Source organism: Poeciliopsis prolifica, unplaced genomic scaffold (assembly GCF_027474105.1).
Source record: "Poeciliopsis prolifica strain line A6 unplaced genomic scaffold, Auburn_PproV2 SCAFFOLD200, whole genome shotgun sequence".
In the NCBI taxonomy this organism is placed as follows: domain Eukaryota; kingdom Metazoa; phylum Chordata; class Actinopteri; order Cyprinodontiformes; family Poeciliidae; genus Poeciliopsis; species Poeciliopsis prolifica.
The window spans coordinates 5263-77351 of NW_026562575.1; the positions used below are offsets into that span (position 1 = coordinate 5263).

The 72089-nt window shown below is 39.2% G+C and overlaps 4 protein-coding genes across 4 annotated transcripts; 2 read left to right on the forward strand and 2 right to left on the reverse strand.

Annotated features, from left to right (window-relative positions):
* Positions 1 to 1172: 1172 nt before the first annotated feature.
* LOC129356839 (DAZ-associated protein 2-like) lies at positions 1173 to 4488 on the reverse strand. The gene is given in 5 exon segments (XM_055026387.1): positions 1173 to 1350; positions 1427 to 1675; positions 1759 to 1853; positions 1856 to 1876; positions 4332 to 4488. Coding segments are annotated over 5 exon segments (507 nt in total). The 5' UTR covers positions 4345 to 4488; the 3' UTR covers positions 1173 to 1221.
* A 7424-nt stretch (positions 4489 to 11912) lies between these two features.
* LOC129356837 (POU domain, class 6, transcription factor 1-like) lies at positions 11913 to 26288 on the forward strand. The gene is given in 13 exon segments (XM_055026384.1): positions 11913 to 12276; positions 12888 to 12980; positions 16660 to 16746; positions 16748 to 16853; positions 17626 to 17762; positions 19878 to 20033; positions 20035 to 20104; positions 21021 to 21274; positions 21361 to 21489; positions 22548 to 22781; positions 23487 to 23574; positions 23660 to 23828; positions 24720 to 26288. Coding segments are annotated over 12 exon segments (1827 nt in total). The 5' UTR covers positions 11913 to 12276; positions 12888 to 12926; the 3' UTR covers positions 25063 to 26288.
* A 2374-nt stretch (positions 26289 to 28662) lies between these two features.
* Positions 28663 to 39821, forward strand: LOC129356838 (transcription factor CP2-like). The gene is given in 19 exon segments (XM_055026385.1): positions 28663 to 28990; positions 29224 to 29409; positions 31231 to 31382; positions 32321 to 32397; positions 32659 to 32764; positions 32865 to 32971; positions 34191 to 34221; positions 34224 to 34342; positions 34451 to 34561; positions 35515 to 35530; positions 35533 to 35599; positions 35689 to 35707; positions 35709 to 35738; positions 36143 to 36236; positions 37137 to 37227; positions 37351 to 37457; positions 38026 to 38168; positions 38259 to 38310; positions 38986 to 39821. Coding segments are annotated over 18 exon segments (1482 nt in total). The 5' UTR covers positions 28663 to 28990; positions 29224 to 29287; the 3' UTR covers positions 39024 to 39821.
* A 7093-nt stretch (positions 39822 to 46914) lies between these two features.
* LOC129356841 (nuclear factor 7, brain-like) lies at positions 46915 to 48737 on the reverse strand. Its single transcript, XM_055026389.1, has one exon. It carries the CDS (start codon positions 48473 to 48475, stop codon positions 47087 to 47089), a length of 1389 nt encoding a protein of 462 aa, XP_054882364.1. The 5' UTR covers positions 48476 to 48737; the 3' UTR covers positions 46915 to 47086.
* Between the last annotated feature and the right edge of the window lie 23352 nt (positions 48738 to 72089).

Consider the following 72089-nt stretch of genomic DNA (forward strand, 5'->3'; position numbering starts at 1 on the left):
GAATCACGAAAAGAAAAACTGAAGTATTAAATGCATTTTTGTGAAATGGTTACAATCTTCTAAGAAAGATGATTTTTTTTCATACAACTTTAAAGATGTGTAAACAAAAAAAAAACCTAAATAAAAAAAAAAGAAAGCATAGCTCTGTAGATCTGAATAATAAATGCAGTGATAAACTCTGGGTATCCGACTGTGGAATAGAAACAGGATACATAAAAAGCTAAAAATGTTACACCAACCACCCCTTTCTGTTCATCTTACTATTTGGATTTACTTTAAATTTCTTTCCTTTAAGTTTACTGAAGTTAATTTGCTTCGATTCAGGGTTATCCCCAGTGCTCTTTGGCACTCCACTATGTTCATCTACAAGTTGCCCAACAAGGTACAGTAAACCACTTGAGATATTGCATTAACTCTTTTCTTAAACACATATTTGTTTTCCTTTAAATTAAATTTATTTATTTTACAACTGATTGAAATGGAACAATCTCTCAGAATGTTCATTGTGCAACAAATTTATTGTGGTGTTTTTTTTTTTTTTGATACTGTGCAAAAGACAAGACAGGTCTAACTAAATGCATCCAGGATGCTGGTTCTTTTTTTTTTTTTTCAATATATAGCAGAGACGGTAACGTCCCCTGATCATCATACTGGTATTTACACAAAACTATTACACTCCTATTAATTAAACTACACTAGAGATTTTCAAAAACGACAAGTGGAGATTTCTTTTAGTTGCGCTTTGCGACTTTGTAACTTTGCTTCTTTGCGTTTTACTTTCACCATAAAGCAGCTAAACTATATAATGTAGGTCTGTTATTTCAACATTTTTTCTAAGTAGTTTTACAGGAATACATGAATATCAGTGTTATTTGTGACCATTTGATCAAAGGGAATAGCTCTCCTGAGCAGACACGGACGCCTGAAATCCAATCTGGCGACCAAAGACTTTCTATCCAGCAAAGAATTATGGAGACTGAAAATTTTAAATCTGTGACTTTTTTTCCCTCTCAGGCAGTGAGAATTATCATTTGATCTGTAGGTCAGAAGTGGAGTACTGTACCTTTAACAAGGGCTCTAAAATATTACATTCCGTTAGGTGATATCAGTATTGTGGCATGGCCAAGCAGCCTGAAGAGGAAGGCGTATGGAATAAAGAAGGAACTGGGGAATCATCTGGGACGGGGTTTTATGTATGAACCAGGAGGGGAGTAGCTGCTGTTACCAGATGGTATACCCTCCACTGGATCCGCCCAGGAAGAAGTTATTCTTGCGCTGTGTCATGACAACATTGGCGCCCTGCATGGCGGCCAGCTGAGCCGCATTAGGGGGGTGTCCAGGCGGTGGGGGCTGAAGGGAAAGCAGGAAAAACAGACTCAGTTGACAGTTTTCGTCGAAAGCAACGCATTTTGACGTAAACACTCACGGGGATGGAGACGCTGCTGCCGGCTGTGAAGCGAGCGCCGGCGTCGAAGCCGCCGTCCACCATCACGGTTGATCCATGGGGGTAAACGGCTCCCATGGGGTAGTAAGCCATGGGGACATTCTGGCCCACCGGACCCACTTGCATGTGTGGCTGCATGGGCATGTACACCTGATGGCCAGGGTAATGGGAGGACATCTGCGGCACCTGACCAGGCACCTGAGGTGGAAGCACATATCTGGGCTGGTATATCTGCACACAGAGACGGAAAGCAAAATTAAACCTTCAGAAATTATAACCCGTCATAATGTCCAACTTCCATATTGCTAAATTACCTCAGAATATGCAGGTGGTGTGTCTGTGTAGGGAGGTGCCTGAGGAGACATTTGCATAGCAGGAGGGTATACAGGTGCAGTACTCTGCTGAGGTACACAGACTGCTGTGGATATGAACCTGCAAGACAAAACATTGGGTTTTAAACAAAACACTGAAACCCCAGGGACTGAAGGGGAATTCCCAGGTTCAGAAAGGGACTAAAGATGATGATGATGAAGCCAGAAAATGTGTGTGAAGCCAGAACAAAATGAATGGAAACTAGGGCTGCAACTAGCAATTATTCTAACGATTAACTGGATAAAGGAGATTTTATTGGAAATAACTGCAGATTTTTCATTTTATCACTGGAAGATTTTTTTTTTTAGAAAAACAAAATTTTATTTTAAGGACATATCGGTCTAAAATGCAACACTGTATTCTTTTAGTGAACTCTTGACCATTTGTAGCAAAGGATGCATCTGCAGATAAAAAGACACAGCTCACAAAAACATGTGAAAAGCTCAGTCTTCTCTGCTTGACTTATCAATACAGCATATGGTTGATCTGTTGATGATTGTTTGGATTAACTGATTAATAACTGGAGAGTAAATAATTATAATTTTTTTTACAGGACATGAATTGGGTAAAACCAAACTATGCCACTTGATAAAGATTTTTTAATCTTAAATGGAAATATATATATATTTTTGTACAGTTTTGTCTTAAAGTTGCTCGGAGCCCGTTGTTTGTTCAGCAAATGTCCTTTTTTTAGTCTTATATAATTATTTGATTACTAAATTAGTTGGAATTTATCTTAACTGATTAATCATTTCAGCTCTGATGGAAACATAATGAGAACAGTGCTGTGCTCTGGGTAAACATTTTTGGTCAAAAACTGGTCATAGTGTGAAAACTATAGACCATCACTCCAAATAAAGTAACCTTGTTTTAAAACTAAGCAACCAACCACATGCTGGCTAACCGAACGTACAATCAGACCAATTAACTTATTGTGACCTCGTTAGACTTGTGTTATTCACCAAACAGAATAACAACAATAGATAATATTCTGCTAATAACTTAAAAATGAGTGAATCATGTTGCAAAATATAACTAAGAATGTTATTTACTTAGCAGGAGTGAATAATTTTTGCAAGTAATTTATGACATATTGGCGTTAACATCAGAATCAGGCGATATTAGTAATTTTTTAACATCGGTAATCTCTTCTTGCCTCTTGTATTTGTTCGGTCAAATTTGTATTCCTAATATTTGCTTCCGTCTTTAACTTGATAGACTTTTATTAAGTTAAACATTTAAAGTCATATACAATTTTGTGTAAACGCTGATTTTAAATTTGTATAAAAGGTTAATATACAAAGAATCTCTGTATAGATGGTTCTCTTGAATTTATTCTCATAATGGTTAAATCAATGTGGATTACTTATTACTTATTGTATTTTAGTTTAGATTGAATTTTCTTGTAATATACGCGTTTTAAAATTAAACCTGTGTAAGGAGAATTTCTATCTATGGGACAAACAGAGCTTGTATATTTATCAAATATTAAAACATGAAGCAAAAGCAGTAAGAAAATTAAGGCATTCATGTTTTTATTTTTGCTGTTTTATGCATGTAAATGGTGATAAAAACTACATTTTACAGATGAGTATGGACAGTTTGGTAATTTGCAATCAAACAACTGTACCTTAATAGGAACAATGAACAACAAATGACAATACATATAAGCTGATGTAACAAAAATCTTGTGTATTAGGAAAATCTGAAAAATATTAAACTGAAAATAGATAGAGAATAATAAGATGTAACCTAAGTTGTCATTTATATCATGCTTTACAATTATATAGCTAACAAGTCAGAATTATCTAAAAAAAAACAAAACCAAAAGATCTTGAGGCAAACTGAATTCACTTTATTCTGATACCATCACAGAAATGTGACGTAGTAAAAAAAAAACAAAAAAAAACAGCATAAAGTAAAACAGTTTCTTTTTCTGTGTTGCTGATTTTTTTAAAATGGGCCAGTCGGTTGCAACATAATGGTTAAATTATTGTGAAAGCAAAAAACTAGCATCAGCCCTTTGTTTGGGGGATGTAAGCGTGTTTAGCCTTTTTACAGTCTAAAATGATCCGCTAAACAGGAAAACAATCTGAATAGATGCAGCAAACAGCCCAAACTAAAACACTTCTTCAGTCTGACTGCACCAGAATAGGACTTCCATGTTAACAACACAACGGCGAACCAAAACAGTCCAGTTATGGCAGCTTTGCCGTTTTAAATGGTTGTAGCTCGATAAAAATTTTTTAAAAAAACACAAAAAAAACCCCAAAATGCTACCTGATCAGAATCAGTAAACGAATGTAACGAGAAAGTGAAAAAAATGTATTCATTACAGTATTTCAGACGTTAGGTTCAGTAAGTGAGCTTCCCAGAAGGCGTCAGTTTATTGTTATGTACGTAGCTAAACGTGAAGTCCGCTTTAGATAACGACAGCCCGTTCGGCTCTAGTTCTAACAGCAGCGTCGACTGACGGGCAGCTAGCTGACAAACTGAACCCGCTGTGGAGAAATACCTTTGTTATTCATTGTTGTGGATTGATTCGGAGGCTGAGGAACATCAGCTTGTACGGAGCTCTGCGTATCTTGTCTCGGCCTTGTTACAGGTTTCGGATTGACACTTCCTTGTTTCTTCTTGTTGTTGTGGAAGTGGTTACGTCATCCGTTCTTTATCTGCGGCTGCACGCACGCACGGCTCGCTCGCACGCCTGCGCCCTCTCTGGTGGAAAAGGGGAACTTGCTCAAACGCGAAGTGAAGCAAACAAAAATGCAAAAAGCGAATTTTAAAGCTAAACATTGCGGAGTATGGAAGCCCATTTTCGCCACTCTGTTAAAAAAATAAAATAAAATTATCTCATTATAATGAGATAGTATCTCAAAATAATGAGATAGTATCTCATTATAATGAGATAGTATATCAAAATAATGAGATAGTATCTCATTATAATGAGATAGTATCTCAAAATAATGAGATAGTATCTCAATATAATGAGATAGTATCTCAAAATAATGAGATAGTATCTCAATATAATGAGATAGTATCTCAATATAATGAGATAGTATTTCATTATAATGAGATAGTATCTCAATATAATGAGATAGTATCTCAATATAATGAGATAGTATCTCAAAATAATGAGATAGTATCTCAATATAATGAGATAGTATCTCAATATAATGAGATAGTATCTCATTATAATGAGATAGTATCTCAATATAATGAGATACTATCTCAATATAATGAGATAGTATCTCAAAATAATGAGATAGTATCTCAATATAATGAGATAGTATCTCAATATAATGAGATACTATCTCATTATAATGAGATAGGAGACTGTGGAGGTTGAACCCCCTTTCGAATTGGTTCAGTCCACCTGGACCGATTTGACGGTACCATCGGTCGCGCCTGCCGCCTGGAATCACCTAGCTAAATGTAGCTATTTACAACGGTAAGAATTGTGGTTTTGTTAATTTAAATTAAGTCTGCAATATAAGCTAGCATAGTATAAAGTAATCAATTTGTTATACTGACGACGGTAGCTAATTTTGAAGATATCAAAATTAGCTACCGGTTTCTGTTTCTTCACTACGTCAGTGCACAACTGACTTTTCGTTGATTGTAGTTAATATCTGAGGATTACGTGGTACGTTTATTTGCTGTAATGATACATGTTCAGTCTACCACAAAGTGTAATAACTGGTGAGTAGTTCCTAGATGCTGCATCACGCTCCCAAACCATTGCGACGCCAAAACGATACCTCTAGCCTATGTATTTTTTTTAAGTTAAACTAAAATATGTCGTGGCATTTTATGTCACGTACTCTGTCAGAATCTCTCTCTTTTATTAAATTTTAAATACTTTATGTACCTGGTCCCCAAGCAAATAAATAAAATAATAAATATTGTTTTGTCTGTTTGCAAATCAATTTCTTTGATTTAATCAGTAAGTTCAAGTAACAAACAAAACATTATGTGCTTGGTTTTGTACAGTGCAGGTTGTTTCAGAAAGAGAAGATGGATGGTGTGCACCAGCTGGATTTTCACAAGCCTTAACTCATCACACAAGCGGTATAAGTGACTTCTCTGCTATAGTGTGTTTCTCCAGTTCTCCATTGAAAGACCTTTATGCTCCTCAGACAGCTTCATTTTATGTTTTCTTTCCTTTTCTACTGCTAAAGACATTGTCAGTATGGAACGGTACAGTTCTTTGTTATTACCAATAAATATTTTCTTATCTTTTCTGTGAATTTAAAGAGGTTTCTCAAGATGTGTCCATTTAAACCACTGTATATGCATAAATTTGTGTAATTACACAAATAAAATAACTGTGGTAATAGTCATTATAAAACAAAAGTTTAAAAAGATGCATTCCATTTTCTGTTCACCCTTGTCCCTATTGGGGTTGGGAGTTGCTGCTGCCTCTCCAGCTTCGTTCCAGACGAGAGGTGGGGTCACCTGGACAGGTTGCCAGTCTGTCACAGGGCAACATAGAAACAAACAGGACAAACAACCATGCACACACACACTCACACCTAGGGAGAATTTGGAAAGACCAATTACCTGACAGTCATGTTTTTGGACAGTGGGAGGAAGCTGGAGTACCCGGGAGAACCCACCATGCACAGGGAGAACATGCAAACTCCGTGCAGAAAGACCCCGGGCAGGGAATCGAACCTATGACCTTCTTGCTGCAAGGCAACAGTGCTACTAACTGCACCACTGTGCAGGCCCCCTAGTGAAAACATTTCACAAAAAAATAAATAAATTGCGCTTAAAGGAATTATGAATGTCCCGGCCCGGGGTCTTTCTGCGTGGAGCCTGCATGTTCTGTGCATGTGTGGATTCTCTCCGGGTTCTCCAGCTTCCTCCCACAGTCCAAAAACATGACTGTCAGGGTAATTGGTCTTTCCAAATTCTCCCTAGGTGTGAGTGTGTGTGTGCATAATTGTTTGTCCTGTCTTTCTCTGTGTTGCCATGCGACAGACTGGCAACCTGTCCAGGGTGACCCCGCCTCTCGCCCAGAACGCAGCTAGAGATAGGCACCAGCACCTCCCAACCGCACTAGGGACAATGGTGTTAGAAAATGGATGGATAAATGGCATTATGAATTATAATTAATTTTTCAGGAAAATTATAATTTGTAGTATGACTTGCTTTACATTTTATTGGAAACATGATGGTCTTGTGTATCTTCACCTTCCAGTGTATGATCACAGAATGGATGACCTGAGTGATTTCCTGAGACAAAGAAATATTCCTGAGGAAGCTATTGAGACCATGCTGAGAGAGAAGGTACAAGCTAAAAATAAATCAGTATTTCAAAAACTAGTTTGTTTAAGTCATGTGTCTAGCAATGTTATATAATTGAATTCAAATAATTTGCATGCAATTCTAGTTCCATAAGTTTTAAAATAAATTATTTTTTATTCTTCTTGTTTAGATTGATAGCAGTGTCATCCAACTCATGACAGATGAAGAGCTAGAGAGTTATTTGCCATCATATGGAGACCGCATCGCCCTATTAGGATACTGTAAAAGGAAGGAAACTGGTCCCCCAAACAGTCGCAATCAAAACTGTTTGAGCGCCTGAAATCAAAGCTGGGTAAAAGGAAAACTGCTCATCAAGATGGTTGTGGTCTGGAAAAAGAAGAGCAATCTGAAACAAACGTTAAGAAGAATGCTCTGAAGTCAAAGAGAAAAATAGAAATAGGCTGGGCTGCTTTATGATGAAGACCAACAGGCTTTTAAACAAGTAAGAGCAAGAAGAGTGGTGGAACAGAATTTAAGGTTTTACAGATAACAATTTACCAGGGTGATGTTACCATTCCCAAATTTCTACAGATGTTATAAAAAGGGATCACTTATTTGTGAGAGGTGAATGTTTGTTTGTGCAGCAAAGCTGTTGGTTTGTTTAAGGGTAGATTGTCAAAACTCTACCATATATGCACAAGTTCTGCAAATTCAGATCTGTTAACTGTCAGTGGAATGTCAAAATAATGGATTTTTCTTTGTTGAAAGAATACAAAATAAATATATTTTGATAAAGTGTAGGGTCTGTTTATATTTTGCTGTTGCTGTAAACATATTTATTTGCCATGATACTGAAAAACATATATACGGTACAGACCAAAAATTTGGACACAACCTGCAAGAAAGCTCATTTACTAACCTGACAGGTCACACCTGTGAGGTGAAAACATTTCAGGTGATGACCTCTTGAAGCTTATCAAGAGGTCGTCTGTGATTACTGTGATTTGCATTAATCATATTTACCTTTTGCAGTAGTCACAGCAAAAGGTTGCTACTTTTGAAGAAACTACAATATAAGGCGCATTTCAGTTGGTTTACACTTTTTGGTTTAGTACACGTGTCAAACTCAAGGCCCGGGGGCCAAATCCGGCCCACCGTAGCTTTTTATGTGGCCCTCCACAGACTACACTAAACACTAAGTGTGATTAAATATTATATTGTCAATCCTATCAATGCAGTTTTTTTATCTGTTTACTGCCAATTTATATATCACCAATCCCCTCCAATTTCTTGAGTATTTAGTTGATGTATGATTATAGTCCATGATTTATACAGCGAGTAAATAAACAGTCACATTTATTATAAGTTCCTGAAGGGAAATCTTCAATAATATTATGTAATTTTAAGAATTTATTGACATATTAACCGTTTGTGAACAAGTTTTATCAACTCATTCTGGCACAACCAGCCCTTTAAGAGCCTTCATGATCTTGATTTGGCCCAAAACGAAAATGAGTTTGACACACCTGGTTTAGTCCATATTTCAACATGTGTTAATTCATAGTTTGATGCCTTCAGTGTGAATCTACAATGTCAATAGTCATGAAAAATAAAGGAAACTCATTGAATGAAAAGGTGAGTCCAAACTTTTGGTCTGTACTGTATGTCAAGAGTAATGACAACATTTGTACTCTTATCGAATTAATACGAACTGCAAACAATCATGTTGGTAGGAAAATTGTCACAATGGTTATCTGTTAGTAATAACATGATTAAAACATTGCCTTGTACATATAACACTTTCCCCGACTAAGTAAGGGTAAGAAAACAGAGAACCTGCAAATGCTGCCACTATTTAGTGCTGTTTTGAAGAAGAGGCTTGTATTTTTGCAACAATAAAGAAGATTTAATACATAGAAATTAGTAGATTGACCTTGACTCAATGTTGAAGGAAACTAAAATGTATTAGTGTTTTTAAATAAACCATAGAAACAAATTGTAACTTATTCATGCATTTAAGTTTTACAATCGCAATGTTTACACAGGACATACTGACATAATATCTGACTTGTTAACCTGGGCGATTTAGAGAAACTATTCCCTCAGCCCATCACTGATCATTTGGCGGAGTCTTACATAAAGATTAGTAATTTCATATACATCATCTGTCATTACCAGTCTGTGCTCTGTCATGAGTTCAGTGCATAAGTGAAATACATCGACATCACAGGGAAAGTCCTTGAAATGACATTCTTCTACACATATTTCCAGCTTGTTAGATTAGCAGACTGTAAAAAGTTTGGAACCCCATACAGGTTGGGAACACCATGCATTAATGTGGGACGACCAGGAGGAGCCCGAGGATTATTTGTAGATCGTATTCGATGGTCGTTCCATGTATGAACAACTTCATCCAGCTCCATCTGTATGATAAAAAATTGAAAAAATAAAATAAAATAGTTGTTAAAAAAATTTCATGCTTCTGTATTATTTGTAACTTATTTCAAATTTGTGTGCTAAAAGTAAGAAGTAAATTTATAGTACCTGTATTGTTTGTAAGAAGCAAAAACTGGATCAGTGATTTGTCCAGAAAACTGTCAACAAAATAGCCATCAGCTTCAAGCTGGTCGAAATGTTCCATCCAAAACTGGGTACATTCACTTCTTAAAGTGCACCACCATCGCTCTATCCTTTGATTTCCTGTACTCGGACCGAGAATAACAGAGTCAAAACCATTTTCATTCTCGGTGTTGTGCAGAAATCTTTGCATCGCTGCACATAAGTGTTCTCTGTGCCATGATCCATTCGTATCTTTTGAGGAAATCCATTATACTCCATCACAGCATCAATGAAATAGCCAGCAATAATGTGAGGATCACTATTAGTCTTATATGCTTCGAGCCAGATCATTTTCCTTGAAAGCCATCTATGCATCCATTAATACATATCCCATAAGGCTTTAATTTATCGTACCCATCGATGTGCCAGACATAGTTTGTCCCCGACTGACATATAAAGCGTCGTCTCAAGCGATTTGTGCACGCAGGTCAACCCCGTTGGGATCCAATAGGCGCATCAAAAGACGTACTGTTTCTCTGTCTGTGACTATGCCAGCCATCCAACATTTCTGGTGCATCCACCTGTAGCCGTGCTGTCTCCCAGATCCTTGTAGTTGATGCTCTATAAAAGAGGCCACTTCTGCAACATCTGTCTTATTTTTTCTACGCCAAAGGCGCTTCTTTTGCAGTCTTCTCTCCAGCGTCCGGAGACTTAATTTGACATTATGGGTTTCTTCCAAAACTCCCAAAATTTCAAGATTAGTAAAACCTTCTGAAGTATTGCTCAATGATGTTATCAATATCCATTTCTTTCTATCAAGCTGAGCATTTCAAACTATAGGGCCAACTCAAGTTATCTCATTATAATGAGATACTATCTCATTATAATGAGATACTATCTCATTATTTTGAGATACTATCTCATTATAATGAGATAGTATCTCAAAAATAATGAGATGCTATCTCATTATAATGAGATACTATCTCATTATAATGAGATACTATCTCATTATTTTGAGATACTATCTCATTATAAGAGATACTATCTCATTATAATGAGATACTATCTCATTATTTTGAGATACTATCTCATTATAATGAGATAGTATCTCATTATAATGAGTACTATCTCATTATTTTGAGATACTATCTCATTATTTGAGATACTATCTCATTATTTTGAGATACTATCGCATTATTTTGAGATAGTATCTCATTATTTTGAGATACTATCTCATTATTTTGAGATACTATCTCATTATAATGAGATAATTTTATTTAATTTTTTTAACAGAGTGGCGGAAATGGGCTTCCATAGCGGAGAAATATAAGTACATGAAAAGCAAAAATTAGAAATTCAAAAAGAATATTTTTAAAAAATAATTTATTACCTAGAAATGATTAATCACAGATTTTAAAAACAGCTTACCTGTGTCTGACTCCAATTATTATACATAAATAAAATATCCTGAAAAGGGAAGAACACCTTTAATAATTGTATTTTTTACGTAAAAAATATTTTATGGTCAATACAAATAAGAAAGTTTTAAAGAAATTAGTCATTTTATTAAAACTGCAATAGCGAAGTTATTCCGAAGCTGGATATTTTACAATTTTTTTTTCTAAACTTATGAAGCCATGTGAATAACAAATAAGAATTTTAAATGTTCACATTTTAAAAATGTTCATACTGATATTCAAATTATGAATCTAGACCTTTACAATTAAGTGGTACAGGTGAAAGTTAGCTTGATTTGGTTCATTATGTTCAATGAAAATGACAAAGACAGCATTTTTTAATAATTTTAAACATATTCATATTTTTGCAGAAGTTTAAAAAAACATTTATTATTATTATTATTATTATTATTATTATTATTATTATTATTATTATTAATTTTTACAATAATGCTTGATTACTTTTTTAAGCAACCAATGTCAACGTGTTTATTGCTTTTTTAAATTACTGATTAGCATTGGGTTATTTTCCAATTATTGCATTTTTTAAAAATTTCTGATAAAAATAAAAGAAATGTACTGTTGTACTGTTTTACTATGTTCACTTCAAAATTTAGTAAACAAAAGAATATATAAATCTGTGTTTTGTGGTTTTCATTTGCTGTAAGCCATAATAATCCAAATTCAAATATTTAAACCCTATAATCTACTGATGTGCAACTGTATGTCCGGATCCACTCCGAATGTTTATTTCAGCGTGTGACAAACACTGTTCGACTTTCTCAATGCGGTACGTCCCCTTTAAGAGAACCATGGCACCGCTCAAGTCGAGGCAGACATTTTTCAATGCAAGATTTTTTTCTTGCATAAATTATGTTCATGACGTAGTGCAAAAGGACAATTTTGGGGCAATTTTGTCCGACTTTACAGCTCTGGGGGGATTCCTTGAGACACCTGGAGGATTTCTGATGGTGTGAACTGTTGCAGAAAGGGCACCGTCATTAAATATTAAGGCAGAGGAGATCCTAACATTGCAGCCCTCCTTATCAATGCAAATAGCTCTCTTTTGTGTGCAGTCACAGCGCCTGTCTGGGAGCTGAGATGAATTTCTAATGATGGGTGACTGAAACAAACTGTGACAGGGAGCATTTTAAGAGCGGCGGATTACGGGAAATAAGCTGCATTTCCGCGGTAAGTTGCATTTAGAAATCGCACTGTGTCCAAGCTCGCTGCTGGCGCGGAGCAGCGAAATGGCGAGAGAAAATGAGTTTTGGTTAATATGCAATGCTCGTAATTAGCATAATTTATATTTATGATAAAGAGGGAAATGCATAAAATTCGTGCTCTCGGCTCGGCTTGCCAGGATTTTCGTCGGCTGTGAATGGTGCTGGTCCTCCAAAAAGTGGCTTTTATTGACCAGGATGGGGGTGGGGTGCCCATCAACAGCCGCTGAAGTTTTGACAGATCCCCATCTCCCGGGGGGCTCTGCTGCAACAAACGCACCATCTTGAGCCTGTTTTGGAGTCTGTTCAGAATTTGCAACCACTTCGTGGATATTTTAACCATGTTTGAACATGTTTATTTGCAGCTTTTGTGCAACACAATATGGCCTGTTTATACTTACAGGCCCCTTTAAATAGTCTGTGTCTGCAGTGACTAAATGGTCAGGAGTAACAGGGAACGTTAGCATGTTGGTTTATTTCAAAGGTACCAATTGAGTTTAAAGTACAAATGCAATAAAACAAAGAATCTCTACATTTTTTTAGATGCGATATTTGCATAATCAGTATGTGTTTATCTAGGATGCCTGCAAGACATTATCTAAGTTGGTGCAGCAAGCCATGAACTCCCAGGATCTTCCTGCCCAAGATGCCCCGCTCACTGTCAATGAGCAGGTAAAAGATCATCTGTTATTCATAACAATATATTAATATTCTCCTTTTTTCCACATTTTGTCCCAGCACAGCATCAAACTTTAGTGTGTTTTATTTGGTTATAATGTGATTTACTTACTCAAGGTAACTCATTGTTGTGAAACTGGAGATAAATTAAGCTTTGTTTTCCAAGTTGTTACATTTGACTCAAAACTCTTTTGAACCACTTTTAGTTCTTTTGAATTATATTGCTACTGCTCTAGAAATTAAAGTTTTTTTTTTTCATTCTTTGCAAAATTGCTCAATCTCACTTTGACTAGGTGAAGAGCATTTACAAACATCGAATTTAAAGTTTTGCCACAGGTCATTTGGACTTATGTCTGGACTTTGACTAGACTATGCACTTATATTGTCCTTTAAACTTGGGCTCCACAATTTTGTCATCACATTATCAACGTTTGCAGTATTGTAATGAATAAACCGTAATGTTTGGATTATTCAGTTGGATATGATTATATATTTGGCCAGTTGGATAAATAAAAGCCCTTGAGGCACATGATTCATTGTGGAGTTTTGGTCTGTTGAATGTGGTGTGCAGTGTTAGTTAGATTCACTCCAAAATATTGCTTTGCATGGCTAGAGTGTTTAAATTTATTTAATCTCATATTTTCTGTATAAATCAACTACAGCAATTAATTGAACAGAATTTTAGTTGGTTATATCAGAGAACAGAGCAGAATGCAAACAGAAATATCACTTAAAATTTTAATTTGTGGTCCAAAATGATATTTCTTACATAACTGTCTGACACACGGCTCTCCATTGAGATCACAACTCACTTCTGTATTAATGCTTGATAATTTCTGCTACTCTTTGCTTCAAAGACTGTCAATGTTTAAACTGCCATGCTTATTAATAATTTGTTGTGGATTTTCTCACCTGTAACGCTTTGTGTAGACATAGCCAGCAAGCCAAAATCAATCTTTATAACTCACTGAGCGTTGCTTAGGCTGCTTGTTGGCTGATGCCCTCTCCGTCATTTCGGTCCACTCATACGTCTTTTTTTTAAGTTAGTTTTGGTTTTTGTTTTGTTTTTTTGGGGGTCATCTTGTCCTAACATGTGCTTGGCTTCTCTGTCCTCCTTAGCCATTCACTGTCTGACAGCAGAAGTTTTTTTCAGCCATTTAAATCCTGCACTGTGAAATTCCCCCTGTCAGGGACATCCAGGTACGCATCACCATCTCTTTCTCTCTTTCTCTCTGCGTTTGTCTCCTCTGCATCCTGTCTTCCAGCCGCCTTGCTGCCTCTGCTTGGTCTTTCATTATTTCACTTTGTGAATCATCAACTATAGGTCAGCGCTGGGTTTAGAATATGCTGGTAGACGGGGAGAATTATTGACGTTAGCACATAAAAGTATTCATAGCTCTAAAATTGTCCTAGACAATAGTAAGGGCTTACTAGCCACCAACAATTATTCTGTCTTTATGTTTTTTAATGCTTTGTATAAAACTCAAAAGCCCAAATCAGTTGAGTTGTATTAATGTTTCTTTTTTAATATAATATTTGAAAATTAAGAAGTGATAGTCGATTTTGTTGGAAAAAACATGGAGAAACTGGTCAGGGTACAAATTAAACCTATTATGCATCCTTTCCTACCTGCAGATACACTCCTGATCAAAATCTTAAGACCAGTCAAAAAATTGCAAGAATTTGCATTTTGCACTATTGAATCTTAAGAAGATTCTAAGTAGCTTCACAATGTTAAAAGAAAATTTAGTGCAAGAGACAAAAACATTTGAGCGGGGAATTTTCTGAAAACTGCATTTACACTCAAACATGATTTTTTCAGCTGATCAAAAGTTTAAGACCATAGTCTTTAAAAGCCAAAAGCTGTGCAAAAATCTGGATTCCATGTCATGTTCTATGAAGTCTTTACACTGTCAAGACCTCCAGATGGCAAAAGCAAAAAAGTTCACTGACTTTGAACGTGGCAGGATTGTTGAGCTGCATAAGCAAGGCCTCTCCCAACGTGCCATCGCTGCTGAGGTTGGACGCAGTAAGACAGTCATTTTGCATTTTTTAAATGATCCTGAGGGTTATGGAACAAAAAAGTCAAGCGGTAGACCCAAAAAAATTTCACCAGCTCTGAACCGCAGGATCCGATTGGCTGTCCGTCAAGACAAGGGACGATCCTCTACCCAAATTAAAGCCATTACTGGTGCCGACTGCAGCCCGATAACCATCAGACGGCATCTGCGAGAGAAGGGCTTCAGAAATAAAAAACGTCTTCAAAGGCCACGTCTTCTTCAACTCCACAGAATTGCTCGTTTGGACTTTGCAAGGGTGCACCAAACATGGGACATTGAAAGGTGGAAGAAAGTTGTCTTCTCTGATGAGAAAAAGTTTTGGCTTGATGATCCTGATGGCTTCCAACGTTACTGGCATGACAGAGAGATCCCACCTGAGATGTTTTCTACACGGCACAGTGGTGGGGGCGCCATCATGATTTGGGGTGCGTTTTCCTTCAATGGAACAATGGAGCTTCAGGTTGTGCAGAGGCGTCAAACAGCAGCTGGCTATGTGGAGATGTTGCAGCAGGCATCCCTCATGACTGAGGGCCCTCGTCTGTGTGGTAATGATTGGGTTTTTCAACAAGACAATGCTGCAGTTCACAATGCCCGCCTGACAAAGCAGTTCTTCCAAGAGAATAACATCACTCTTTTGGACCATCCTGCATGTTCCCCGGATCTAAACCCAATTGAGAACATTTGGGGATGGATGGCAAGGGAAGTTTACGAAAATGGACATCAGTTCCAGACAGTGGATGCCCTTCGTGAAGCCATCTTCAACACTTGGAGCAATGTTCCCACTAGCCTCCTGGAAACACTGGCATCAAGCATGCCTAAACGATTGTTTGACGTCATCAACAAGAATGGTGGAGCTACTCATTACTGAGTCCTTTTTTTGGCACTTTGATTTCTGTTTTGGGGGGTTTTGGAGGTTTTTTGAGCTATGGTCTTAAACTTTTGATCAGCTGAAAAAATCATGTTTGAGTATAAATGCAGTTTTCAATTAATTCCCCGCTCAAATGTTTTTGTCTCTTATGCTGATTTCTTCTTTTAACATTGTGAAGCTCTACTTAGAACCTTCTTAAGATCCAATAATGCTAAATGCAAATTCTTGCAATTTTTGACTGGTCTTAAGATTTTGATCAGGAGTGTATATAGAACTATGTATTAATGTCACAGTTAATTGTGTTGCAGTAGTAAAACAATTTTTGTATTGTGGATAAGGCACCAAAAGTGGCCCTAGCCCAGGTGCTTTATACAGCACAATCCCAAGAGGCTGCAAAAGACTCATTCTTTTATCAGGACAAAACCTAATATACGACCAGAACTGCATTGGAGCAGTTCTGATTAAAGCAATCACATGTGCTAGAATGGCCTAATCAAAGTTCAGATCTTAATCTAATTGAAAGTCTTTGGCAAGAGTAGAAAATTAATGTTCACCAACTGTTCTGACTGTGGTTCTCTAATAATGTTCAAGAGATTTTAATATTTTTACAAGAAGGAGGATTTCTTTATGTTTTTTTTTTTTTTTTTAAATAATTTAGCTAACTTTTAAAATGAATTTCTAAATTCTGGTCCTGTTGTACAGTTATTTTCTGGATCTCTAATCACCTCATAATTTGCCCCTGCAGGTTATTGTTATGTCCGGTCAGGAGACAATTCGTGTACTAGAAGTCGAGGTTGACGCATCTCTGCCATCTTCGGTACCGGATGGGAAGAAATGAGAGCAAAATTGCTGAGGAGGAAATGGCTCAGTGTGCAGAGAAAGCTGAAGCTGCCAGCACCCAGAGCAGCCCCACAGCGCCCCACAGCACTGGGGACGCAGGTGAATCATTATTTTGAATCGGCTTCAGAATTGTTTTTCTGGTGCAATGAAGCTGCACAGTAAAGTGCTAGAGTTAGTGCAACTTCAGCTGTTACAGCTGAAAACTGGCAATGAGGTCTGCAATCTGGGCGTGGTGATGGATTCACACCTGAACCTTCAGAACCACATAAAGACAAATAAAGTCAGCCTTTTATCATCTGAATAAAGGACTAATTGCTCAGCAAGAGTTTGGGAAACACATTCATTATCTTTAGTCGCTGCAACGATTTCTTTACAGGTTTACCTAAAAAGAATCAACCATATTCAGAACGCTGCTGCTGGCGTTCTGACTAAAACCAGGAAGATGGAGCACGTCACCCCAGCTCTAAAGTCCCTACACTGAAAGAATAGACTTTAAAATACTGTTGTTAGTTTAAAAATCACTAAAAGGTTTATCACCAAAACACACACCAGAAATGGAGAGGCAGCATTCAGCTTCCTCTCCAAAGCTGAATGAAACAAACTTCCAGGAAACTGCAAAACATCCAAAACACTGACATTTCAATCAAGACCAAAAGCCCACTTTTATAGAGTTGCCTTTAAATAGAACATTGACCAACATTTAATGTGTATTCACAATTTTAAAGATGGCACTCCTCTGTTTTTAGTATTTGCAACTGTTAATTCTATGATGTGTTCATTTTTTTTTAATCTTTTCTCAACGTAAAGCATTTTGAACTGCAGTGTTGCTGAAATGTGTGATACAATAAACTTGATTGATGGTGTCCTGCAGAGATCGGAGAGCAGCAGGGAGCGTCTGCTGATGCATCGGCTGCTGCTGTCCAAACAGTGAATCCTGCAGTTCCGCTCAGCGTTTCCATTGCCCAACCCCAGGCCACCATGCCCATTACAGTACAAGGTTGTCCACAGGTATGAACTACGGCATCAACTTTAGAGAAAACCTTTCGGAGAAATTAGAGGCAAGACCGCGAGCCAGGGATTGCCATCCAACATCAGTGTCTAACCTCATTTAAAATTCCTTTCTTACCTTGTTTTAAGAGGACAATAAAAATTGCTTAATTTTAGTGTTTTGGAAGTTAACTTAAGGATATTTAAATTAAAACTTTGTTCAGATATGATTACAGATCTCATTTTAGAAAACCAAAAACAGGTTTCCTATAGTTTATTTATTTATATTGATAACTTTTCAAGGTCTTCGCAGACAAATGTAGAGTGACTTAGGCAAATATATAATAAGACGGAGGATGAAGTAAAACCATTATTAAAATAAAATAGAATGGAAATATTCTGTATAGTTCCAAAATGGAAAAAAAATCTGTTCAATAGCAGCAAAGTGACAGACAATAACAGCAAAACAGACTCACATAAAGACAGAATATAATGTATATATAAAAACAGAATAAAGAATGAAAATACTGCACACTAAGGGCAAATTTTCAACATTACACAGTGTAGTAATGAAAATAGTTCACTACAGGCCTGAATAATGTGCATCTGAGTTGTTGCCAAAACTTTCTCCAACTGAACAAAAATAAAACTGAAGTCATTATTTTTGGACCTATAGAGGAACGATCTAGAGTCAATGCACAGCTTCAGTTATTACAACTAAAACCTAGCGATCAGGCCTGAAACCTGGGAGTAGTGATGGACTCGGACTTGAACCTCCAGAGCCACATAAAGACAGTAACAAAATCGGCCTTCTATCACCTGAACATCTCCAGGATTAGAGGACTAATGTCTCAGCCAGATCTAGAGAAACTCATCCATGCGTTTGTCTTTAGTCGCATTGATTATTGCAACAGCGTTTCAGGTCTGTCCAATAAATCAATCAAACAGCTTCAGTTGATCCAGAACGCTGCTGCTCGCGTTCTCACTAAAACCAGGAAAATAGAGACATAACACCAGTTTTAAAGTCCCTCCACTGGCTCCCTGTAGTTCAAAGAATAGACTTTAAAATACTGTTGTTAGTTTACAAATCACTGAATGGTTTAGCACCACAATACCTCAAAGATCTGCTGTTGTTGTATCAACCTTCCAGACCTCTCAGGTCTTCTGGTTCTGGTCTGCTCTGCATCCCCAGAACCAGAACCAAAAGAGGAGAAACAGCTTTCAGCATCTATGGACCAAAAATTTGGAACAAACTTCCAGAAAACTGTAAAACAGCGGAAACCCTGACTTCCTTCAAATCTCAAGTAAAAACGCACCTGTTTAGAGTTGCATTTGAAATGTAACATGTATGGATTTGATTTTGTAGATATGTATGTAATTTTTTTTGTTTTTTTTTTTCCTGTTGTGGGCAATGGGGCCCGGCGAATACCCGTGGTTAAACGGACGGCGGAGTCCGGCGGTAACAGGCGCTTAAATTCCGTGTCAAAGGGAAGGGGGAAGAAAGGGAAAAAAAAATAAATAATACTTGGTATTTTATTCTATGTTGCATGCCTTTGTGTTTTGTGTTTATGATGTAAAGCACTTTGAAATGCCTTGTAGCTGAAATGTGCTATACAAATAAAATTTGATTGATTGATTGATTGATTTAATTAAAATGTACAAAATATGCATGTATGTGTGCATTAAAAAACAACAGACTCTTTATAAGACGTAAAAATAAAACTGTTAAAACAACAAAAATCTGCAGATACCAGCAGAAATATTATTAGAAAAGAATAAAAATTTGCAAATAACTGAAAATACTAGCAGGGATGTAAGCATTTTTTTGAGTTTATTGAGAGTAATCAATTAATTTCTGGATGATTAACATGAGCTCAATAATTTCCAATCTATTTATTGAATATCTTTTGATACTTACAGACAGAAAATCATCAGTTTTATTTACAGATTAATTCTGGGTGTTTTTTATTTCCAATAAATTTGTTGTTTTTTGGTTGTGGTGTTTCATTTAGGATATTTAAAGCATCTTCCAGGTCTAGTGTAAAATATTTACAAAATTACAGTCTGTGCCATTATTATTGTTCTACTTGAAAGTAATTTCAAAACAACAATGGACATTGTGCTCTGCAACACCAGGTTCTGACCCAGGAAAGCCTGGCCACTTTGATGACTGGTATGATGGCTCAGACGGGTTCACTGGGTCAACCTCTGCTTATCCCCCTCAACATGGCCGGTTCCATGGCCGGCCAGGGCGGATTAGCGGTTCTCACTCTGCCAACCACCAGCGTAGCCCACTCTCCCTGGCCTCACAGCCGCAAACCCAGCTGGGAACCTCCTCAAGCTGCCCTTTGCTGGCCTACAGGGTAAAACAGTTTACCTGCTGCTTGTTTCCCCCTCTCACATCCAGAAATGTATCTATCATAGATTCTTTTCTTTTTTTGTCGTTATTTTTCTTCCCATTTTACCAAAAATGCTAAATCTTACCAAGTACATTTTTTCTACTTTTTAGTACAAAAATTATAGTTCACTTGAAATACGACAAAATTAACTTACAAGTAACTTTTAAGCAAGATATAGGAGATTGTTTTAGGTCAATAATTCTTTAATATTGAAATCAAGTGACAATCTGTCAGCGAAACTAGAACTGGGTTGCTACTGTCATTTATGACATTAGTAAAATAATCTGCCAGTGGAACTGATACTTTTTCATCAATATTAAGAAATTATTTACGGTACATAAAACAACTCCAATATCTACTGTATCTTGTAAATAATTAATTTGTATTTGTGAAAAAGTACCAGTTCTTTTGTTCAAATTTAAATTAAAAAAAATTTATTGATCCCAAAGGGAAATTAAATGTTTGTTGTAACTCATTTTAATTAAAATTCTTCAGTTAGACTGAACACACTCTGTTTTCCCAGGGCAGCCTCATAAAGAGGATGGTTGTCCATAATTTTCTTGATTTTATGAAGAATACTTCTTTGCATCATATAAAATATTTTCCCATGTAGTAAGTGAAATAATCTGCCAGTGGAACAGTTTGTTTTTAACCAATATTAGGGAATTATTGACCTAAATCAAGTTCTTGTATCTTGCTGAAAACTTACTTGTAAGTAAATTTTGTTTTATTTCAAGTGTACCAAGATATTTGCACTAAAAAGAATTCAAAACCACTTGGAACATTTTTGTGTTTTTTGCAATGCACAAAGCTATTTAAACTCTTAAATATTAACAATCTCATCAGCTAATAGCTCCATTTTGTCATTTTCTCTTTTTAGCTGCAACAGTTCTGAACTCAGTCCAGCAGCCCCAGCTGCAGGCGAACACACAGGCAATGTTCCAGCCTCAAGCAGCGCCGGTGCAGACGTCTGTGCAGCAGGTGCCTCCTCAGCAAACTCAAGTCACCAACGCACAGGTCACTTCCGCCCAGGTGACAGCCGCCCAGGTGACCTCTGTGGCCAACGCCATCTCCCAACCCAACATTTCTGTGGCAGCACTTCAGACAGCAGGACTGTCCATCAACCCAGCCATTGTAGGGCTCATACAGCTCATCGTTTTTTACATTTTTCCTGTTTGCCTCTCATTTTTAACCGTGTTTTTATACATATTTGTTCTCAGATAAGTGCTGCTTCTTTGGGTGCACAGCCTCATTTCCTCAGTTCTCTCACATCAACCCCCATCATCAACAGCCCCATGCCCAGTATGGCTGGCATCACCAGCCAGATCATCACAAACGCCCAGGGTCAGGTAGGTCACAAACAAGCTGTGGTACAATGTGAGATTAAGTGATACAGGTGTTTAATTCTTAAAGATTAACTGTAATGACCACCAAATAAGCCTGGAATGGACTTCACCCGATCTGTGAAGGTGTGCTGTGGTATCACACTGCAAAAACACAAAATCTTTCCAAATATTTCTATTCTAGTTTCGAGTGCAAATATGTTATCACACTTGAAATAAGAGAAATCTAACTTATTAGTAACTTTTCAGCAAAATATAGGAGCTTTTTAAAGTAATCAATACCTTAATATTGATTAAAAATTACTAGTTTCACCTGCAGATTATTTCACTGATAACGAGACATTTTTCCATGCTGTAAGTGAAATAATCTGGCAGTGATACCAGAACTTTTTAATCACTATTAACGCAATATTTACTTAAAACTAGCTACATCTCATTGAAAAGTTATTTATAAGTAATCTTGTCTTATCTTTAGTGTGATAAACTACTTTGTAAGATTTTGTGTTTTCACAGTGCAAACCTTGAAATCACTGCATAAACACAAACCCTTACAACGTACTTTTTGTCTAGTTTTTAATGCTAATAACTTAGTACACTTAAAATAAGACAAAACTAACTTAAAAGTAAGTTTCAGCCAGAAATTAGAGCTTTTTTTAAGTAAATACCTTAATCCTAATTAATAAGTACTTGTTCTAAGCCAGCTGCATATTATCCGAAACAAACAAAGCATCATCCTCCAACTACTTCCTGTCATCTTTGTCATTTTGATCATGTGACTGATGTGATGTAAAAAAGTGTTTCCATTACAGTTTTGCAAAATACATATATTTCAATATGACCAAAAAAACCACCTCATTTTAGCGCAAAAACTTTTCTATCCAAAAACAAAATTGCTTTTTTCATCAAGTAAATTTATTTTTATCATTTCAATTTGTCCAGTGTTGTAGTTAATGGAAATGCAGCTATTGAGGAAAAAAGTTGTTTTTATTATTCAGTGTATGTAAACTTCTAATTTCAACTGATTGCTGTTTGAAATAATTTATTTTGCTTTACACAATGTGCAGGTGATAGGAACTCTCCCGCTGCTGTTGAACCCAGCGTCTCTGGCTGGAGGGACCGCAGCTCCCTCTCTGCCCCTGCAGGGTCTGCAGGTCCAGACCATCGCCCCACAGCTGCTCCTCAACACCCAGGGCCAAATTATCGCAACTGTGGGAAACGGACCTGCTGCCGTTGCAACTTCTGCTGCAGTTCTGCCCAAAACTACAGCTCCTACTACAGTTAACAAACCAAACGCTCAGGTAGAAAAACAAATCCTGTTTGAACTGAAGAAAAGCCCCAAAATAAACCAAATTAGTGACAATGAAATCAAAGGGGCGGTATTGTGTAAAATAGAGTTTTTGAACTGTACATCATGTCGTTATATTTTTATCTCACCAAAACATATCTGGAGTGTTGCCTTGATTCAAGGATATCCTTTAATCTCCAAGGCAACCATTCATCTATGCAAAACAGCTGGTGGACGTAGCTCCGCCTTTGAGGCGCAGCTCCTCCTTAAAGCTGCAGTTTCCAAGTTTTCAAGCTCTCAACTATCCCAGTAAGCTTCTTCAGACTAGACAGCAGGAATTAGCAAACACCTGGTGGAACTCTGCATCTACTGAGCTCATCATAAAAATGCTGTGATAACTTCCTGAAGGTGCGGCGTCCATAAAGAGCAGGAATTTTTAAAGACACAGAGGCCCAATTCCAAGGCTTTAAAAAAATATGTATGAAATTTATTTTATTTGACACAAATAATGTTTTAATAACAACTGAAGGTAGCGTACAGAAGTTACTCGATTTTGCTATAAAACAGCCTGGAAACCATAATACTGCCTCTTTAAGAGAGCAGAGAGGTGTGGAAGTTTCTGTTCATCCACAAATAAGCAGCATCTATAAATTGTGACCATTACTGTTTATTTTCAGTGACAAGTGTCACTCAGTCACCTGTTGTCATTGCACCGCAGCCGTCTGCACTGAAGAACTCGACCGCACTCACCTCAGCAGCACCCATCGCCTGTGGAGACATGGCCAAAGTGGGGCAGCTTGTCAGCAGTACGTACACCTGCTTCTCTACCCTCAGCAGAGGAATGTTTAAACAGCAGCCAGATATTTTTAACCAGGCTCCTCACAATTTCAGAGCCTCAGCAGGGAGTCAGCAGCGAGGAAGGGATTAATTTGGAGGAAATCCGAGAGTTTGCCAAGAACTTCAAGATCCGTCGGCTGTCGCTGGGCCTCACGCAGACACAAGTCGGGCAGGCCCTCACTGCGACGGAGGGTCCGGCGTACAGCCAGTCTGCCATTTGCAGGTAAGTGACTCACCTGTTCTTTTTCTGCCGTCACTGCTTAGAAGCTTTCCTCTGTGTTTCCTCTTGTAAAAGTGCCAGTGTTTCATCACATGCTGACGCTGTGTGCAATGCGTCAGACAGCTCTTCTTCACAGCCAAAACGTTGACTCACAGAGGAAGAGAACGTTTTTGATGATCGTATTCTGCTAAGGAACAAGTGGAACGGTCCACTGAAAGAGAGGATGTGCTTTTTACTGTATATATATTGATATATCACTGGAAACAGATCCTATTTGAAACACCTATTTAAATTAATTAGAGTACATTCCCCATAAATGGTTATACAAAAGTATTCACATCTATTTTTCACATTTTATGTCGTTTCAGCCACAAATGTGTTAACGTGTTTCATTTAGATTTTATGCAACAGATTATTGAAAGTGTTCTGTGTGTTGCCATTCAACCGCCTTTATTGATCCTATTGATCCTAAATGAAATTAAAAGCTTAAAATGCTATCAAAAGCCACCTAATTGGTAAATAGAATCCACAGGTGACATATTATGCTTCCTTTAACTGGTTATGATAGGTCAATGCACAAAATCATTCTTGGATCATGAAAATTTAGTGTGATTAGTTCTGCCTATTTTGAGAACCTATTTTCACAATTACCTGTTTTTGAAACGGCTAATTTTCTAGACATCAAAAAATATTAACTTATTGCATATTTCTTGTTCTTTAAAAACTCTAGACTGTTTTTTAGAAGCAGTAGTGACCCAAATGGACGTACAAAAATGTGTAAAATTAGAATTTTGAATACGTTTCTTTTAAAAGTCATATTGTAAAGATCCATTTTGAGGTTTTTCTGTCATTTCTATTGTTGATTGGAAAAGTTTTCCCTCCTTTCTGCCTCAGGTTTGAAAAGCTTGACATCACCCCCAAGAGCGCTCAGAAGCTAAAACCGGTTTTAGAGAAGTGGCTGGCTGAGGCCGAGCACTGGAACCAGAAAGGCCAGCAGAACCTAATGGAGTTCGTTGGCGGCGAACCGTCCAAAAAGCGCAAACGCCGCACCAGTTTTACGCCGCAGGCGATCGAGGTCCTTAACTCCTACTTTGAGAAGAACGCTCTGCCTACAGGGCAGGAGATTACAGAGATTGCAAGAGAACTGAATTATGACAGAGAGGTGGTCCGGGTCTGGTTCTGCAACAGACGACAGACACTGAAGAACACAAGCAAGATCAACGTCTTCCAGGTTTAGGAGCAACCTCATTCTCATCCTCATTAGGGTGGGTGGAAAATTGAATTAGTTTTTTTTTTTTTTTTTAAATCAAGAACATTGTAAAGTTGTGTATGAAAAACGAGTTAGAACTGTGTTCTCAAGTTGTGTATGTAAACACAGTTGGTGCATACTCAGTTACACTGCATGGTCCTTTTGTTTTACAGTTTTACACTGCAAAACCCCACCAAGTAATTTTAGTCTAGTTTCTGATGCAAATGTATCAGTACATTTAATAAGACAAAATAACTTTTCAGCTAGACATACAAGGTTTTACTTGTACATTGGCAGATTATTTCACTTATAACACAACAATTTTTCATGTTATGCCTGAAATAATCTAATGGAACAAAGGAAAGAATTTATTGACTTAAAACAATAAATCTTATTTTAAGTTCACACTTGTGCTTGAAACTGGACCAAAAATACTTTGGTGTCAAGATTTTGTGTTTTTGCAGTGTAACATGCCATATTTAAGAAACTTGAGCTACCTTTTTTTAATAAGTGGTTTTATAAGCTAACCCTTCTCATATATTTTAAGTTTCTGTACAGTATCTGTTTTGTTCTTTTATATATTATTCTCTCATTAGCATATTTGAAAAATATGCAGAATAATAGGACAGTTTTAGCTGGTCGTTTTCCTGGAGGTTCATCAGACTCTGAAAAGGCAATAACCTTATTTTCAGTTTTAAGTGTTTACAGAACACCAGTTACTTTAATTCTGCCCAGCGCTTTGGGACAATCACCTCTTTGATAGATAATCAGAAATGAGCTCGTTCTTTCTCATTTGGTCAAACCGCGTGAACTCAGTCACAATCTCAGCTTTGATTACATTGGACTGCAGACACACCAGGTTTGTTGGAAACTAAAACTGTGGGTGTCTCTTTTTCATGTGTCATGGCTGAATGTGTGACTTTGGTGACTATGATACATGAACACACCAATCTGTCTTTTGAACTTTATTTTTAAATGCTTGTTTTGTTCAAAGGACATTTTGCCTCATTACCTAATATCTGTAAGTAAAAACTTAGGAATATATTTATTGGCATCTCTGGCAAAGATGTGTCAAAAAGCCCTAAAATAAATTAATCTTTCTTCGGAGTTCAGTGGAGAAAAACATTATTAGTTATTCTTTGGCTCACTTCAAGTGTTTGTGGTGAAAAGATAATTCTGTGCATCTTTTTACCAAAACATTTTTATGTTTGTAAGGATAAATTAAGCTTTCTCTGCTATTTCTCATACAAATGGTTGACATGGAAACTTGGTGACTTGTACTTCTAGGGCTTTAAATTTGAGCGTCAGAGTTTTATTTTAGTAAAGTAAATTTGGATTCTTATGCAGCCTTGCAACTAAAATAAATTCCTCCCTGACTTATGTTTTATTCACAACAGAAAGTCGTTGATTACCAGATAATAGAGATGTATAAAAAAACAATGCTCCAATTATGTTTATTTGAGAAAGAATTGTTGATATGGTTTTTGAATGTACTCATAAGTTATATCTACAATTGGTTTATTTTAAAGCTATTTGTAACTAGGAGTGCCAACAACTTCATCCTAACAGGCCTGTATGGAGCCTAATATAAGTTGATATAGATTTTACTGCCAAGTTTTTTGATGTTCCTCGTAAAATTTGAAATCAAACTCCTTAAACTAATAAAAATATAAAAACATGATCAGCTTAGCTGCGTGGAGAAATGCAGATTGTTTGGTTTAGAACATTTAGTTTGAACAAATTTATGGATTTCACATGGAAACATTCTTTGGCAGTTCTCTTTCTCCTTCCCGTTATTTAAGAATTCGTTTGCACTTTAGTGAAAGCAGGGAAAGTGAATGAGCTGCTTGCAATCACGATGTCAGTGTAGTACCAGATTTACGTGTTTTGGAAAAAAATAAAGAGGTTTTTTGTTTACTGCTATCGATTAGTAAGAAGCTTTTGGAAAATGTAGCAGTACCCTACAGGCAAAATGGCAAAACTTTTATTTACTATATATGCAGATGAAAAAATGTAAATTACTACAATTTTTTTACTAATATGCATAAATACAAAATGTTTTGAGTTTGTGAAATCATATCTTAATAAATGATGCATTTTATGCTCTATCTCATGGTTGCCTTATGGGCTTTTAATGCAGTATACCTAACCATAAAAACATGAGTCTTGGTTTAAAATGCTCAGCAATTTAAAAAAATATTTAATTATGTTTTGTTGTAAGTTATGTAATAAAGAAAAGTTAAAACATTATTTCAGAATAAATAAAAGGTACTACTCATTTCACTTAGCAAGCTGTTGATGTTTCAGATCTCCACAAAATAAACATTCAATGATTTTTGTCTTTTTTTGTCAAAAGAATAAACCATCTTTAACAAATACTTGCATGTATTTGTATTTGTATTTGTATTTGTATTGGTTGTCATTTAAATCATTATTATTTTTATATCACACCAACCTGATGACTCTCTCCATTTTTTTATTCCCACATGTCCTCTGTTGACATTTCAGGCATAACCTATGGAGACGTTGGTTACCTGTGTTTATCTCTTTTCTCTACAATAAGGATTTATAGAGATCATATTCTGATTGCATAATTGATCTTAATTGATATGAAATTGCAGGTGTTACCAAAGTAGGTGGGTGGCATTAATGAAATGGAAACCTTTGTTTCTATGACCTTGTAACTTTTCTTAGGTGTGTCCTAATTGGATATATCAATGTTAGCTTTGTTTTTAAAGCATTATACAACAAACAAGTTGAACTGCTGCAATGCAAAAGATAAGGATTTGAAAGTCATAAAGCATTAATAGGATAATTTACTAGTTTAGAAACAAATACAACACTCTAACTAATAGAAATATTAAAGTTATCAGTTATTCTAATGGGATTTACCTGTGTTTAAATCTATCAGTCCTCCCATCAACTCCAAGTACTGTACTGAGTAAATTATACAGAGATTGATTCTACTTAAAAATTTTGAAAAACAGTTGGTTGCACTGGATTTTATTTTGGAGCGATAGAGTAAACCTAGAAATGTCTCAATTAATAGAACAAAATAGAATAGAAATAATGTGTAATGTTGCTCAGTGGGGAAATTCAGGTGAACTGGCAGCAAGTTGAAGCATGTACATTTACACAAAAATAAAAAATATAAAAGTACAGGTAAGAATAATATACAAAGGATAAATTTACAACATTACAGCACTTTGAAATGATTAATAATAGCATAATCAGATTCAAAGAAACTGAATTGATCCAACTGAGAAGGATGAATTAAAAATTTTGCAAAATGTATATTTTTGTATAAAACAGCAATTTAAAAGAAATGAAAAAATGGCACAAGTATGTTATTTAAATTATAAAAACTACAAGTAATAGGAATGTAAACACGAATGTTTGTTAAGTGTCGTTTTCACCCGCTTTCTGTTTGCCACAGGAAGCGTTGTATTTATACTTTTATTTAACAAACAGTGAATTAATTGTTGTATGTCTGTCACATCTAATATGACAAAATATGGAAAAAATATAACGTGTACCATCACTTGTCCAGAAGGTGGCGGCAGTGAGCACAAACGTTCCTTTGCTCTCCCGGTCAGTTCCAAAAGAGAAAGAGGAGAAACAGGAAATTACGGCGGCTCCTTTCCGACGAAGCAAGATAAACAAACGATGTTATATTACATTATGTAATATTTAGAACTCTGGTTTAATTTTCTTCATCATTGTCCGTATAGATATAGCAAACAGCAGCAGCCAGTTGAGGTGGACAGCCAGAAGCGAAGAAGAGGAGGAGCTAGCAGCATCTTGGCGTTGCTAAGCTAACCTGCTCGTCATGTTTATTTTAGTGAGAATGAGCGCGACATGATCATGGCATGGAAGTATAGATGTATTTGAATAAATATACGTATTTAATTTAAAGGTAAGAGTTATTTACAGTAAAAGTGTCGCGTTTGTTAAAGAAAAACAAAAACAATGTGTGATTCCCTGTATTGTCTTTGGCTTTCTGGCAGAAAAACGTGACGAATTCAACACCGTTAATTTTAATGCAAACATGCGTCGTTTCCTGTTATCAACATGCTTTGTCGTGGCAGGATTTTCCACGCTCATTAAATATTAATCTATTTAATTTTTTTGTCCTGTAAACTTTTGAAGGTTGCAGGTCACAGGTGAAACCTTCGCTTCTTAAAGAAAAAATAAAAAACAGCGCAGCGTCAGCATGGCGTGGGCTCTGAAGCTGCCCCTCACGGACGAAGTGATCGAGTCCGGACTGGTCCAGGACTTTGATGCAAGTCTCTCCGGGATAGGGCAGGAGCTTGGTGCTGGGGCGTACAGTATGAGGTATGTGGAGGATAAAACCTCCATGCTGTTTTTGGTGTTGATGTGTATCTAAATGCTGCAGAAAATACTGCATTTTATTATAGTAGAGCATCAACAAGAAGTTCATGCGTTTCAAAAAAATTAATTCAAAGCAGTATAAGTAAGTTTGTGAATTTCAGTTCATTTTGTAATTTACAGATTATGATTTATGAAAACCCAAAATCTAGTTTGTTACAAAATAGAAAATCACATCAGACCAGTTTAAAGTAATTTTTGATTAAGAAATTTTATTTAGTGGACTACACAATCATGGCGAACGCAACTGACTTGACAGTCCTTGCAGTTGGCAGAAATTGAGTGGAAGGAAAAAGTGTGTTAGAAAAGGGTAAGATTCAAAAGGCATGGTTTAAGAAATGCAACACACAGATGTATGTAACTATTAACTTTTGAGTTGGGCACAGAATGGTCTTACCTAACTGAAGAATAAAAATGCTTTGCTTCTTCCAAAGTCCTCTTTTTCAGAAGTAAATATGTTACGCATTTCACTTGAAAACGAAGGCTTAGAAAAAACAAACTTTATGGAGATTCTGCTTTATTTTATTAAGATTTTAAAAAAAAATTTTATAGTATTTCGCATTTGCCCACACTGCTAAAACACCTTCTTTAAAAACCACGGTATCTGTGCGCTTGATTAACCAACAAACTGGCCTTATTTACAGCAATTTATTTTATATCAGATTAAATGATTATACAACAGAGTACTGCATTGAATAATCAGTTACTAAAAGAATCATTAGCTGCATCCCTAATTTAGTTTGCTTCGCAGCTTTTATTTCAATTACATAAAAATATCTGTGAATTCTAAGTTTCACTGGATTGCATTAGTGCTCTACATTTCAGTATTATATCTGGCTAATTTAATGGACCCTAACTACTCATAACAACAATTACTAAAATTTATTTATGGTAAGTCCCCCTCAGGATAAATGAAATATGTCTTGGATTTGAAGTGACGTAAATTTTAATTGATTAAGATCCCAAACCTCACGGAGAATACTGGTGACACTACGTAACATAGATGTTATTAATGTTGACATCTCAAATTAATCAATAGTACTACGACCGCATGTTGTTCAGATATCATGGAACAACTATAATGTAGATATTATATTATTATTAGAAACATTTCAGGCATATTACTATGAAAACATTTTATAATAATTTGTGAATTAGGTTATATTGATGTAGTTTTGATAAATAAGAATTAAAAAGTGTTTATATCTTTCAGCTTCAGACAATAGGAAACATGGACTTTAGTTAATTAGCAGGTTTCAATTAAAAAGTTGCTTCTGGCAAACTAAACATCATTAGTTTGTTTCTGCAATTTGCTGTTTTGATGAAACGTGTGGATAAAATCAATTCATATACAACTCAGTTTCAAATTCTCACGTTTGAGACTTTCTTGGTAAATACATACATTTTCCTAATGTTGAGTCCTTTGTAGCTCAGATCAGTACTTTGCTTCATGGGTGATGAATCCATCTGTTCCCTTAAGTGCCTGACTGTGGCCAGAATTCCTGTGTTGAGAGGAGCGGGGACTCCTGACCTGGAAACGTTGGTATTTAGTGGTGTTTGCTCCCAGTTCTAGTTAACAAGCTAAACAGCAGGAGAACAACACGACTCATGATTCAGCCTAGAGCTCTTCTCCAGCAGCTCTGTCCTGTTTATAATTCATTCTATAGCCCTTATAAGATTATTACCTTTTAGGTTTGTTTTATGGAAGGAATGAATGTGAGGTGAGAGTTTTGTTGTTAACACTTTTCTCATGGCTTTCCTCTGCAGCGACGTGCTCGCCCTCCCCATCTTCAAACAGGAGGAGTCCAACTTACCTCCAGAAACTGAAAACAAGATCCTTCCCTTTCAGTATGTTTTGTGTGCACCTACCTCGCCAGCCATTAAACTGCACGACGAAACACTCACCTACCTCAACCAAGGTCAGTATCTGGATCCCAGCGATGTTACAGCTAAAGCAGCAGGGTCCAAATTGTTTGCCCCGGGGTTCAAAACTGGCAAGATTTTGCTACTTTTAGTTTCACTGTATATTAATGAAGATCCAAATAATGAAAATTGAAATGAAAAACAGACAATTTGGGTCATGAATTGTGTTTAATTTGTTTTATTTTCAGGGTCAAACTAAATAATTTCAAGGGGCACAAATGGCCCCCAACCACACTTTGGTTCCTGCTGATCTAAGATGTAAAGTTAAAGACAAAACTAATTAATTTGCTTTTCTCCAAAGCGCATGTTGAGTTGGGAAAGGCAGAAAACATTTAGGAATATGTGAGATTTGAATTTTGTCTAAAACTCTTTAGTAAAGCATGCAGAAACAAATAATATAGTAGTGAACATGCAGACACGATCACTGTTTTTCTTCCTCCAAGTCCCATTTTTACTAGAAATCAGTTTCAAAAGCAGCACAAGGTGCGCCCGCCTCTCATATGTATTGGCACTTCTTTAACAATTTCATAATTTGGCACTTTACTGTCACAAATGTCAATGGATTTCACAGGGACTTTATTTGATAAAACACCACAAAACGGTGCATAATTTTGAAGTGATGCAAAATTTTGTTCATAAATAACATTTTATTTAGAGGGTTTTACAATTCCATTGTGCATTTAAAAACAAAGACTCAGACTATTTGGAAATATTTGTATAAGGTGAGCACACCCCAAAAAGCTAAGATCAGGACAAAACATTTAAACTCCTGGGACATAAACGAGGTGTAGTTGTCAATCTAACTTCATGATTGCTTACATATATGATAAAAATGAGGGAGAAATGTATATAACCTCCAAATATTTTGTAATTAATCCATTTTACTTTATTTTTATTTTACTTTTACTTTAGGCATCTCTACTTGTTTTTGCAGGGCAATCCTATGAAATTCGAATGCTTGATAATCGGAAGATCGGGGAGCTTCCTGAAATCACCGGGAAAATGGTGAAGGTAAGACACAGGCACACTGGAACGAAACAAACGCACCCAGTAGAACGCTTTCATTCTATTGGCTGAGAGTTTGCTAGGCGACATTACTTTTTCTGTTCCATGTAGTTTTGAGCACAAGCGTTACAAGTTTAGAGAAGAAAAACATAAAGTCCTGCTTTCAAATTTGAAAATGTGTGCTCTCGAATTACGGCAGCAAAGTTCCCCCCCATACATCTCCTGACAGCAGTTTTCTGAAACCGTTTTTTTGTTTCTCAACCACAGAGCATCATCCGCGTTGTTTTCCACGACCGACGGCTCCAGTACACAGAACACCAGCAGCTGGAGGGCTGGCGCTGGAATAGACCCGGAGATCGGATTCTGGACTTGGGTACGGACCAGAGAACCAGCAGCTGCTGCTGTTTGAGAAACCTTAGTTCTTAGACTTCTTACAAGAAGAATTGAACCTTCCTTGTCTTGAATCCTTGCAGATATTCCCATGTCAGTGGGAATAATCGACCCGAGGGCTAACCCCACTCAGCTTAATACTGTGGAGTTTCTGTGGGACCCCTCAAAGAGGACATCCGTCTTTATCCAGGTAGCCCTTTACTTTGAGTTATTTCTGTTCATTAAACATCTGGCATTCACTCTTATTAATGCAGAAATCCTCTGCATTATGTAGACAGAATAAATGAGCGTTCAAGGTTGGGATAAAAAGGTTTTAATTTCAAATGATCTGAAGTTTTTCACATAGAAAATTTTAGCAAAGGCAACTAAAAACAAGAAATTTTTCCCATTTTGTTAGGGAAATGTTACTACTGGCTCAAAATCTTAACAAAATGAGAGATCATGCAGTGGTTAAAGTGCATAAAAAGGGGTATTTATTAACAAAAACAACAATGGATTGTGGATGTCAGTATCAGTGGTGTTTTACGAGTGCATATGGAAGTGTTGAAGTGGAAAAACAAAGACAAACGCAAATGTGAAAAAGGAGGGTTACTGAGGTCTGGCAACAAAACACAGCAAGCGTCAAGCAGCAGAGTGGACGCCGAGGGCGACCCAGAAGGTGGAGACAGCCAGGTTCAAATACTCTGTGGTCCAAATCATCGGATCAGAAACACCTGCAAAGGGGAGGAGCACAAAGACAGACACAGCCCTTAAGGCCCAGGCCTGCAACAGGGAACAATCTGGCAGTGAATCTAGTACTTTTTTTTATTTTTTTTATCGATTTTAAGGAATTATTGACTTAAAACATAAGTTAGTTTTGTCTTCTTTCTTAGTATGCTAAGATATGTGCACTTGTAACTAGACCAAAGATACTCTGTAAGATCTTGTGTTTGTGCACTGAGATTTATTTATCTATTATCTAGATTTGTCTCGATTTGCTGTTCATGTGCTTTACAAAGCTAAATTATTTAAGATACTATTAAGTTCACAATGGTGTAGGTCAAAGGTGCCAAATGTGGGTAACTTTGTTTAAACTGTTGCTACATTTAATTTAAGAAAGAATAAAAGCCGATTTGGGTGCAACAAAGTTGGCTTTTTAGTAGAAGTCTCTAGGTTTGACCTTTTGTTTTTATAAAAACACAAATACTTCGTGATGTACTTTACATTTTCTTGTGTAATATTTATGTTGGCAACAATTTTGACCCTGATTACAAATTAAAAGTCGATGGGTCAAATTTGTACCATTTTTGAATTGGAAAAAGTCTGTCAAAGGGCCACAAATGGCACTTTGAACACTGCTGGTGTAGAAAGTATCATCACTAACTGTAGATATGAAACCCTCAATGATAGTTTTGTATTTTTTTTTTCAGGTTCATTGCATAAGCACAGAGTTCACCATGCGCAACACGGCGGAGAGAAAGGCGTCCCTTTCCGCATCCAGATAGACACGTTTAAGGAGAACGAGAGTGAAGAGTACACAGAGCATCTGCACTCTGCTTCCTGCCAGGTCAAAGTCTTCAAGGTTAGAGAAAATGAGCAAAAAAAAAAAATAATTAAACGAGAGAAGAGACTTGTTCAACTGCAGCACATTTGTTTTAATGAAATATTGCACCTTCCTGACTCATTTCAGCCCAAAGGTGCAGACAGAAAACAAAAGACAGACAGAGAGAAGATGGAAAAGAGAGCGCCGCAGGAGAAGGAAAAGTATCAGCCGTCTTATGAAACTACGATTCTGACTGAGGTGAGCATGTTGGGACGAGTTAAAGGCCTGAATGGAGAAATTTCTGATTTATAATGATGGATAAAGTGTGATGAGTATTTCTGATTGGTGTCAGCTTTAATCTGCACATATACTCCAACTATTAAGGTTTACACCAACATGAACAAATAATCAGAAATTGGAAGCAAAATGGCAAAGTGTCAGTAAAACATTTAAGCACACTAGGAGATAAATTGATTAAATCAAATATTTAGATTTTTTTAAATTTACTTTTTGAAAAATCTCATTTTTTTTTTTTTTTTTCTAGAGTTTCTGTGATTTTGATAAACGTGTTTTAAATCTTCTATTTATTTGGCCTCTGAATTCAGAAAACCTCTATGATGTGAGACGTGAGACACTCGTTTGTGGTTGCAGAAGACATTTAGTTAAAGTAATGGCTGCACAAGGAAATAACGGAGCGTTCACATACTTTTGCACTTGGCAGATTTTCTGTTTTTGACAGATAAGATTGAATAAATAATAAAAATGTGTAACTTTTTGTCTTTGTTTCTCTTATTTGGAAGGTCTGCTTTACAATTTGAGATTTGGATGTTCATTTCACATGGTTATTATAATTTTTCTTTAGAAAATAATGACCATGTTCAAACTATCAAGCAGCACTGTGCAAGAACTGAGCTACTCACATTAATTTAGAATCAAGTTGTTTACTCGCTCAATTTTTCTTGTAATTTTAAGATGCTTTTTCTGGTAACGTGTGTTTTTGCTGCTAATAGTCTGACTATTCTCATAATTAAACACATAATTAAATAAAAATTCTCACAGTCTTGTCCCAATACTCCATTGTACAACTCACAAAAGGGGTGATTGAAATAAAAGCCTCTTTTTAAAGACATTTTCTGTCATTTCTCATGATAAAAATTAGAAATCTGGTTGTATTCGATGTTGTTAGAGACTGAAGAGTTGCTCTGTTGCAGTGCTCTCCTTGGCCTGAGACACGTACGTCAACTCTCCGTCTCCCAGCTTCAACAGCACACACAACAGCTTTCCTGTCGCTGAAGGGTAGGAGCGTCTCACCGTTCCGGCCCCCGCCACCTGGTGAAGAATATGTTCATTAAACACATTGAATTTTTTTGATTCTTGTTTTCTAGTAACGGATCACCGAGCCACCCAGCCTGAGCCTGTTGTTCAGGTTGCAGATGTAAGTTGATGTCGGTTTTATTAGATTAGAGCGCGGGTCTTGAAGGCACAAATGTAAACCTGAGATCAGCAACACAGTGTCGATATTTAAACATTAGCATTTTTAGTTTGAAAGAAGAAACGTTTAAAAGTTTACTTCCTTCATAGCGCCTCCCTCCAAATTTTAAAATGACAAATATGAACAGACATCCTTCCTAAATATTTTTCCACAAACAAAATGCGAATTCAACTTAAAACAATATTAGCTCATTTGAATTCCAAGTAGCAAAGGTATTTCATAACTGTACCCACGCACTGAAATCTTCTTATTCTTTAATAATATAATATTCTTAGCAGTAATTGGTGCTTTAAAAGCTAAGGAAGCATCCTTAGTGATTGTTTCTAGTTATTTTCTTTCTGTTTTAGAACTTGTTGCCCACAGCGACGCCACAAGACGCGCAGCAGTGGCTCCATAGAAACCGCTTCTCACCTTTCTGTCGACTCTTCACCAACTTCTCAGGTACGATCAAATTTTAGAAAACAGTCTTTCAGTCACTACTCAGAGTTCAGCATACTAATGCGATGATGCTACATTATTATTCATTGAACAACAAATGAGAATATTTTGTGTCACTGGAGTCGAACAATGGAACGAACTGAATATGGAGCTACAGCAATGTCCAAAAATCAACCAGTTTAAAAATTAATACAAAGCTGTGATATTCAGATTGTACTGAGAAGAAGGAAATTGGCACAAATTTGAGTTTTTCCCTGTTAAAAACTCATTTGTGATACTGTTAGCATTATCGATAGCTTATTTGGTTGCCTTACTGCTATTATTAGTTTTTTTCCTTTTTTTTTTTACATTTTATTTATTGTTTTAAAACACAGATTAATAAGTTTATAGGTGTAAATTGGTAATTATTCTGATGCTGTATGTCCAGTTGTTGTTTACAATTATATATATATATTGTATATTTTCTTGAGTTAGTTTAACCATTTTCTCTATGTAATATAATTTGTTGGGTCTCTAACCCAGTATATTGAACAGGCACATTAATATTATAACATGGCTTTAAAAACTAATTATTGAGTCAGTGATATATTTTGTTAAATTAGGTGAAGTGATAACTTCTTCCTACTCTTTTTCAAACAAAGTAGTGGTAACCAAATTTTGCACGTTTTTCTGTCTTACTGATTCATTTTTCTCTTTTTAAACCTGTTTGAAATAAATAACATTGCAGCTCTTGTGTGAAACTGGTTTGCTGTGGGGATAAAAGCTAAGAAAGAGCAGAGATGTAATATTCTATGATCTTTGATTTCTTTGCTCACTTTGTTCTTTTTCGCTTTTCTTTGGCTGGACAGGAAGTTTTCAGACTTTTAACAGATTTGTTGTAAAATTGTTGGGTTTTCTCCCCAGGAGCCGACCTGCTGAAGCTAACCAGAGAGGACGTTATCCAGATTTGTGGCCCAGCAGATGGTATAAGACTGTTCAACGCGCTAAAGGGACGGTGAGTCTCTTTAAATGTTCATTTTATTTAACTATTTCCACTTGGTATTATCCAAAACTAACTTCCATAGTTGAGCAAAATGTATTTGTTTAAAAAAATATTGTTGCTTTCTTGTGTTTGCAGTGTGGTCCGCCCGAGGTTGACCATCTACGTTTGCCAGGAGTCGCAGCAGGCGCGAGAGCACCAACCGAAACATGAAAATGGAGACGCTGCTGCCAGTGCTTTCTTTGGTGAGCACATGATAACCCAGGCTAGTACATCAGACATAAAATGTGAATTAATTAAACAACTAATAAATCTGTTGGCTTGAAGAATTCTGTTATATGAACAGTAAGTCTTTATTTTTTCAGATTTTCTCCAAACGTCAAGAAAAACAGAAATGAAAAACCTACAACAAATCAATTTTCTAATGCTTTTTGACACTTGTTTTTGTAAAACCGAAGCTTCCTTCAGCATTTAGTCTTTTTTGGAATATTTCACCAAATTGACAGTTTGTTGCCTCTCAACCAATGATCTCTGGAAAATGTGCAATGACAACATAAGTTTATTTTCTCTCATTTTTAACCTTTCCAAACAAAAAAAAAACTACAAAAAAAAAAAAAACAGAAATGGGAAAGAAATGACACACGAGGAAGGGTTGGAAAACCTTTTTTCTGATTTGTTGAACAAAAGTTTATTTACGCAATCTGTAAATAACCCCAATGTTTTAATTTAATAAAATGTTTCTGAACGTATTTTTTCATAAATTGATCATCCAAGTGCCATTTCTCCCCTGTTTTTGATTGTTTTTACCTGCAGTATATCACGCCATTTACCTGGAGGAACTCACTGCCAGCGAACTCACAGAGAAACTCGCTCAGCTCTTCAACATCTCACCCCGACAGATAAATCAGATCTTTAAACAGGGACCCACTGGTATCCATGTGCTGGTCAGCGATGAGGTAAAAAAATACCACATAAACAAAATAACGCGTATTAATCACAACAAATATTTCCTCCTGCAATAAATAAATTTCCTCTGTTCTTAATAGATGATTCAGAATTTCCAGGATGAAGTTTGTTTTGTTTTGGACACAATGAAAGGTAATTAATTTTTCAATTTTGATCGTTTAGTGTTTAGCTTTGTTTTGCAGAAGTCATATTTTCACAATTTCTCTAACTGCTGCTTGATTTGTTTTTTGTTTTTTTTTTTGTGACCAACACAAAAAGGCCTAAGAGAAAGAATACATAGGTTTTCTTTTTCTTGAAACAAGATTTTTGTTGGTGGTTTTCCATTTATAAAAACATGCAGAACCACCAAACTTACATTCCAACAAAGATAGACGTAGTTACAGGAATGCAAACAACTTTCAGATTTACTTTCCAGTTTTTAAACCAGCATGTATAATTTCAAAATTGTAAGTATTACCATATTCATGTTTGTCGTATATGAATATTTTTTATTCTAATGTCCTTAAAAGAACTCAGATTTTTTGCCAAATCAAGGAACAAAAAAAGAAAAAGCAGATGATGTGGAGAATCGTTTCTGATATCGAGGTTTTTAAAAACGTATATTGTGAATTTTTTTTTTGTTTGGTAATACTGTATCAACTACAAATGCATTCAACACTTTTGAGAGTTTTGTTATATTTTGAAAGCTATGATCTTTTTTTTTTGTGTGCGTTTTTGCCTGTCACATAAAATATTCCCTGCAAAAAAATCAGATCTAGTTTAAATTGAGAAATTCAATCTAACCTCACGTGGTTCTTCTCTTTGCAGACAACACGAGCGATGGCTACCACATCATCTTAAAGTGAATCCCAGCCGAAGAATTATGCGATGTAGTTTTATTATTTAGACCTGCTGCCGTCTGCCACACCAGACATCCACACACCTTGCTGTTTTCGGATCAGATGAGGTTCGCCTGACTAATGCGGCAGCTGGGAGGCCGGTGCCACCCAAGCACCTTTCGCCCTCCTCCCCCCACCGTACCTTAACGTCCTTCCTTTTGAGGAAGTGAAGTAATCGTCTCACATATACTGTTTCATTTTATGTCCTTCATGTTTCAGGAAAAGATTTGCGTTGTTTATAAACGATTGTTTTGTTGTCTGGTGCTCAGTTGCCTTACATTTTTAAGAAACCCAACGTTGCTACAACAATCCCACCTAAAACTGCAACCAGGTCGTCGAGGGAAACTGCAGGGACTCAACGGATGCAGCTTGAACTTCACAGGTCGTGTCCCTGCAGCATCTTGAAAGTTGACACCATGGCAACACTAACCAAGTGTCTTCACAAGCTTTTCACAACAGTCAGCGAATTTACCCCAACATAATTTTCAAGTTGTAATTTGTTGTTTTAAGGTGATTTTCATAATGAATTATGCTTCCCAGTATTTTAAAAAATCTTCTTCAAATTTGCATCACTTTGTTGTTTTTGTTTTTTTAATTTTTGTTCCCTTATTTTAGACATTACCAACTCTAAATGCTTTTAAATGTTATTGCTTCATGTAGCCCTGGGAAAACTCAACCCTTTGTACATTCAAGTTTTGACTTGATATTTTATAGATGTCAGTTTTTGCTTTGATGTCAACGTTACTAAAAATGATGACTAATGTACTGACAACTGTCTTGTTTCGTGATTTTGAGAAAACATCCAAATAACCACTCAAAAACAAAATCCTGCCAAGTATTTGTGTTGCAGTTTGATGTGTAAATATCTTGGTACACTTGAAATAAGACAAAGCTAATGAGGGAGCTCATTTTATGTCAATAATTTCTTAATAGTTATGATAAACTTCAAAGTTAGTTATAGACCAGTAATAAATGGTAAAATGTTTTTTGCAGTGCAGTCTCTAGTGAGATTATTTTTCCAATTTGTGCCACAAAAAGGAGGCATTCAGAAGATTCACGTTCAAGCTTTGTGGTTTACCCATAATGCTTTGAAGGTTTGGGGTTAACCATGGATGATGGAGGCTGAGACTAGCCACCTTACCAAGGATGTTCTCGATCCGTATCCCATGACAATAATTTGTCGTTGGCATTTATATTGAGAACTAAACTAACCAAAGTCTTAAAGTAGCTTGAAGCTAAATATTTAGTTAGCAAACTATTGCAGTTGGTAAACATAAATATTTAGTTTGAAGAACATTACCTTACACACTATCTTGCTGTGAACTAAATATTTAGTAAGCATGCTAAACGTTTAATTAGCTAATTAGCAATGATACAAATTGTAGCATGATCAACAATTTATGTTAATAGAATTTAGCAATGCCAACTTTTTGGCAATGTGCAAATTATCTTAATATTAAGCTTCAAACTCTTTAGCTCCAAATCTAATATTTAGTTGGAAAGCTAAATATTTAACTCTAAACTATATTTCGTACGTAAACTTTATATGTAACTTGGAGCTAATTAGCTTCAGGCTACATATTAGTTCCAGTTGAATATGTTGCTTCAAACTTAATATATTTAAATAACTTATCTAGTTAGATTAAAGCTATTTGCATTTAGCTTTAAATATAGATAAGGCTTGCTAAATGTTTCGTTGGCTAAATATTTAGAAAGTACAAAAATGTAACAAGATCAACAACTGGCGTGAGTCGTGGAGTTTGTGGAGGTTAGCAACACAAACTTTTTATTTTGGTTGTACACTTATATGCAGCAAATTTTCTTCAAACTAAACATTTTATTTTAAGCTAAATATTTAGTTATCAAACTAAGTAACTTTACATTCAGATTGCTAAGTAATTAGCTCTGGACTCAGAGTTCTCACTCTGAGTGACTCTCAGGCCCTGAGAGGCACTCTGAGTCACTTTTTTTTTTTTTTTTTTGCTTAAAACAAAGCTTTAAAGCAAACATTGCTACAAATAAAGCAGGTTGCAGAAAATATCTGAGCATTTCTACGTCAAAACCTTTACACCAAAAAACATCGTGCTTTCCCAATGGCCGTCATTTTGAAGAATTACTCTGTCTACGTCATCACAAGTCCTCTCCTCGAGCATGTTTTCTTTTTTCTGCTTCCGGCTCTCCATTTCTCTGGAGCTTAAACTGCCCAAAACTCTAACATTTGTTTCATATTTTTCACTTTTTCAGAAAATTAAAGCAGGTTTCAAGAAGTCCTGATCGGATATAAAGACCCTCCAAGCAGTTGTCTCACTGCTGCATTTATGTCCCAACTGAACAGAAACAAGTCTGCAATGCTCTCAAATTTATTATTCACTGAGAGGCACTCTGGCCTTGTTGCTCTCATGGACTGAGAACTTTCACTTCCTGCTCCTTCCAATTCTCTTACATGTACATTAGTACACTCTGGATGCAGCGTATGCTTCAGACCAGGGGTGCTCAAGTCCAGTCCTCGAGAGGTACCATCCTGCAACTATCAGCTGCTCCAACACACCTGAATCAAATGAATGACTTGTTACCAGGCCTGTTCATAGCTGAGCCTGGTCTACTGGAGTAAGGCTGCAACTTAAAGTTGCAGGACGGTAGCTCTTGAGGACTGGACTTGAGCACCTCTGCTTCAGACCATTCCATAAGCAGATCTTGAACTCCCTCCACTTTCCACCTCTCTGAGTAAAGCCTCCCTGACATGTGCTGAATCCAGCACATGTTAGAGAGTTGGCTCCCTCACTGACACTCTGCATACAGACTATGCTTCGCAGTGTTCCGCCTGCAGGTCTTGAACTCAGACCCATCGGAACCGAACCCATGTCTTTACGCAGTGTGCCAACCGAGCAACTACCCATCTTTCCGTTCGAACTTCTACAAATACCACAAAGTCAGTCTTCCATGTTAAAGTTTAAAAGCATGCCTTAAGCAGGCTTTGAACTAAGAACCAAATGGACAGCAACCCAGTCTCGATCCACTGTGCAAACCAAGCATCTGCCGATCTTGTCGTTCGAACTTCTACAAGTAGCATGCCTTAAGACCTGCTTAAGGCATGCTTTTAAAGTTTAACATGGAAGACTAACTGTTCTTTAAAGAGGTTGGGCTCATAAAACGAAGACAAGTTCCATACTGATTTTGTGTTTTCTTTTTGAAACCTTAGCTGGCTATGTGTTATGGGTGAGTCTAAGTTCCCGCGTAAGGCAGACTGTGCTCCTAAGCACAGTCTGCATCCAGAGAGACAACTGGAGTTTTAAAGTTTAACATGGAAGACTGACTTTGTGGTACTTGTAGAAGTTTGAATGGTAAGATCAGCAGGTGCTTGGTTGGTGCATTACATACAGACCGGGTTTTGTTTCAAGGCTGCTTCAGGCATGGTTTTAAAGTTTAACATGGAAGACTAACTGTTCCGATGGTTCTTGGGATACTTGTAGAAGTTCGAACTGAAAGACCAGTAGGTGCTCGGTTGGCGCACTGCGTAAACACATGCGTTGCGGATCTGATGGGTCTGAGTTCAAGACCTTCAGGCGGAATGGTCCGAAGCACCCTCTTTATCCAGAGTGACAGCTGGAGTTTTAAAGTTAAACACGGAAGACCGACTTTGAGGTACTTTTAGGAGTTCGAGCAGCTTGATGGGTGAGTGCGGTTGGCGCACTGGACATGCGTTGCGGTTTTGATTGGTCTGAGTTCAAGACCTTCAGGCGGAATTGTCTGAAGCACCCTCTTTATCCAGAGTGACAGCTGGAGTTTTAAAGTTAAACACGGAAGACCGACTTTGAGGTACTTTTAGGAGTTCGAGCGGCTTGATGGGTCAGTGCTCGGCTGGCGCACTGCGTAAGGACATGAGTTGCGGTTCTGATGGGTCTGAGTTCAAGACCTGCAGGCGGAACACTGCGAAGCATAGTCTGTATGCAGAGTGTCAGTGGGGGAGCCAACTCTAACATGTGCTTTATTCAGCACATGTCAGGGAGGCTTTACTCAGAGAGGTGGAAAGTGGAGGGAGTTCAAGATCTGCTTATGGAATGGTCTGCACCATACACTGCATCCAGAATGTACTATTGTAAATGTTGGAAAGAGAAGGAAGTTAAAGTTCTCAGTCCATGGGAGCAACAATGGACAACGTTAGACTCTCACTGGGTCTAAAGTGAGAGTTCAAGACACGTGTGCGGAACTGTCCGAAGCACACTCTTTACCCAGAGAGACAGCTGGAGTTTTAAAGTTTAACATGGAAGACTAACTGTTCCGATGGTCCTTGGGTACTTGTAGAACTTCGAATGGAAAGGTGCTCAGTTTACGCAGTCCATAAGAGCAACCAAAAAAAAAAACAACTCTGAGGGCCTCTCAGGGCCTGAGAGTCCCTCAGAGGGCCTCTCAGGGCCTGAGAGTCCCTCAGAGGGCCTCTCAGGGCCTGAGAGTCCCTCAGAGGGCCTCTCAGGCCCTGAGAGTCCCTCTGAGGGCCTCTCAGGGCCTGAGAGTCCCTCTGAGGGCCTCTCAGGGCCTGAGAGTCCCTCTGAGGGCCTCTCAGGGCCTGAGAGTCCCTCTGAGGGCCTCTCAGGGCCTGAGAGTCCCTCTGAGGGCCTCTCAGGGCCTGAGAGTCCCTCTGAGGGCCTCTCAGGCCCTGAGAGTCCCTCTGAGGGCCTCTCAGGCCCTGAGAGTCCCTCTGAGGGCCTCTCAGGCCCTGAGAGTGCTGAATAAAGACATGTGCTGAATAAAGCACATGTTAGAGAGTTGGCTCCCCCACTGACACTCTGCATACAGACTATGCTTCGCAGTGTTCCGCCTGCAGGTCTTGAACTCAGACCCATCAGAACCGCAACACATGTCTTTACGCAGTGCGCCAACCGAACACTCACCCATCAAGCCGCTCGAACTCCTAAAAGTACCTCAAAGTCGGTCTTCCGTGTTTAACTTCAAAACTCCAGCTGTCACTCTGGATAAAGAGGGTGCTTCGGTCAATTCCGCCTGCAGGTCTTGAACTCAGACCCATCGGAACCGCAACGCATGTCTTTACGCAGTGCGCCAACCGAGCACTCACCCATCAAGCCGCTCGAACTCCTAAAAGTACCTCAAAGTCGGTCTTCCGTGTTTAACTTTAAAACTCCAGCTGTCACTCTGGATAAAGAGGGTGCTTCAGACCATTCCGCCTGAAGGTCTTGAACTCAGACCAATCAAAACCGCAACGCATGTCTTTACGCAGTGCGCCAACCGAGCACTCACCCATCAAGCCGCTCGAACTCCTAAAAGTACCTCAAAGTCGGTCTTCCGTGTTTAACTTCAAAACTCCAGCTATCACTCTGGATAAAGAGGGTGCTTCGGACCGTTCCTCACCCAGGTCTTGAACTCAGACCCATCGGAACCGCAACGCATATCTTTACGCAGTGCGCCAACTGAGCACTCACCCATCAAGCAGCTCGAACTCCTAAAAGTACCTCAAAGTCGGTCTTCCGTGTTCAAATTTGAAACTCCAGCTGTCACTCTGGATAAAGAGGGTGATTCGGACCATTCCGCCTGTAGGTCCTGAACTCAGACCCATCAGGACCGCAACTCATGTCTTTACGCAGTGCGCCAACCGAGCACTCAACCATCAATCCGCTCGAACTCCTAAAAGTAACTCAAAGTCGGTCTTCCGTGTTTAACTTTAGAAATCCAGCTGTCACTCTGGATAAAGAGGGTGCTTCGGACCATTCCGCCTGCAGGTCTTGAACTCAGGCCCATCGGAACCGCAACGCATATCTTTACGCAGTGCGCCAACTGAGCACTCACCCATCAAGCAGCTCGAACTCCTAAAAGTACCTCAAAGTCGGTCTTCCGTGTGAGAGTCCCTGAGAGGCCCTCTGAGGGACTCTCACACGGAAGAAGACAAAGCAGGAGAATGCAAAGCCTGGTTTTCTCTCAGTACATTACAACTTTGATTCAGTGGGTCTTTGAAAGCACTGTTGGTATGTATTCAATTTTGCAATGGATTTGTTGTTGACTAAGAATAATTTAGCCATTTGTGAAAAAAGCAATACTTCTTTTATAAGAACTTTTACAGCCTTGAGCTAAATATTTTATCTGTAGCAAATTTATTGTACATTTAAATGCTTTATTGTTTGCTATTGTGTATTATTCCTGGAAGATTGTATTTTCATTTCTCAGTTTAGCTCCAACTGTCTTCAGTAAAGAGTTAACGGAAGCCATCTTGTTTGTGTGGCCATTTTGGAGAGGAGTTCATCTGAATATCGACACCTATATAAGGCGATGGAGGTTGAGTGTATGACAGAAATGCTTCAAACAATACAAAGATGGCAATAAGGCTAAATAAAATGCTACAGAAAATATTATGTTTCCCACAGGAATTAAAGTTTTTACACTCTCAGGTCTGCCATTTTTATTCTTCACACCTTAAATCGGTTCAAACGATCATTGTTGGTCCTCCACAGTGAGATCGGCGGCGCCGCTGCTGCACACTTTAAAGTTAATCTCCACATAATAAAAACAACAAAATTTTAAAGTGACCTTTATGTTTTGAAAAACAACAGACAAAATGCAAAAACAAAAGTTTATTAAGTTTTTGAATGTCATATTGAATGTCAAATGGAACCCCACAGGATCCATTTTTCTATTGACTATAACATATTTTTCAGTGTTTTTGAAGTTTTAATAAATAAAGTTGATTACACCCATGTATTGTTTCTGTAAAATAGGAAAAAATCATTTAGTTTCTCAGTATTTTTAAAGTATTTTTCTGTTGATTTTATGTAAACTTCACTGCCATGTTTTTACAGTGTGCTCTGGGAGAAAAGCTAAGGGGATTGCCGTAAACAAGAAAAACCTGTTTTAACATTCATGTTCCTGTTCATCTGCATTTTGTTCTGTAGTTCTGAGTCACACAGAGCAAAAAACAAAATTCAACGATAAAAACAACGTGCAAGAATTAAAAACCTTTTTATCATTAACATGTTGCATATCGGCTCTAATTTCACTGAAATACATTCTTAGCCTAATTGATGGCCCTTTAGCAGCTAAATGAAGGGATTTCAGGCCAACCTGAGTTTATGTTTTATTACCACAGCTTCTGTATTTGTTCCTCTATAATATTTCAACAATCATATTGACAAAGTCCATCACAGTTTTTACCTGAACTGTGGCCTTCCTTTAATCTTTCATCATGTTTTTATAGTTGCACAGGAGATGAAATGAAAGTTAGTCAGGAAATAAGCTAAATAACAACCAGATATCAAACTTGATCCTAATCCTGAGATCCTTCCTTTGTGTTTAGTTTTTTGTGGAGCAGCTGGTCTTTGTTCCCCACAGGATCCATTTAGACGCCTTGTTTTGATTTCTTCACATCACTTCATCTTTAAAAGCTTGAGGACGGCGTTCCTCCAGTCTGACCAATAAAATCAAGTCTTCTGTTATCAGGAGGATGAGAGAAAACATTAATGCATCATTTATTGATGCATGTTTAATCTGAAGCCATCAATAAAAAGAAACTTTGTAACTTTATCTATTTTTGTAGGTTTTATTTTTGCTGTTTCAAGTTAACAAGAGACATTCATGAACATTTGATCCCATAAACCAGCTGATATATTTGTTTACATGAAATTCTTTCCAAAATTAACAAGAAAAAAAAAGAAAAATCTTCAGGTTTGGAAACAACTAATAATCTACAACATTTGTGTAAACAGTAATTCTTTAACTAGAAGGAAATATATTGATACGTTGATACAAGTGATAGTTTTCATTTATAATCCATCACAAGTAAAATTGAAAGAGCAAGTTTTCAACAAAAAACCTAGTAATTTATTTACATCGAGTGATAAATAAACCTTCAAAATATTTCAGTGGAAACAGAAATATGTAAAAAATCCTCCAGATGATCAGATCATCTTTCATTTCCTGATTAAAAACAGAGTTTAAAAATGACAATAAGAAATTCACCAAACCAGAAAACCATATAATCAATCATAAAACCAATCAATCATCTGATCAATAAGTTTTGATTTGGATCATCAGAGCTGCTGCTTGTTCACTGAGATCTTCATCGGTTCAATCTTTAAGGTGTTAGTAGTGGTGAAGAGTGGAAACATCTTATCAGTGAAGGTGTATTTGAAGGTGAGTATGTGTGTGTTAGTATCCAGATCAGAGAAGGACAGCTTTCCTCTGTCCCAGTCCAGATTCACTCTGATCCTCTGGAGATTCCTCTGAATGGAGAGACGATGGAAAGGAGCTGATGGAGAATATGCATAGTATGTACCTTTATAGAGCCATAAAAACATCCATCCAGACTCTATTCTTCCCTTCCTCTCAACAGACTCTTCTATCACACCAAGGCTCCAGGCTTTAGTGTCCCCAACATCAACATCCCAGCTGTGGTTCCCTGAGTTAAAACCCTCAGAACTCAGAACAGAACAGCAGGCTTTATCAAATCTCTCTGGATTATCAGGAAGCTGCTGTTCCTCTCTAAAAGTCAAACTGGTCAGATCTTTAGACAGACGGAGTTCTGAACCAGCCGTGTTTGGATCCAGAACCAGAGGAGTGTAGGTCACCATGGTCTGCATGTTGCTCCAGATGTTGAAGGCCAGGTTGCCCAGATGGTTGGCCTGGTCTATCAGAGCTCCTGAGGGCAGCTGTGGATCCTCCAGCAGGGGGCAGCGCTGGACTCTTTCCACTGCAGCCTTGTAGTTGTGCAGGAATGAGACGTCTTCAGCTCTCAGCTCCTCCTCTGTGGCTCTGACTGTGTCTGAAAGAGCTGCTATCTCTCTGCTCAGAGCCTCCATCTTCTCCTTCATCATCCCTCTCTTCTGCTCCTCTTCCTCCCTCAGTGCAGCCAGCCTGCCCTCCTCTTCCTCTGCTAGAGACTGGTGAAGCTGCTTAAACTCCTCCCTAATCTGCCTCTCTGTGTGTCGGGCCTGGACCTTCAGGTGTTCTGCTGTCTGACCAAACTCCTCCTGAACTTTCTTCCTGAGCTCCAGCTTCTTCTTTAAAGGCTCCAGAGTTTCCTGAAGCTTCTTCTTGTGTTGCTGAGCAGCTTCATCAATGGGTCTGAATCTGTGACTGGTGTAGTTTTCTGAGTCTCTGTAGACGACACACACTGGCTGCTGATGGTCCAGACAGAAGAGTTTGCGTTTCTCAGAGTGCAGACTGCAGAGATCCTCTGAAGCTCTCTTCTGTCTCCGCTGTAAGAAAGTCTCACACAGATTCTTCAGAGCCAGATTACGTGGTGGATTTTTGATGAATGATCTCCTTTTACAAACTGGACACTCTCTTCCTGGTTTCTCTCTCCAGGATTTCTGCACACACTCCGTACAGAAGCTGTGGCTGCATGACAGAAGAACAGGATCCTTAAATATGTCCAGACAGACCGGACAGCAGAGATCATCGTCTGGTCTGGAAGCCATTTCGTCTCTGCTCTCTATCAGTGAGGCCTTCGGAGAAAGGAATCAGAGTTAATCAACAATACAGAAATAATCTTAATTATATAATGAGATTAACTAAAATGAAAGCATAAAAGAAAGACACATAATAAAGCAATGAGAATAACAAATATTTGATTAACAATATCACAATTTCTCCAACACCGGTAGTTTGGTGGAAGGTAGGTGACACATATGATCCTGAATGTTTTCTTTGAGTTTTTTTCTCTCTGAACTATTTCCTGTTTTTCTGTATTTCTAGGATCCTATGGAAGATTTTCTGTTAATCTGCAGGTTTATTATTTATTTTCTAATGAGAATCAGATACAATAAGGTGTTAATTATCTCACATTTTCTGCCTTCTCTAATGTCTTATTTAAACAATTGTTCTTTTTTTGTTTAGAGGGAATGTGGTTTCTGTTTCAAACTTGTGGTGTTCCAGACACAGAAATTAATGAAACTCTGTAGGTGGCGCTCTCGTGGTTTTTGAGAGTCTGGTTAGAGAACCTGTAACTACAGAAGAAGAAGTGAGTTCCCGTTTGGAAATAAAATGTTGCTATGTGCTTGGTCCAGTCGTCTGCTTGGACATCATTTATTTTGAACTAGTGTTCCATACACAACAGAATTTTGGCGACGAGGATGGGATTGTTCAAGCTGGAAGGCACAGAGTGCGCAGAAGCTGCGGCTCCATAGAGGCAAAACGGGACCGTTAAAAAGCCGACCGTTTGGGTGAGTGAAAGGACCGCCGAACCAGAGCTACAAAGATGGCGTTTGGAAAGCCAGAAGATTTTCACTTCGAGGAAAGTGAGGAAAGTTTTGACAACTACCGCGAGCGTCTCGAGCAGTATTTTGCGGCAAACGACTTGGACACTAAAGATGAGAAAACTAAGTCGTATTTCTCACGGTGGTGGGAAAAAGATCCCACAGCTTGCTGATGGACCTGTGTGCTCCGGATAAACAGTCAGAGAAAAGCTACGAGGAGCTGGTGGGTTTGCTGCAGAAGCACTACGTACCGAAGACTAACTTTATTGCAGAAAGGTGCAAGTTTCACGGAAGAAACCAAAAAGACAATGAAACAATCAGTGAGTACGTGGCTAGTTTACGAAAAGTAGCAGCTACATGTAAATTCGGGACTTTCTTAGAGGAAGCTCTGCGTGACAGATTTGTCTGTGGGGTAAAGAGCAGCGAGCTGAGAGACCGTCTACTCAGCACCGCGCACACCAAAGACTTGACGCTGCCGCTGGCTGTAGAGATGGCGCTATCCTTTGAGGTAACCAAGGACAGTGCACAGCAATTTGCACAGAAAGCTTTCAAGGCTCATGTAGTGGACAAAAGAGTGAAACCAAAATACCGTGAAGCTGAGAAAAATACAGTGGCCGGTAAGCCCTGTTATTGCTGCGGTGGAAAAAATCATAACCCGAATGACTGCAGGTTTAAAGAAAGTGAGTGCCACGAGTGTAAGAAAAAGGGACACATCGCAAAAGCCTGTCGCACGCGTAAAGAAGGTTGTTCGAGTACGACCAAAGGAACCATGCATCTGGATTTTAAGAGGCAACCCAGCGCTCTCAAGCAGCGCCATGATGTCTGCGTTCAACAGCAGGATGTCCACAGTCTGCATAGCCCCCCTGAAGATGCGCCCCAGGATGCAGATCCAGGCTACCAGCATGGGTTAAAAAGAGATCCCGAGGACAACCAATTCCTGTCACATCAAGTCAGAGAAGACAGAGCAGCCAGTAATGTGGTTCAGTGCAAGACGGAAGCTGCACCGAACTCTGACACTGTTCCAGATCTGACATTGGACAGTCCAGATTTTGGTCTGTTTGAAATGAACACAGGTAATGATGACATTGTAAAGCCTTACTATGTGTATGTCAGTGTGAATGGTTCAAGAGTGAAGATGGAACTAGACACTGGTGCCGCAGTGTCAGTGATATCTGAAAATCTGTATAGGCGCAGATTTAAATCAGTCAAACTTAGTTCAGCAAATTGTGTACTTAAAACGTACAGTCAAGAGTCATTACAGTTGATGGGTAAATTTGTGGCAAAAGTGAAATGTCAAGAGACCACTAAGAAACTAGAACTGTTAGTAGTAAAAGGAAGAGGCCCTGCTTTGATGGGTAGAGACTGGATTAGCCAGTTGAAGCTAGACTGGTCACAGGTGAACAGAGTGGCTCCAGTAACAGTGGAAGACATTTGCGCTCAGTATGGATCAGTGTTCAACCCTGAGCTAGGCAAGTTGAAAGGTATTAAAGCCAAGTTACATGTTGTTCCAGAAGCAACGCCAAAGTTCCACAAACCAAGAAATGTTCCATATGCATTAAGAGGAGCTGTTGAAAAGGAACTGACAAAATTGGAGGCAGAAGGAGTTATTTCACCCACTAATTACAGTGAGTGGGCTGCTCCAATAGTGTGCATACCTAAAAAGGATGACAGTGTGAGACTATGTGGAGACTATAAAGTCACCATCAATCCATGGTTAAACGTGGATCAATATCCACTTCCAAAAACGCAAGATCTATTTGCAAAATTAGCAGGAGGTCAGAAATTTACCAAACTAGACTTATCGCAGGCTTACCAGCAAGTCCAGTTGGAGGACAGCTCTAGGTGCTACCTGACCATCAACACTCACAAAGGGCTGTATCAATACAACAGGTTGCCCTACGGTGTTGCAAGTGCTCCTGCAATTTTCCAGAAAATAATGGATCAAGTACTTCAGGGCATGGATGGTGTTATCTGCTATCTTGATGATATTTTGATAACTGGTAAAGATGCAGAAAGCCACCTGAGTAACTTAAAGGAGGTCCTTAAGAGGCTCCAAAGCTACAACCTTAGGGTAAGGAGAGAAAAATGTGAATTCATGCAAGACAGTGTTTCATATTTAGGACATGTCATTGATGCTACTGGAATTCATCCTATGAAGGAAAAGACAACCGCTATTCAGAAGGCTCCAGTTCCAAGAAATGTAACTGAACTTAGGTCATTCTTGGCTCTGTTAAACTACTATGGGAAGTTTATACCAAACTTATCGACTCTGATCCAGCCAATGTCAGCACTGCTACACAAAGATGCAGACTGGAGTTGGTCAGAAAGTTGTCAGAATGCTTTTGAGAATGCCAAGAAGGCTCTTCAATCTGACAAAATCTTGGTACATTTTGATGCAGAGTTACCACTTATTTTAGCATGCGATGCATCTCCTTATGGAGTTGGTGCTGTAATCAGTCACCAAATGAAAGATGGAAGCAAAAGACCGATTGCATTTGCATCACGAATGCTAACTAAGACTGAACAAAACTACTCACAAATTGAAAAAGAAGCACTTGGTTTAGTGTTTGGTGTTATGAAGTTCCATGACTATCTTTATGGAAGGAAATTCATTTTGGTAACAGACCACAAACCATTGCTAAAAATCTTGGGACCAAAAACAGGTGTACCAACACTAGCTGCTGCTAGATTGCAAAGGTGGGCTCTAATTCTAGCTGCCTACAAATATGAGATTCAGTACAAAAGATCTGAGCAACACAGTAATGCGGATGCTTTATCAAGGTTACCGATGAAACCAAATGTGGATGTGGTGTCAAACCCTATTTACAAAGTATCTTATCTTGACGAGCTACCTATCACTGCAAAGGAGGTTGCAAAAGAAACAGACAAAGATCCTGTGTTAAAGGTGGTGAAACAGCTGGTGTTAACTGGCTGGCCTAAACATGTACAGGATGAGTTGCTGAAGCCATATTTTCAGAGACGTTTTGAGCTCACTGTTGAAGATGATTGTCTACTGTGGGGATTACGAGTGGTGGTGCCTAAGAAATTAAGGGATCAGTTGATTTCTCAACTACACGAGCATCACTGGGGAATAGTAAAGATGAAATCTCTTGCCAGAAGTTTATTCTGGTGGCCAGCAGTAGATGAGTGCATTGAACAGGAAGTCAGTGAGTGTACTATTTGTCAAAAGCAGCGTAGTATGCCTTGTACAGCACCAGTGCATACCTGGAAGTGGGCTGCCAGCCCGTGGGAGAGAATCCATCTGGACTTTGCAGAGGACCACAAGCAGATGTTTCTAGTAGTTATGGATGCCTATGCTAGATGGCCAGAGATTATTCCCATGCATACTACGACTTCAGTCAAAACCATTGAAACACTGAGGAATTTGTTTGCTGCTTATGGGTTACCAAAAGAAGTTATTACAGATAACGGTCCTCAGTTTGTTTCACAAGATTTTGAGTTTTTTCTAAAAAAGAATGGAGTGCAGCACATTAAGTCACCTGCTTACCACCCTGCCAGTAATGGACTAGCAGAGCGCTTAGTCCAAAATCTCAAAAAGTCACTAGCCAAGAATCGAGCTGTAGGTGGTTTAACACTTGAGCACTGTGTTGCAAATTTTCTTTTAGGGTATCGAAACACACCCCATACAACCACAGGGAAAACTCCTGCTGAGTTATTCCTAAAAAGACAAGTTAGAACAAGACTGTCACTGATCAGACCCCAGTTTTCTCATAGGATGCAACAAAGAACGGAACCAATGCTCCCACGTCTTAGAGTGTTCACAGTAGGTCAACCTGTTTTAGTAAAGAATTACAGGGGAGGGGAGAAGTGGTTGAACGGAGTTGTACAAGAGATCTTGGGTCCTGTAACTTACAGTGTGGAAGTGAATGGAAAATGTGTTAAAAGACATGTAAATCAGATTCTGGGTGTAAATGGAAATCCAGTTTGTGTTACACAGACAGACTTGTCTACAGGAAACTTTTGGAATGAGGATGTTGATCTTGTTACAACTAAAGGAAATTACAACTCTAAATGAGAGTTAGAAGAAGTTTCTTGTTTTCAGTTATGTTCATACGAAAAAAAAAAAATCCTGAAAAATGTATACTTGATTGAGAAGTACTGATTTTACAGGGGAGGAGCTGTGGTGTTCCAGACACAGAAATTAATGAAACTCTGTAGGTGGCGCTCTCGTGGTTTTTGAGAGTCTGGTTAGAGAACCTGTAACTACAGAAGAAGAAGTGAGTTCCCGTTTGGAAATAAAATGTTGCTATGTGCTTGGTCCAGTCGTCTGCTTGGACATCATTTATTTTGAACTAGTGTTCCATACACAACAGAATTTTGGCGACGAGGATGGGATTGTTCAAGCTGGAAGGCACAGAGTGCGCAGAAGCTGCGGCTCCATAGAGGCAAAACGGGACCGTTAAAAAGCCGACCGTTTGGGTGAGTGAAAGGACCGCCGAACCAGAGCTACAAAGATGGCGTTTGGAAAGCCAGAAGATTTTCACTTCGAGGAAAGTGAGGAAAGTTTTGACAACTACCGCGAGCGTCTCGAGCAGTATTTTGCGGCAAACGACTTGGACACTAAAGATGAGAAAACTAAGTCGGTATTTCTCACGGTGGTGGGAAAAAGATCCCACAGCTTGCTGATGGACCTGTGTGCTCCGGATAAACAGTCAGAGAAAAGCTACGAGGAGCTGGTGGGTTTGCTGCAGAAGCACTACGTACCGAAGACTAATTTTATTGCAGAAAGGTGCAAGTTTCACGGAAGAAACCAAAAAGACAATGAAACAATCAGTGAGTACGTGGCTAGTTTACGAAAAGTAGCAGCTACATGTAAATTCGGGACTTTCTTAGAGGAAGCTCTGCGTGACAGATTTGTCTGTGGGGTAAAGAGCAGCGAGCTGAGAGACCGTCTACTCAGCACCGCGCACACCAAAGACTTGTCGCTGCCGCTGGCTGTAGAGATGGCGCTATCCTTTGAGGTAACCAAGGACAGTGCACAGCAATTTGCACAGAAAGCTTTCAAGGCTCATGTAGTGGACAAAAGAGTGAAACCAAAATACCGTGAAGCTGAGAAAAATACAGTGGCCGGTAAGCCCTGTTATTGCTGCGGTGGAAAAAATCATAACCCGAATGACTGCAGGTTTAAAGAAAGTGAGTGCCACGAGTGTAAGAAAAAGGGACACATCGCAAAAGCCTGTCGCACGCGTAAAGAAGGTTGTTCGAGTACGACCAAAGGAACCATGCATCTGGATTTTAAGAGGCAACCCAGCGCTCTCAAGCAGCGCCATGATGTCTGCGTTCAACAGCAGGATGTCCACAGTCTGCATAGCCCCCCTGAAGATGCGCCCCAGGATGCAGATCCAGGCTACCAGCATGGGTTAAAAAGAGATCCCGAGGACAACCAATTCCTGTCACATCAAGTCAGAGAAGACAGAGCAGCCAGTAATGTGGTTCAGTGCAAGACGGAAGCTGCACCGAACTCTGACACTGTTCCAGATCTGACATTGGACAGTCCAGATTTTGGTCTGTTTGAAATGAACACAGGTAATGATGACATTGTAAAGCCTTACTATGTGTATGTCAGTGTGAATGGTTCAAGAGTGAAGATGGAACTAGACACTGGTGCCGCAGTGTCAGTGATATCTGAAAATCTGTATAGGCGCAGATTTAAATCAGTCAAACTTAGTTCAGCAAATTGTGTACTTAAAACGTACAGTCAAGAGTCATTACAGTTGATGGGTAAATTTGTGGCAAAAGTGAAATGTCAAGAGACCACTAAGAAACTAGAACTGTTAGTAGTAAAAGGAAGAGGCCCTGCTTTGATGGGTAGAGACTGGATTAGCCAGTTGAAGCTAGACTGGTCACAGGTGAACAGAGTGGCTCCAGTAACAGTGGAAGACATTTGCGCTCAGTATGGATCAGTGTTCAACCCTGAGCTAGGCAAGTTGAAAGGTATTAAAGCCAAGTTACATGTTGTTCCAGAAGCAACGCCAAAGTTCCACAAACCAAGAAATGTTCCATATGCATTAAGAGGAGCTGTTGAAAAGGAACTGACAAAATTGGAGGCAGAAGGAGTTATTTCACCCACTAATTTACAGTGAGTGGGCTGCTCCAATAGTGTGCATACCTAAAAAGGATGACAGTGTGAGACTATGTGGAGACTATAAAGTCACCATCAATCCATGGTTAAACGTGGATCAATATCCACTTCCAAAAACGCAAGATCTATTTGCAAAATTAGCAGGAGGTCAGAAATTTACCAAACTAGACTTATCGCAGGCTTACCAGCAAGTCCAGTTGGAGGACAGCTCTAGGTGCTACCTGACTATCAACACTCACAAAGGGCTGTATCAATACAACAGGTTGCCCTACGGTGTTGCAAGTGCTCCTGCAATTTTCCAGAAAATAATGGATCAATACTTCAGGGCATGGATGGTGTTATCTGCTATCTTGATGATATTTTGATAACTGGTAAAGATGCAGAAAGCCACCTGAGTAACTTAAAGGAGGTCCTTAAGAGGCTCCAAAGCTACAACCTTAGGGTAAGGAGAGAAAAATGTGAATTCATGCAAGACAGTGTTTCATATTAGGACATGTCATTGATGCTACTGGAATTCATCCTATGAAGGAAAAGACAACCGCTATTCAGAAGGCTCCAGTTCCAAGAAATGTAACTGAACTTAGGTCATTCTTGGCTCTGTTAAACTACTATGGGAAGTTTATACCAAACTTATCGACTCTGATCCAGCCAATGTCAGCACTGCTACACAAAGATGCAGACTGGAGTTGGTCAGAAAGTTGTCAGAATGCTTTTGAGAATGCCAAGAAGGCTCTTCAATCTGACAAAATCTTGGTACATTTTGATGCAGAGTTACCACTTATTTTAGCATGCGATGCATCTCCTTATGGAGTTGGTGCTGTAATCAGTCACCAAATGAAAGATGGAAGCAAAAGACCGATTGCATTTGCATCACGAATGCTAACTAAGACTGAACAAAAACTACTCACAAATTGAAAAAGAAGCACTTGGTTTAGTGTTTGGTGTTATGAAGTTCCATGACTATCTTTATGGAAGGAAATTCATTTTGGTAACAGACCACAAACCATTGCTAAAAATCTTGGGACCAAAACAGGTGTACCAAACTAGCTGCTGCTAGATTGCAAAGGTGGGCTCTAATTCTAGCTGCCTACAAATATGAGATTCAGTACAAAAGATCTGAGCAACACAGTAATGCGGATGCTTTATCAAGGTTACCGATGAAACCAAATGTGGATGTGGTGTCAAACCCTATTTACAAAGTATCTTATCTTGACGAGCTACCTATCACTGCAAAGGAGGTTGCAAAAGAAACAGACAAAGATCCTGTGTTAAAGGTGGTGAAACAGCTGGTGTTAACTGGCTGGCCTAAACATGTACAGGATGAGTTGCTGAAGCCATATTTTCAGAGACGTTTTGAGCTCACTGTTGAAGATGATTGTCTACTGTGGGGATTACGAGTGGTGGTGCCTAAGAAATTAAGGGATCAGTTGATTTCTCAACTACACGAGCATCACTGGGGAATAGTAAAGATGAAATCTCTTGCCAGAAGTTTATTCTGGTGGCCAGCAGTAGATGAGTGCATTGAACAGGAAGTCAGTGAGTGTACTATTTGTCAAAAGCAGCGTAGTATGCCTTGTACAGCACCAGTGCATACCTGGAAGTGGGCTGCCAGCCCGTGGGAGAGAATCCATCTGGACTTTGCAGAGGACCACAAGCAGATGTTTCTAGTAGTTATGGATGCCTATGCTAGATGGCCAGAGATTATTCCCATGCATACTACGACTTCAGTCAAAACCATTGAAACACTGAGGAATTTGTTTGCTGCTTATGGGTTACCAAAAGAAGTTATTACAGATAACGGTCCTCAGTTTGTTTCACAAGATTTTGAGTTTTTTCTAAAAAAGAATGGAGTGCAGCACATTAAGTCACCTGCTTACCACCCTGCCAGTAATGGACTAGCAGAGCGCTTAGTCCAAAATCTCAAAAAGTCACTAGCCAAGAATCGAGCTGTAGGTGGTTTAACACTTGAGCACTGTGTTGCAAAATTTTCTTTTAGGTATCGAACACACCCCATACCAACCACAGGGGAAACTCCTGCTGAGTTATTCCTAAAAAGACAAGTTAGAACAAGACTGTCACTGATCAGACCCCAGTTTTCTCATAGGATGCAACAAAGAACGGAACCAATGCTCCCACGTCTTAGAGTGTTCACAGTAGGTCAACCTGTTTTAGTAAAGAATTACAGGGGAGGGGAGAAGTGGTTGAACGGAGTTGTACAAGAGATTTTGGGTCCTGTAACTTACAGTGTGGAAGTGAATGGAAAATGTGTTAAAAGACATGTAAATCAGATTCTGGGTGTAAATGGAAATCCAGTTTGTGTTACACAGACAGACTTGTCTACAGGAAACTTTTGGAATGAGGATGTTGATCTTGTTACAACTAAAGGAAATTACAACTCTAAATGAGAGTTAGAAGAAGTTTCTTGTTTTCAGTTATGTTCATACGAAAAAAAAAATCCTGAAAAATGTATACTTGATTGAGAAGTACTGATTTTACAGGGGAGGAGCTGTGGTGTTCCAGACACAGAAATTAATGAAACTCTGTAGGTGGCGCTCTCGTGGTTTTTGAGAGTCTGGTTAGAGAACCTGTAACTACAGAAGAAGAAGTGAGTTCCCGTTTGGAAATAAAATGTTGCTATGTGCTTGGTCCAGTCGTCTGCTTGGACATCATTTATTTTGAACTAGTGTTCCATACACAACAGAATTTTGGCGACGAGGATGGGATTGTTCAAGCTGGAAGGCACAGAGTGCGCAGAAGCTGCGGCTCCATAGAGGCAAAACGGGACCGTTAAAAAGCCGACCGTTTGGGTGAGTGAAAGGACCGCCGAACCAGAGCTACAAAGATGGCGTTTGGAAAGCCAGAAGATTTTCACTTCGAGGAAAGTGAGGAAAGTTTTGACAACTACCGCGAGCGTCTCGAGCAGTATTTTGCGGCAAACGACTTGGACACTAAAGATGAGAAAACTAAGTCGGTATTTCTCACGGTGGTGGGAAAAAGATCCCACAGCTTGCTGATGGACCTGTGTGCTCCGGATAAACAGTCAGAGAAAAGCTACGAGGAGCTGGTGGGTTTGCTGCAGAAGCACTACGTACCGAAGACTAACTTTATTGCAGAAAGGTGCAAGTTTCACGGAAGAAACCAAAAAGACAATGAAACAATCAGTGAGTACGTGGCTAGTTTACGAAAAGTAGCAGCTACATGTAAATTCGGGACTTTCTTAGAGGAAGCTCTGCGTGACAGATTTGTCTGTGGGGTAAAGAGCAGCGAGCTGAGAGACCGTCTACTCAGCACCGCGCACACCAAAGACTTGACGCTGCCGCTGGCTGTAGAGATGGCGCTATCCTTTGAGGTAACCAAGGACAGTGCACAGCAATTTGCACAGAAAGCTTTCAAGGCTCATGTAGTGGACAAAAGAGTGAAACCAAAATACCGTGAAGCTGAGAAAAATACAGTGGCCGGTAAGCCCTGTTATTGCTGCGGTGGAAAAAATCATAACCCGAATGACTGCAGGTTTAAAGAAAGTGAGTGCCACGAGTGTAAGAAAAAGGGACACATCGCAAAAGCCTGTCGCACGCGTAAAGAAGGTTGTTCGAGTACGACCAAAGGAACCATGCATCTGGATTTTAAGAGGCAACCCAGCGCTCTCAAGCAGCGCCATGATGTCTGCGTTCAACAGCAGGATGTCCACAGTCTGCATAGCCCCCCTGAAGATGCGCCCCAGGATGCAGATCCAGGCTACCAGCATGGGTTAAAAAGAGATCCCGAGGACAACCAATTCCTGTCACATCAAGTCAGAGAAGACAGAGCAGCCAGTAATGTGGTTCAGTGCAAGACGGAAGCTGCACCGAACTCTGACACTGTTCCAGATCTGACATTGGACAGTCCAGATTTTGGTCTGTTTGAAATGAACACAGGTAATGATGACATTGTAAAGCCTTACTATGTGTATGTCAGTGTGAATGGTTCAAGAGTGAAGATGGAACTAGACACTGGTGCCGCAGTGTCAGTGATATCTGAAAATCTGTATAGGCGCAGATTTAAATCAGTCAAACTTAGTTCAGCAAATTGTGTACTTAAAACGTACAGTCAAGAGTCATTACAGTTGATGGGTAAATTTGTGGCAAAAGTGAAATGTCAAGAGACCACTAAGAAACTAGAACTGTTAGTAGTAAAAGGAAGAGGCCCTGCTTTGATGGGTAGAGACTGGATTAGCCAGTTGAAGCTAGACTGGTCACAGGTGAACAGAGTGGCTCCAGTAACAGTGGAAGACATTTGCGCTCAGTATGGATCAGTGTTCAACCCTGAGCTAGGCAAGTTGAAAGGTATTAAAGCCAAGTTACATGTTGTTCCAGAAGCAACGCCAAAGTTCCACAAACCAAGAAATGTTCCATATGCATTAAGAGGAGCTGTTGAAAAGGAACTGACAAAATTGGAGGCAGAAGGAGTTATTTCACCCACTAATTACAGTGAGTGGGCTGCTCCAATAGTGTGCATACCTAAAAAGGATGACAGTGTGAGACTATGTGGAGACTATAAAGTCACCATCAATCCATGGTTAAACGTGGATCAATATCCACTTCCAAAAACGCAAGATCTATTTGCAAAATTAGCAGGAGGTCAGAAATTTACCAAACTAGACTTATCGCAGGCTTACCAGCAAGTCCAGTTGGAGGACAGCTCTAGGTGCTACCTGACTATCAACACTCACAAAGGGCTGTATCAATACAACAGGTTGCCCTACGGTGTTGCAAGTGCTCCTGCAATTTTCCAGAAAATAATGGATCAAGTACTTCAGGGCATGGATGGTGTTATCTGCTATCTTGATGATATTTTGATAACTGGTAAAGATGCAGAAAGCCACCTGAGTAACTTAAAGGAGGTCCTTAAGAGGCTCCAAAGCTACAACCTTAGGGTAAGGAGAGAAAAATGTGAATTCATGCAAGACAGTGTTTCATATTTAGGACATGTCATTGATGCTACTGGAATTCATCCTATGAAGGAAAAGACAACCGCTATTCAGAAGGCTCCAGTTCCAAGAAATGTAACTGAACTTAGGTCATTCTTGGCTCTGTTAAACTACTATGGGAAGTTTATACCAAACTTATCGACTCTGATCCAGCCAATGTCAGCACTGCTACACAAAGATGCAGACTGGAGTTGGTCAGAAAGTTGTCAGAATGCTTTTGAGAATGCCAAGAAGGCTCTTCAATCTGACAAAATCTTGGTACATTTTGATGCAGAGTTACCACTTATTTTAGCATGCGATGCATCTCCTTATGGAGTTGGTGCTGTAATCAGTCACCAAATGAAAGATGGAAGCAAAAGACCGATTGCATTTGCATCACGAATGCTAACTAAGACTGAACAAAACTACTCACAAATTGAAAAAGAAGCACTTGGTTTAGTGTTTGGTGTTATGAAGTTCCATGACTATCTTTATGGAAGGAAATTCATTTTGGTAACAGACCACAAACCATTGCTAAAAATCTTGGGACCAAAAACAGGTGTACCAACACTAGCTGCTGCTAGATTGCAAAGGTGGGCTCTAATTCTAGCTGCCTACAAATATGAGATTCAGTACAAAAGATCTGAGCAACACAGTAATGCGGATGCTTTATCAAGGTTACCGATGAAACCAAATGTGGATGTGGTGTCAAACCCTATTTACAAAGTATCTTATCTTGACGAGCTACCTATCACTGCAAAGGAGGTTGCAAAAGAAACAGACAAAGATCCTGTGTTAAAGGTGGTGAAACAGCTGGTGTTAACTGGCTGGCCTAAACATGTACAGGATGAGTTGCTGAAGCCATATTTTCAGAGACGTTTTGAGCTCACTGTTGAAGATGATTGTCTACTGTGGGGATTACGAGTGGTGGTGCCTAAGAAATTAAGGGATCAGTTGATTTCTCAACTACACGAGCATCACTGGGGAATAGTAAAGATGAAATCTCTTGCCAGAAGTTTATTCTGGTGGCCAGCAGTAGATGAGTGCATTGAACAGGAAGTCAGTGAGTGTACTATTTGTCAAAAGCAGCGTAGTATGCCTTGTACAGCACCAGTGCATACCTGGAAGTGGGCTGCCAGCCCGTGGGAGAGAATCCATCTGGACTTTGCAGAGGACCACAAGCAGATGTTTCTAGTAGTTATGGATGCCTATGCTAGATGGCCAGAGATTATTCCCATGCATACTACGACTTCAGTCAAAACCATTGAAACACTGAGGAATTTGTTTGCTGCTTATGGGTTACCAAAAGAAGTTGTTACAGATAACGGTCCTCAGTTTGTTTCACAAGATTTTGAGTTTTTTCTAAAAAAGAATGGAGTGCAGCACATTAAGTCACCTGCTTACCACCCTGCCAGTAATGGACTAGCAGAGCGCTTAGTCCAAAATCTCAAAAAGTCACTAGCCAAGAATCGAGCTGTAGGTGGTTTAACACTTGAGCACTGTGTTGCAAATTTTCTTTTAGGGTATCGAAACACACCCCATACAACCACAGGGAAAACTCCTGCTGAGTTATTCCTAAAAAGACAAGTTAGAACAAGACTGTCACTGATCAGACCCCAGTTTTCTCATAGGATGCAACAAAGAACGGAACCAATGCTCCCACGTCTTAGAGTGTTCACAGTAGGTCAACCTGTTTTAGTAAAGAATTACAGGGGAGGGGAGAAGTGGTTGAACGGAGTTGTACAAGAGATTTTGGGTCCTGTAACTTACAGTGTGGAAGTGAATGGAAAATGTGTTAAAAGACATGTAAATCAGATTCTGGGTGTAAATGGAAATCCAGTTTGTGTTACACAGACAGACTTGTCTACAGGAAACTTTTGGAATGAGGATGTTGATCTTGTTACAACTAAAGGAAATTACAACTCTAAATGAGAGTTAGAAGAAGTTTCTTGTTTTCAGTTATGTTCATACGAAAAAAAAAAATCCTGAAAAATGTATACTTGATTGAGAAGTACTGATTTTACAGGGGAGGAGCTGTGGTGTTCCAGACACAGAAATTAATGAAACTCTGTAGGTGGCGCTCTCGTGGTTTTTGAGAGTCTGGTTAGAGAACCTGTAACTACAGAAGAAGAAGTGAGTTCCCGTTTGGAAATAAAATGTTGCTATGTGCTTGGTCCAGTCGTCTGCTTGGACATCATTTATTTTGAACTAGTGTTCCATACACAACAGAATTTTGGCGACGAGGATGGGATTGTTCAAGCTGGAAGGCACAGAGTGCGCAGAAGCTGCGGCTCCATAGAGGCAAAACGGGACCGTTAAAAAGCCGACCGTTTGGGTGAGTGAAAGGACCGCCGAACCAGAGCTACAAAGATGGCGTTTGGAAAGCCAGAAGATTTTCACTTCGAGGAAAGTGAGGAAAGTTTTGACAACTACCGCGAGCGTCTCGAGCAGTATTTTGCGGCAAACGACTTGGACACTAAAGATGAGAAAACTAAGTCGGTATTTCTCACGGTGGTGGGAAAAAGATCCCACAGCTTGCTGATGGACCTGTGTGCTCCGGATAAACAGTCAGAGAAAAGCTACGAGGAGCTGGTGGGTTTGCTGCAGAAGCACTACGTACCGAAGACTAACTTTATTGCAGAAAGGTGCAAGTTTCACGGAAGAAACCAAAAAGACAATGAAACAATCAGTGAGTACGTGGCTAGTTTACGAAAAGTAGCAGCTACATGTAAATTCGGGACTTTCTTAGAGGAAGCTCTGCGTGACAGATTTGTCTGTGGGTAAAGAGCAGCGAGCTGAGAGACCGTCTACTCAGCACGCGCACACCAAAGACTTGTCGCTGCCGCTGGCTGTAGAGATGGCGCTATCCTTTGAGGTAACCAAGGACAGTGCACAGCAATTTGCACAGAAAGCTTTCAAGGCTCATGTAGTGGACAAAAGAGTGAAACCAAAATACCGTGAAGCTGAGAAAAATACAGTGGCCGGTAAGCCCTGTTATTGCTGCGGTGGAAAAAATCATAACCCGAATGACTGCAGGTTTAAAGAAAGTGAGTGCCACGAGTGTAAGAAAAAGGGACACATCGCAAAAGCCTGTCGCACGCGTAAAGAAGGTTGTTCGAGTACGACCAAAGGAACCATGCATCTGGATTTTAAGAGGCAACCCAGCGCTCTCAAGCAGCGCCATGATGTCTGCGTTCAACAGCAGGATGTCCACAGTCTGCATAGCCCCCCTGAAGATGCGCCCCAGGATGCAGATCCAGGCTACCAGCATGGGTTAAAAAGAGATCCCGAGGACAACCAATTCCTGTCACATCAAGTCAGAGAAGACAGAGCAGCCAGTAATGTGGTTCAGTGCAAGACGGAAGCTGCACCGAACTCTGACACTGTTCCAGATCTGACATTGACAGTCCAGATTTTGGTCTGTTTGAAATGAACACAGGTAATGATGACATTGTAAAGCCTTACTATGTGTATGTCAGTGTGAATGGTTCAAGAGTGAAGATGGAACTAGACACTGGTGCCGCAGTGTCAGTGATATCTGAAAATCTGTATAGGCGCAGATTTAAATCAGTCAAACTTAGTTCAGCAAATTGTGTACTTAAAACGTACAGTCAAGAGTCATTACAGTTGATGGGTAAATTTGTGGCAAAAGTGAAATGTCAAGAGACCACTAAGAAACTAGAACTGTTAGTAGTAAAAGGAAGAGGCCCTGCTTTGATGGGTAGAGACTGGATTAGCCAGTTGAAGCTAGACTGGTCACAGGTGAACAGAGTGGCTCCAGTAACAGTGGAAGACATTTGCGCTCAGTATGGATCAGTGTTCAACCCTGAGCTAGGCAAGTTGAAAGGTATTAAAGCCAAGTTACATGTTGTTCCAGAAGCAACGCCAAAGTTCCACAAACCAAGAAATGTTCCATATGCATTAAGAGGAGCTGTTGAAAAGGAACTGACAAAATTGGAGGCAGAAGGAGTTATTTCACCCACTAATTACAGTGAGTGGGCTGCTCCAATAGTGTGCATACCTAAAAAGGATGACAGTGTGAGACTATGTGGAGACTATAAAGTCACCATCAATCCATGGTTAAACGTGGATCAATATCCACTTCCAAAAACGCAAGATCTATTTGCAAAATTAGCAGGAGGTCAGAAATTTACCAAACTAGACTTATCGCAGGCTTACCAGCAAGTCCAGTTGGAGGACAGCTCTAGGTGCTACCTGACTATCAACACTCACAAAGGGCTGTATCAATACAACAGGTTGCCCTACGGTGTTGCAAGTGCTCCTGCAATTTTCCAGAAAATAATGGATCAAGTACTTCAGGGCATGGATGGTGTTATCTGCTATCTTGATGATATTTTGATAACTGGTAAAGATGCAGAAAGCCACCTGAGTAACTTAAAGGAGGTCCTTAAGAGGCTCCAAAGCTACAACCTTAGGGTAAGGAGAGAAAAATGTGAATTCATGCAAGACAGTGTTTCATATTTAGGACATGTCATTGATGCTACTGGAATTCATCCTATGAAGGAAAAGACAACCGCTATTCAGAAGGCTCCAGTTCCAAGAAATGTAACTGAACTTAGGTCATTCTTGGCTCTGTTAAACTACTATGGGAAGTTTATACCAAACTTATCGACTCTGATCCAGCCAATGTCAGCACTGCTACACAAAGATGCAGACTGGAGTTGGTCAGAAAGTTGTCAGAATGCTTTTGAGAATGCCAAGAAGGCTCTTCAATCTGACAAAATCTTGGTACATTTTGATGCAGAGTTACCACTTATTTTAGCATGCGATGCATCTCCTTATGGAGTTGGTGCTGTAATCAGTCACCAAATGAAAGATGGAAGCAAAAGACCGATTGCATTTGCATCACGAATGCTAACTAAGACTGAACAAAACTACTCACAAATTGAAAAAGAAGCACTTGGTTTAGTGTTTGGTGTTATGAAGTTCCATGACTATCTTTATGGAAGGAAATTCATTTTGGTAACAGACCACAAACCATTGCTAAAAATCTTGGGACCAAAAACAGGTGTACCAACACTAGCTGCTGCTAGATTGCAAAGGTGGGCTCTAATTCTAGCTGCCTACAAATATGAGATTCAGTACAAAAGATCTGAGCAACACAGTAATGCGGATGCTTTATCAAGGTTACCGATGAAACCAAATGTGGATGTGGTGTCAAACCCTATTTACAAAGTATCTTATCTTGACGAGCTACCTATCACTGCAAAGGAGGTTGCAAAAGAAACAGACAAAGATCCTGTGTTAAAGGTGGTGAAACAGCTGGTGTTAACTGGCTGGCCTAAACATGTACAGGATGAGTTGCTGAAGCCATATTTTCAGAGACGTTTTGAGCTCACTGTTGAAGATGATTGTCTACTGTGGGGATTACGAGTGGTGGTGCCTAAGAAATTAAGGGATCAGTTGATTTCTCAACTACACGAGCATCACTGGGGAATAGTAAAGATGAAATCTCTTGCCAGAAGTTTATTCTGGTGGCCAGCAGTAGATGAGTGCATTGAACAGGAAGTCAGTGAGTGTACTATTTGTCAAAAGCAGCGTAGTATGCCTTGTACAGCACCAGTGCATACCTGGAAGTGGGCTGCCAGCCCGTGGGAGAGAATCCATCTGGACTTTGCAGAGGACCACAAGCAGATGTTTCTAGTAGTTATGGATGCCTATGCTAGATGGCCAGAGATTATTCCCATGCATACTACGACTTCAGTCAAAACCATTGAAACACTGAGGAATTTGTTTGCTGCTTATGGGTTACCAAAAGAAGTTGTTACAGATAACGGTCCTCAGTTTGTTTCACAAGATTTTGAGTTTTTTCTAAAAAAGAATGGAGTGCAGCACATTAAGTCACCTGCTTACCACCCTGCCAGTAATGGACTAGCAGAGCGCTTAGTCCAAAATCTCAAAAAGTCACTAGCCAAGAATCGAGCTTAGGTGGTTTAACACTTGAGCACTGTGTTGCAAATTTTCTTTTAGGGTATCGAAACACACCCCATACAACCACAGGGAAAACTCCTGCTGAGTTATTCCTAAAAAGACAAGTTAGAACAAGACTGTCACTGATCAGACCCCAGTTTTCTCATAGGATGCAACAAAGAACGGAACCAATGCTCCCACGTCTTAGAGTGTTCACAGTAGGTCAACCTGTTTTAGTAAAGAATTACAGGGGAGGGGAGAAGTGGTTGAACGGAGTTGTACAAGAGATTTTGGGTCCTGTAACTTACAGTGTGGAAGTGAATGGAAAATGTGTTAAAAGACATGTAAATCAGATTCTGGGTGTAAATGGAAATCCAGTTTGTGTTACACAGACAGACTTGTCTACAGGAAACTTTTGGAATGAGGATGTTGATCTTGTTACAACTAAAGGAAATTACAACTCTAAATGAGAGTTAGAAGAAGTTTTGTTTTCAGTTATGTTCATACGAAAAAAAAAAATCCTGAAAAATGTATACTTGATTGAGAAGTACTGATTTTACAGGGGAGGAGCTGTGGTGTTCCAGACACAGAAATTAATGAAACTCTGTAGGTGGCGCTCTCGTGGTTTTTGAGAGTCTGGTTAGAGAACCTGTAACTACAGAAGAAGAAGTGAGTTCCCGTTTGGAAATAAAATGTTGCTATGTGCTTGGTCCAGTCGTCTGCTTGGACATCATTTATTTTGAACTAGTGTTCCATACACAACAGAATTTTGGCGACGAGGATGGGATTGTTCAAGCTGGAAGGCACAGAGTGCGCAGAAGCTGCGGCTCCATAGAGGCAAAACGGGACCGTTAAAAAGCCGACCGTTTGGGTGAGTGAAAGGACCGCCGAACCAGAGCTACAAAGATGGCGTTTGGAAAGCCAGAAGATTTTCACTTCGAGGAAAGTGAGGAAAGTTTTGACAACTACCGCGAGCGTCTCGAGCAGTATTTTGCGGCAAACGACTTGGACACTAAAGATGAGAAAACTAAGTCGGTATTTCTCACGGTGGTGGGAAAAAGATCCCACAGCTTGCTGATGGACCTGTGTGCTCCGGATAAACCGTCAGAGAAAAGCTACGAGGAGCTGGTGGGTTTGCTGCAGAAGCACTACGTACCGAAGACTAACTTTATTGCAGAAAGGTGCAAGTTTCACGGAAGAAACCAAAAAGACAATGAAACAATCAGTGAGTACGTGGCTAGTTACGAAAAGTAGCAGCTACATGTAAATTCGGGACTTTCTTAGAGGAAGCTCTGCGTGACAGATTTGTCTGTGGGTAAAGAGCAGCGAGCTGAGAGACCGTCTACTCAGCACCGCGCACACCAAAGACTTGTCGCTGCCGCTGGCTGTAGAGATGGCGCTATCCTTTGAGGTAACCAAGGACAGTGCACAGCAATTTGCACAGAAAGCTTTCAAGGCTCATGTAGTGGACAAAAGAGTGAAACCAAAATACCGTGAAGCTGAGAAAAATACAGTGGCCGGTAAGCCTGTTATTGCTGCGGTGGAAAAAATCATAACCCGAATGACTGCAGGTTTAAAGAAAGTGAGTGCCACGAGTGTAAGAAAAAGGGACACATCGCAAAAGCCTGTCGCACGCGTAAAGAAGGTTGTTCGAGTACGACCAAAGGAACCATGCATCTGGATTTTAAGAGGCAACCCAGCGCTCTCAAGCAGCGCCATGATGTCTGCGTTCAACAGCAGGATGTCCACAGTCTGCATAGCCCCCTGAAGATGCGCCCCAGGATGCAGATCCAGGCTACCAGCATGGGTTAAAAAGAGATCCCGAGGACAACCAATTCCTGTCACATCAAGTCAGAGAAGACAGAGCAGCCAGTAATGTGGTTCAGTGCAAGACGGAAGCTGCACCGAACTCTGACACTGTTCCAGATCTGACATTGGACAGTCCAGATTTTGGTCTGTTTGAAATGAACAGGTAATGATGACATTGTAAAGCCTTACTATGTGTATGTCAGTGTGAAATGGTTCAAGAGTGAAGATGGAACTAGACACTGGTGCCGCAGTGTCAGTGATATCTGAAAATCTGTATAGGCGCAGATTTAAATCAGTCAAACTTAGTTCAGCAAATTGTGTACTTAAAACGTACAGTCAAGAGTCATTACAGTTGATGGGTAAATTTGTGGCAAAAGTGAAATGTCAAGAGACCACTAAGAAACTAGAACTGTTAGTAGTAAAAGGAAGAGGCCCTGCTTTGATGGGTAGAGACTGGATTAGCCAGTTGAAGCTAGACTGGTCACAGGTGAACAGAGTGGCTCCAGTACAGTGGAAGACATTGCGCTCAGTATGGATCAGTGTTCAACCCTGAGCTAGGCAAGTTGAAAGGTATTAAAGCCAAGTTACATGTTGTTCCAGAAGCAACGCCAAAGTTCCACAAACCAAGAAATGTTCCATATGCATTAAGAGGAGCTGTTGAAAAGGAACTGACAAAATTGGAGGCAGAAGGAGTTATTTCACCCACTAATTACAGTGAGTGGCTGCTCCAATAGTGTGCATACCTAAAAAGGATGACAGGTGAGATGTGGAGACTATAAAGTCACCATCAATCCATGGTTAAACGTGGATCAATATCCACTTCCAAAAACGCAAGATCTATTTGCAAAATTAGCAGGAGGTCAGAAATTTACCAAACTAGACTTATCGCAGGCTTACCAGCAAGTCCAGTTGGAGGACAGCTCTAGGTGCTACCTGACTATCAACACTCACAAAGGGCTGTATCAATACAACAGGTTGCCCTACGGTGTTGCAAGTGCTCCTGCAATTTTCCAGAAAATAATGGATCAAGTACTTCAGGGCATGGATGGTGTTATCTGCTATCTTGATGATATTTTGATAACTGGTAAAGATGCAGAAAGCACCTGAGTAACTTAAAGGAGGTCCTTAAGAGGCTCCAAAGCTACAACCTTAGGGTAAGGAGAGAAAAATGTGAATTCATGCAAGACAGTGTTTCATATTAGGACATGTCATTGATGCTACTGGAATTCATCCTATGAAGGAAAAGACAACCGCTATTCAGAAGGCTCCAGTTCCAAGAAATGTAACTGAACTTAGGTCATTCTTGGCTCTGTTAAACTACTATGGGAAGTTTATACCAAACTTATCGACTCTGATCCAGCCAATGTCAGCACTGCTACACAAAGATGCAGACTGGAGTTGGTCAGAAAGTTGTCAGAATGCTTTTGAGAATGCCAAGAAGGCTCTTCAATCTGACAAAATCTTGGTACATTTTGATGCAGAGTTACCACTTTTTAGCATGCGATGCATCTCCTTATGGAGTTGGTGCTGTAATCAGTCACCAAATGAAAGATGGAAGCAAAAGACCGATTGCATTTGCATCACGAATGCTAACTAAGACTGAACAAAACTACTCACAAATTGAAAAAGAAGCACTTGGTTTAGTGTTTGGTGTTATGAAGTTCCATGACTATCTTTATGGAAGGAAATTCATTTTGGTAACAGACCACAAACCATTGCTAAAAATCTTGGGACCAAAAACAGGTGTACCAACACTAGCTGCTGCTAGATTGCAAAGGTGGGCTCTAATTCTAGCTGCCTACAAATATGAGATTCAGTACAAAAGATCTGAGCAACACAGTAATGCGGATGCTTTATCAAGGTTACCGATGAAACCAAATGTGGATGTGGTGTCAAACCCTATTTACAAAGTATCTTATCTTGACGAGCTACCTATCACTGCAAAGGAGGTTGCAAAAGAAACAGACAAAGATCCTGTGTTAAAGGTGGTGAAACAGCTGGTGTTAACTGGCTGGCCTAAACATGTACAGGATGAGTTGCTGAAGCCATATTTTCAGAGACGTTTTGAGCTCACTGTTGAAGATGATTGTCTACTGTGGGGATTACGAGTGGTGGTGCCTAAGAAATTAAGGGATCAGTTGATTTCTCAACTACACGAGCATCACTGGGGAATAGTAAAGATGAAATCTCTTGCCAGAAGTTTATTCTGGTGGCCAGCAGTAGATGAGTGCATTGAACAGGAAGTCAGTGAGTGTACTATTTGTCAAAAGCAGCGTAGTATGCCTTGTACAGCACCAGTGCATACCTGGAAGTGGGCTGCCAGCCCGTGGGAGAGAATCCATCTGGACTTTGCAGAGGACCACAAGCAGATGTTTCTAGTAGTTATGGATGCCTATGCTAGATGGCCAGAGATTATTCCCATGCATACTACGACTTCAGTCAAAACCATTGAAACACTGAGGAATTTGTTTGCTGCTTATGGGTTACCAAAAGAAGTTGTTACAGATAACGGTCCTCAGTTTGTTTCACAAGATTTTGAGTTTTTTCTAAAAAAGAATGGAGTGCAGCACATTAAGTCACCTGCTTACCACCCTGCCAGTAATGGACTAGCAGAGCGCTTAGTCCAAAATCTCAAAAAGTCACTAGCCAAGAATCGAGCTGTAGGTGGTTTACTTGAGCACTGTGTTGCAAATTTTCTTTTAGGGTATCGAAACACACCCCATACAACCACAGGGAAAACTCCTGCTGAGTTATTCCTAAAAAGACAAGTTAGAACAAGACTGTCACTGATCAGACCCCAGTTTTCTCATAGGATGCAACAAAGAACGGAACCAATGCTCCCACGTCTTAGAGTGTTCACAGTAGGTCAACCTGTTTTAGTAAAGAATTACAGGGGAGGGGAGAAGTGGTTGAACGGAGTTGTACAAGAGATTTTGGGTCCTGTAACTTACAGTGTGGAAGTGAATGGAAAATGTGTTAAAAGACATGTAAATCAGATTCTGGGTGTAAATGGAAATCCAGTTTGTGTTACACAGACAGACTTGTCTACAGGAAACTTTTGGAATGAGGATGTGATCTTGTTACAACTAAAGGAAATTACAACTCTAAATGAGAGTTAGAAGAAGTTTCTTGTTTTCAGTTATGTTCATACGAAAAAAAAAAATCCTGAAAATGTATACTTGATTGAGAAGTACTGATTTTACAGGGGAGGAGCTGTGGTGTTCCAGACACAGAAATTAATGAAACTCTGTAGGTGGCGCTCTCGTGGTTTTTGAGAGTCTGGTTAGAGAACCTGTAACTACAGAAGAAGAAGTGAGTTCCCGTTTGGAAATAAAATGTTGCTATGTGCTTGGTCCAGTCGTCTGCTTGGACATCATTTATTTTGAACTAGTGTTCCATACACAACAGAATTTTGGCGACGAGGATGGGATTGTTCAAGCTGGAAGGCACAGAGTGCGCAGAAGCTGCGGCTCCATAGAGGCAAAACGGGACCGTTAAAAAGCCGACCGTTTGGGTGAGTGAAAGGACCGCCGAACCAGAGCTACAAAGATGGCGTTTGGAAAGCCAGAAGATTTTCACTTCGAGGAAAGTGAGGAAAGTTTTGACAACTACCGCGAGCGTCTCGAGCAGTATTTTGCGGCAAACGACTTGGACACTAAAGATGAGAAAACTAAGTCGGTATTTCTCACGGTGGTGGGAAAAAGATCCCACAGCTTGCTGATGGACCTGTGTGCTCCGGATAAACAGTCAGAGAAAAGCTACGAGGAGCTGGTGGGTTTGCTGCAGAAGCACTACGTACCGAAGACTAACTTTATTGCAGAAAGGTGCAAGTTTCACGGAAGAAACCAAAAAGACAATGAAACAATCAGTGAGTACGTGGCTAGTTTACGAAAAGTAGCAGCTACATGTAAATTCGGGACTTTCTTAGAGGAAGCTCTGCGTGACAGATTTGTCTGTGGGGTAAAGAGCAGCGAGCTGAGAGACCGTCTACTCAGCACCGCGCACACCAAAGACTTGTCGCTGCCGCTGGCTGTAGAGATGGCGCTATC

Bases quoted from the DNA above. Each gene is read 5' to 3' on its own strand.
- LOC129356841 (XM_055026389.1), bottom strand. From the start codon at position 48,475: ATGGCTTCCAGACCAGACGATGATCTCTGCTGTCCGGTCTGTCTGGAC.